The following is a 72,089-nucleotide window of genomic DNA, read 5'->3' as shown; positions in this document are numbered from 1 at the left end:
GTGACATCCGCCTGTCAGTGGTCACATGGCACGGATCTTAGCCTGAAAACATGCAAGTGTGAGTTTGGGCCAAAATTGCAGGATTTTAAAGGAGAAAGGTAAAAACTAAGTAAGCTTTATCAGAAATGTCTATGTAAATATAGCCATAAGCACTCACAGAAATGCTGTGCTGAGTTCCCTGTCAAAAGATTTGTTGTGTCTGTTTTCCTGTGCCAGAGACACGCAGCTCTCTGCTCACTCCCTCAAGAATTCTAAGAACTCACTCCCCCCCTTATGAATGTGGATCTGAGCCAATCAGCAGGAAGCTGACTCATAGTCTAACTGAGCATGTACACTTGGTCTGGGTCTCCATGCAGGAGCGAGGCATTATGGGAACTTTCTTTACACAGCTCAGCATTTTTTCTTCCTGTTTGGCTTCTGATCATCTGAGCAGGAGAAATATGGGAACTATGAAGGTATGGCAGTATGAAGGTATGCCTGCAGCTTGAGATTAACTCTTTATTAGCCTTTCCTTCTCCTTTAAAATGAAACAATGAAAATAAAGCGCTGTTCTATGTCAGTAGTAGAGAGAGTAAAATATAACAGTAAGGAGAACAGGTGACTTTTTCAGTAAGAGTGGACTCACAAACAATCTGAAGCAGATAATGAAGTAAAGTTTCTGCTATAGAAAAGCAGGGCAGTGGGAGGAGCTTTGCTGAAAGAAAAAGGGACATCACCAAGTTGGTCGGATCACCAAGGAACCATATAATTAGCAGCAAGTCAAATAGTCAATGGATTTCTTAAAACAAAGCAGACTTCTGAGGTGCATACTGCCAAGTATAATTTAGTTGTACAACATATTAGCATATCCTTATTTTAAAAGCTATTTTGTATATCCAGTTCAATAACAGAGAATGGAAAGGTGTTATAGTCACTTTCAGTATTGTCCTGGCCTAGTGGATGGTGGAATCACTGGATTTGGCCACAAGTGCCGAAGCCAAAAGGCCTGAAGATAGCCATAGTAAAGGTACACATGGTCAAGGTGACAAAATGTTTTTTTTTTGTATATACCTGTGCATAGTTGGCAAAATTAAGAATATTTTTTGAAGGATGGAATGCATTTATACTTATACTAGTTGATTATATCAGTAGGAGTAAGGGCATAGGCACACAGTAAGATTCATCACCTGCGATAAATCTTCGCCCCAAAATGCAATAATGTAAATCAGATAAGTTGCACTTCATTTTTCTGAAGTCACCCAGAGTTTCCTCGTGAAGCAACTTCACCCCAATGCGGCAGTGAATTTAACTTTCCATGCCCTTTAAAGTCATGAAAATTGAATGCATATTTATTAAGTGGAATTATATACTCGGAGAACAAAAACAGAGTCTCTCTTGCGTGTAAATGCATGTACATATATTTACATTTTTTGCCATAACAATTGCAACATACTCATTAATTAATGGAAAACAATATCAACTACCTAAAAGGTTTAGCAGCATTTAAAGGCCTAAAATGTAACTGATCCCACCCTAATGGGACCTTATCAGCTGTGAAACCTACAGCAGGCGGGAAGGAAACTTTAGCAGTAAATAATTTAAGAGAAATAGCAGTGTAGCACTGGAATAATTGATGTTTACTAATACAACATCCTGCATGAAGTATAAACATCTCTTTTTTTAGGCATTAGTTCTGGTAAATATATCTGCTTTTGCTATAATATACCTTTTAACAAATCTGTCAAATATGGTTAGCAGCAGATCCTTTTGACATGGAGTAAAAGAATGATGAATTGTGTGAAATAACAGAAAATCTGGGGAGGTGGGATGGGGCTAAATGGTTTGGATTGTACCTTCAGGCTTATAATAAGGCAAAGGTGCTATTGTAAAGGCTGAGAATGGCTTAATGCAAACTGTTGGTAATAGAGGAAACAACTTATAAGAATTTGTTATTTTAAATAATCAGACAATTGAGAAGGTAGAAGGCTGAAGCTCTGCTGCATTGATTATTTTAACCTTGCAAATGGTTAAAACGTGTAAACCATATGTTCTGTAAACAATTTTAAACTAGTTGCACAAACTAATGGGGCCCTTAAAAGTACAAAAAATCTTTTTTCAGTTCCCTTGGCACACGTCGTAGCTCTTAGCAGAAACTAGAAATGACTTCTAAGAAACTACTGGAGCTGAGGTGTAACAGGGCATTAGGCAACTAACAGAAGGCTTCGCGGAAAAGTTACGAGTGGAAAAAGTCACACCATACCAGCCTCTTCTGATTGGTAACGCTGTGTCACAAGGTAGCCACGTGATGCCGTCACTGCGCTACGTGTTGTTGTGACGCCAAGTCTCGCGTGATGAGACTTGTGGTGTCGGGATTTTCTGACAGGCAGGAGGGTGAGGCTTGCAGTTTACAGCTTTGCCGAAGGCGTAAGTAGAGATAAGGGTATGTGGGCTGCGTTAGGGAAAGCGGGGCTGTGCATTTACTTGGGTTGTAGGGTGTAGTTTGAAATTCCCCCAGCCTACCAAATCCCCATATGGTTCTACTAGGACAAAACTAGCAATACAGAAAGCCCTTCCTTCTAAAGTCTGCGGCTCACTAAATGCAGGGGGCCGGTAATCCTAGTAAGTGCGGCACAGCCGCCCCCCTTAATGCCCACAACCCACGGGGCCCGGTACGACTGTCCGCCTTATGGCAGCTCCCACACTCCAACATCTGCTGCTATTTATATAGAAAAAGACACACAGATTGCAGTTATCTGTCACTACTTGAGTGTCTTTATATGTTGTTTTTTGAAGCCAAGCTTTCTTATATGTACATAGCCATATTTTATTTTGTACACTTACAGTATTGGTTTAAAGGTAGATATGTTTTAAGGTAAAGTTATCCTACATCCTGATATATTTAAAGATTGGATTTTATATAAGTTGCTGCTTTATACAATAAACATTTTATATAAGTTGTATTGGATCGCTGAAGTGCTGCTTTAAAGGCTTCCCAACCTTCTTGTTTAGGTTCCTAGGGGCTCCCCAGCTTGTGCTGCTTGTGGCTGGCCCCTAGCATCACATGGTTAGATAAATAGGCCAAGGACATATTATATTGTGTGACATTTACTAACTCCGTTCTATGTGGGGATCAGGGATGTTCCCTCACCTGATTTTATTGATATGCACCTTCCCCACATCCCACAGATGTGTCAGGTTCTAGTTCAGCAGCTGGAAGGCTGTAGGATGCACATACATGATATATGTTATGATAGGGGCCCTGGTAAGGGGGACCTCTAATCTAATTCTGGCCCTGTAGGTTGGGTGCTTCTGCTAGAGCCCCAAATTTCCTGTGGTCATGCTGTTCTAAATATGACCCTGTTTATAAGGTGGGGATATGATAAGCAGATAGATTGGTATGTATGTGTATCTTTATATAAGGCACTTTGTGTGCATGGTGTTTAGCATTAACAGTTTGCCAGTTCTTGCTGCAAGCTGTACTACTAGAACGTACAGAACAGTTAAAAGATAAACCCAGGATAATAGAATTTTCGGTACATTGATACTTTCATGTCAGTGATGTAGATTCCACATTGCTTTCCATTGAAAGCCTTAATGGTTTACACTATGCAGTAAATCAACAAATTTAAATATGTACAGACAAGACAACTTTGTGAAAGTGGCGCACCTTGCATGGTCTATTACCAGGGTCTGCCTACTCCTGCTCCGGGTAGCTATACTAGGACCCACATGCACATATTGAGCTAATGCCCCAGAACCAGGACACACAGTTGATATGTCCATGCCTGTCACGGGGCAGAATATTGTTGTCGTTGTTAAGTGTAGTTGTTTGCAGGTTATGTTGGGTGGCCTTATTTTGTAAGGGTAAAATTTCTTACTGCTATAGGGAACTACAATAAAAAATCTGTGCCTTTTGACAAGTTCCGAAAAGTAAACATTACTGATAACATAATAGTAACATGAGAATTTATGATACAGGATACAGTGCACATCACATGTTGTAAATACATGGTGTGCACTTGGCACTGAATCCTGATGAAGGATGGGTGTGTTCCCCCAAAACGTTGATCAAAGGGGGTTAATACATGGAGAAAGCTTCCCAAATGCATGTCTCTAGTGTGTGTGGCTCTGTTTCAATTTCACCTTCTTTTGGAGGTACCTTGCTGGCATCTTACAGATGACTTGCACCACCAGTGCAGTGAAGGAAATAAGCATTCTATTTTTCTTCCTGCTGTCGTTGTGCTCAGTAATAATTGGGTTAATGCACAAGGGCAGATTTTCCCAGTGGTAGTAATTGAGCCCTGTGCATTGATTTGATAAGATTCCAAGAACATGATATTTCCCAAGCATAACTTTCCAGGAGAGGTTTATTAAACACTAGAAATTTACAGAGCATTTTTTTTAGGTTAGTTGTCAATCCAATGCAGGCACAATGGAAGCTATTCTTCTTACATAATGGTAAAAGTCTGTTTAAGTGAGACAAAATCTTTTAGGACATGAACACAGATGAGTTTTCATGTTATCGGGACAGCCTCTGCTCCGTGTAGCTGCACTCAGGCCACAGCTGTGCCTGTCGGTGCATCTAGATGCAGAACCCTATTAGGGTGGCCATACACGTTCAGGTTTTAGTCTTCCGACAAACATTGGGATATTGATCGTATGTTTAAATGCGATCTAAAACTAAGGTGCAGATTTATCAAAATGTGAGTTTAGAGCTTAATACAAATAAACTCACCTCACATTCTGTTCGTTCCCATGGAATTTTTAGAAGCGTATTTATCAGGGGGTAAAAGTTAGAACTTACTATTTGATAAATACCTTCCTAAAAATCCCATAGAATGTGGGTGATTTTTTTTGTATCGAGCACTAAACTCAAATTTTGATAAAGCTATCCCTAACATTCAGACTGAAATCATACGATAAAGCCCTAAAAATAACAAATCGGAGGATGTTCTGAACATAGTTGGCGGACACTGGTCGAACAAAAGTGACTTTCTGGAATACGTTGTAGGTCCAAGGATATCATCAGACATGCACAACTGCTTATGACTAACTACCGGAAGGCTACAAAATGCGTAAGGCGGCATTTTGTAAAAATGTGATTTATCTTAGATTTTTTTGTGTGAAGTTTGGGACTTATCTGGATTCTGTTGCTTAATTTGCCCTTTAAATTCACTGGGGGCTGTGTCCCATTTACTTTGGTCCTTTTTGACTGGCCATTGAGGATCCTTATTTTTGATAATAATACAAATCGGATTTTATAGTTATCTGACCAAAATTTTCTAACTGGTCTGATCGACTTTAAGACCGATCGCCATGGTACAAAAATTATGGGAGCAGTAATTTGGATCCCACACACTGTCCAAAAATTGTAAATAGGCTATCTTTTACCATGGGTTGTCTGGCTATCTTAAGAAGGAATTTCTTTACCATGCTGTATTGGTGTCTAAGGCTGTGTTTGTAAGTAACATTTTTCTCCTAAAATGTCATTATTCAAATTGCCCTGCCTAAGAATAGATAGTTGCTAACCAACAGTTGTGCCTTTATGCAGTTTGGTTTGTCATCTGACTGCCTGATCTCTTGTGTTTCTCATGACTAGACATGGCACTCCCAACTTCCCTAATGTGCAGCCTGTGTGTTTTTGAGTCAGTCATGCAGAGCCTCAGAGTGCACATCAGATTTAAGTCATTTAGTTAACATGCTGGAAAGATACATAGTGAATTCTTTAGGTGGCATTAACTACAGAATCTCTGATTATTTACAGTTATGCTTTTCTTTACAAACACAAGTGCAGAGTGCAATTTCAGACAAAAAATCACCATGATTTTTTAAACTGGTTGTGCTTGCATTTTGCTGCAAAGTGCCCGCTGCACCTCGCATTTTCACAATGGTGATTGTCTCACTTCCGGAGCACGTTCTAAACAGCATTTGCATCTGGTACACTGGGCACATTTCTGGTGAACTTATTGCTACTGAGGCGAATTGCTTTGGGAACCCTGGAAGTACCCCCATGTCCAGTATGGCAATAGTTCTAGGGTTGCCTGACATCATTAAATACAATTGCGCTCTATTCATTAGAAGAGACATGATAGAGAGATTGGCAACCATGTCCTATTTGACAACTGGGACTTGTTAACAGAAATCGCTTGTTTCGCTTCACTCATTAACATAGAGAATAGGTTGGCCTGAACAATTGGAATTGGCCCCTGTGTGTACCATACTCTGCTTGCCCTACGCTGCCTGTGGAAGGTCAACCTGGTAAGGCTTTGTTAGCATTTGGAGGCCCCCGGTACCACAGAAGTTAGACAGCACTGGTCTAGATTTATATTTAACCCATTTCTGTAGTTAGGGTCAATGAGTGTCTTGCCAGCTGCCCTCGCCTTTACATACAGTTGCTGCTCTTGTGCTTGGTTAACAACTGCACTACCCATCCCTTTTGTGAGCCTGTTGGTGGAATTGTCTGTAATAGTTTCCTGTACCACAACCTGGTTGGCAAGGGAAGGATTCTCCCTCTCCAGTTGCTGTGTTGAGCTTCTTTATAGGGACAGATAAGGCCTGTACTTGAAGTGCATTGGGTGAAAGCGTGCAACATTAGAGTTGCCAGCAGATCAGTGCACCAGACACAAGGTAGGCCTTGACAACAGTATCGATTGCAGCTTACCTTCTGTCTTTACAACAGAAGTACTGCACTTGAGCCTGATATGTCTGCACTTAGCTCTCTAGCTGTTACTGAATTACAAAAATAAAGATATTTAGACTTGGTGACTGAAGAGCATATGCAGTATTTCACTTTGGCCACAGCATGTCTGCAGTATTTAAACATGCATGCTAGTTTTGAAACATGTTATAAGCAGGTGTCTGGTATTAGGCTGGAATTCTCTCAACTCCATTGACAGAAAAAAAAACATTAAATTGAGCTAAAGCAATATTATATGTGTCTAGGCTGTAAAATCAATGTTCTCTTATGCTTTCAAGTCTTCCAAAGGTTACTTTGCCCTTGGGTAACTAAGCTTTCAAAATGTTCTTTTTGGTAGGAAGATGAGCCTCAAAACAGAGCGCCGCGGCATCCATGTTGACCAATCAGAACTTCTGTGTAAGAAAGGGTGTGGCTACTATGGGAACCCAGCCTGGCAAGGATTTTGCTCCAAGTGCTGGAGGGAGGAGTACCAGAAAGCTCGGCAGAAGCAAATCCAGGATGACTGGGAATTGGCAGAACGGTACTAAATATTAGATATTTGTTTTTGGGTTCTGCCAGCACAGTTACATAGGGTTGAAAAAGAGTCCATCAAGGTCAACCCTTCCAAGTAAACCCAGCACACACAAACCTATACTTACTTATCTATATACTCACATACATAAGCTATATATATACTAACTGTAGATATTTGTATCACAATAGCCTTGGATACTATGCTTGTTCAAGAACTCATCCAGACCCCTCTTAAGAGGCATTAACAGAATCTGCCATTACCACATCTCTAGGAAGGGCATTCCACAACCTCACTGCTACCTACGCTGCTTCAAATGGAAGCTCTGTTCCTCTAATCTAAAGTGGTGGCCTCTGGTACGTTGATCATTTTTATGGGAGAAAAGAACATCCACCATCTCCCTCTAATGTATTTGTACAGAGTAATCATGTCCCCTCGCAAGCGCCTTTTTTCCAGAGAAAACAACCCCAAACTTGACAGTCTAAATTCATAGTTTAAATCTTCCATCCCCTTTACCAGTTTAATTAGCATCCCATCATGTTTTCTGGGCAGTTTAAGTACAAGGGGTATTCATTAGAGGCATGCTGCTGATCCTATTAAAATGGGTTACCAACACCAGACATATAGAAATAGTACAGTCCCCAACCAAAATTAAGTAGAATACATCACAGGGGGGCAAATTTATCAAAAATTAAGTTGGCATTTTTTCCTCAATTTTAGAAAAACCATGGTGAAAAAATGCAAGGATGAGAATTTTCTGAAACCTTTAATAGTCTGGAATTATTACAGAAAAAAGTCACCAGAAAAAACTCAGCAAGTAAAAGCTGGCAAGTTTCTATACAAGACAGTGGGAATTGTCTTAAGAAATTTTATTTTTAGTCCCATTGAAAATGAATGAAACAAAATGTTTTGCCAATAAATAGCATGACCGCAATAATTTTCTTACGTTTTTTCATTAAATAGTAAGCTAGTGCGTTAAGAGAAAAAAAGGGGCCATGGGAAAAAAATCTTTTACCGCTCAGTTTCAGTCACTACATTGTGATCTGCTTTTTCTTTGGAAGACCAACATAGTGATCAAAGCTCTGTGCTTTACTGTAGTGAAGTTTGCTTGTACAATAAATTATCACCAAACTTATAAAATGCTGTATTCTGGTCATTTTTGATATATATATATATATATATATATAGATATAGATATAGATATATATAGATATATAGATTATATATATCCAGTCCAATATATATAAGTCCAAAAGTATTAGTCCCTGGGACTAATAAAAATGATTTTGTTTTTCTTTTTAATAATAAAACAGTACCTTGCGCTTGATCCCAACTGAGATATAATTAATTCTTGTTGAATGCAAAATAATCCTATCTTAACCAAAAAAAACCCAGGTCCTGAGCATTCTGGATAATAGGTTGCATAACTATGTATAGATAGATATACACACATATACATGTGTTAAATAATTTTTTCGTTGACATTTATATCCCTTATAGCCTGCAACGTGAAGAAGAGGAGGCATATGCAAGCAGCCAGGGAGCCCAGGCAGGGCCACAATCTCTTACGTTTTCAAAGTTTGAAGAAAAGAAATCCAATGAAAAGACCAGGAAAGTAACTACAGTGAAAAAATTCTTTACCGCTTCCACTAAAAGCCTCCCAAAGAAAGGTACATGCTTTACACAAGTTATTGTAAATTAAATGTATGTGTTGCATAAAGGGACACTTGCTCTTGCTAAATTACTTAAGGTATAGTCCCTGATTTATAACATTCCACTTATGAACCCTTTAGCTAACCATGCTCAATTAATGGTATACCATATCATTTGAACTGCTTGGCCATGCCGCCATCTTGCTTCTTTTAAAGAAAATTTTTGTGACAGAAGGACTATTAGATGAGGCATATGGCAAGCTGGCAGTCTCTCATTTGAATCACTGCCTATTAGCTAGGGAAAACAAGACCCTAGCAACCAAATCGCTGCTGAAATTCCAAAATGGAGAGCTGTCAAGCAAAAAAACGAAATAACTGAAAAACCATGAAAAATGAAGACCAGTTGCTAATTGTTTCAGAATATAACTGTCTATCATACAAAAAGTTAATTTTAAGGTGAACTACATCTTTAAGAGGATGATTATTAAGTGTTGGTAAATTGGTAACAATAGTTAAAGGAGAAGGAATGGTAAAAACTGAGTAATCTTTATCAGAAAGGTCTATGTAAATACAGCCATAAGCACTCACAGAAAAGTCCTCTATCCTTTATCCTCTAAGAAACACAGGATTTCTTGTCTTTTTTTGTGTATACATGTACTTTGGTATCTGATTTCCTCTCTGAGAAAAATCCTTTATTCCCGGGCCAGAGTCTGCACAGCTCTCTCCTCTCTTCCTTTTCCTGCTTCCCCTCCCATAAGAATTCATAAGAACTCCCTCTCCCATCAGAATGTGTGATCTATGCTACCAACTGCTAGAGATGCAGCAGGAAGGTAAAGCTAAAATGGCAGCTGCTATTTTAAACAGAGGGAGCTTCTAGGGCTCTTTACTCAGGTATGGTAAAGCTTTCTGCAGAATAAATATAGTGTTCTAGGTGGCACTAATGTGGCAAATCTATTGGCAGTAAAATGCCAAAATGACTTTCCTTCTCCTTTAACTAAGAAAAAATTTGTCAGGACAAATCATCACATGCAAGACATATTTGGGAGTAAGGAGCCATTCAATAACCCCTACATAAAAATCAAAAGGAATATATACATTCACCACTTACTATTTTCATATCTCTAGGCCTTTATTTTTTATCAGGACTGATGATGAAGCAGTGGACATGGCTATGTGTACAGCAGTCCGTATGCAAATTGCCCTGCTATTAAGGTAGAACATTAGATTCTGCTGGGCAACATGGCAGTGTGACTGTCACAGGCATAGCTTGGTGACAGGCACACTTCTAGTCTAGTAAATCGGTATTGCATGAAAATGCACACGTAAATATCTTCCCAAAAGTACTAAGGAGCCCCATTTGTGCCAACAGCCTCAAGAATATGACCCAGACTCCTGTTGTTTTTTTTTTTAATATGTTGAGGATTCTTAGTTGGTGTATGGAGCTATGTTAGCACCAGTGCAGCAAAGTGATGTAAAATGTTGCCAATAGTGGCTTGGTGTAAAGCATCATAGTAGTGCAAGCTTTTAGTGTACTGCTTTCTAGCTGAGTAGTACTAAATATAGTTTTGCACTGATGCCTACCATACGATGGCCACACGTTTGAAGCAGGCCAAAAAACTGAGCCCAGGGACAAAGACAGTAGGTAGTAGATAGTATTGTAAAGAACTGAAGTTCATTGGTTGTGGGTGCCTAAACAATAAACAGACATACCTTAAAAAGGTACCTCTGTGTTAAAAGCATTGAATTTTTTTATTTGATCCACCTATGCCCTTTTGAATTATTTGCAACACTAGTAACTCACTGGCTGTCCTTAACTTCCCCCTGTGTGTGCCCATTTACCACTCCAGAAACTTCCTCTTGTGCATTAGAAGGTCTTCAGTAAATACCATTGCTAGTGTGCTTCCACAGAGCAAACATAGCAGTTACTTCCATAACTGTATGTCATTCTAGTACACACTTATTTCTTTGTAAACACTACAATTGAGGGGCACCTTACCATAAATCATGATCACATGAGTGTATTTTGAGAAGAACTTTTATTATACATTTTAACAACCCTATGATAGTGCTGATCATGGCCACAACATTTGTCTTTTGTAACTCCATATTCCTGTGATTTTTAGCTGATGCACCCTATTGCTAGTGCCTTATGCATGCCTTCTGCTTGCTTGAGCCATGGTAGGTGCCAAGTTGGCATGCTAAAGTACTCATAAGCACATAATGTGCATGCCATGTCCGATGCAGTAGGGAAAGGCCAAGATGTGTATTTAGGTGATTTATACTAACAGTTAACATCTAGCTTGCATTGTGACTTTTTTGGTTTATTTGTTTACTTTTTTTGTGCTATAATCAAACCACTTGTTAGTGGGTTTTCTAAGGAATTCTGTTTTGAAGGTTCACAGGCAAAATTAAGTATTAAGCAGAAACTCTTAATCTGAATTATGCTTTTATCCTGCCTCTAGTCAGTCAATCAAGCAGGCTCCTTGATCCTTCTTTCTCTGAAAGGTTTTGTGTTACTATTGTTTGAACTGCCTTGGAATAACAAGCTTTAATTCCTTAGCAGGCAGCTCTAATGTACATTTGTAAAGGGGGTTAATAAGAAAAGGGAAGCAAATTCTTTATTAAAAGGTTGAGTTATAATGTTTCTATAATGCACAGGGTAGTCCAGGAATAAAGTGACGCACAATTTTGGAGAAGTCCTATAATACTCCCTTGGCCACAAAGTAACACCCATTTAAAGTGATACTGACATGTTCCTATGAAGATTGTTAGATACATGTCCTTTTTACTAAATAATAATGGGAATGGTATGCTTTCCTTTGTAAACAATGCTTTCCCCCCAGTTTCTGCATTTTTTGGTCATATTAGGCTGTGGGCAGGGTGATCCTTCTATATGCTGGAGTACAAATAGAGACTGTAATTCAGCATATGGAAGGATGGCACTTCCTCCAGCCCAGCATGACTGATGCTGCAAGCCCACCTGCTTCAGGGACATCAGGTCATTTCAGGGTTTCTGCTCTTGTACCACTGGCCTTGGGGTGGCTTGGAGGCGCCTTTGTAAAAAAAAAAAAAAAAAATATATATATATAATAGTAATACACGTTCCTATGGCTTTTCATAGGAACACATCAGTATCGCTTTAAGTAATTTAGTTGATGCACAATAGAGTTTATTTGACATAAAGGGTGTGCCACTTTTACTGGTACATTTATTTTATTAAATCAGTAATTCCTCAGCCTGATTGTCATTCTTATTATTCATTGTAATTTCTGGCTACCCGGGCTGGTCCCAAATTTATTTCAGTGATTGAAGAAAAGCCTATAAAGCCGGGACAATTGGGCAGGGAGCGCAATGCAGATATTCTCAGGGACTTAAAGGGGCTCTTTGCCCCTCCCTGGGATATTGCTTCTCCGGCTGAAGGTAATGTGGTTAGTCTGTGCTGTCTGTTTGCTGTAGCATTTTGCTGCCTTTGCATAGACTTGTGTGTAGCTTCTCTGTCTGGACTCTACTAAAGTCTTAAAGCAGCACTGCCAGCCAACCATGGGTTGAAAATAAGACAAAAAGGCACAGCTTCTCTTTTTATTACTTTAGTATATTTCTCACACATGCACTCTAAAACATTCTATTTAAATAATGCTCATCAGTGTGTATTGTTGTTCAATGCAGTGTTGCTTTAATGCAGGTGTGGCTAACAGTGGCCCTCATTTACAAACAGAGGTACAGATTGCTGTTAGGAAAATTAATTTGTACCAGTGTAAGTGAATGAGCCCCAATGAATTCAACATTGTTGTACAGAAGCTATTAGCTGCTGCTTTGTTACAGTTATTGGTGGGCACAGTCAGTATCTTATAATTGGGAGATAGTTAGGTTCATATCAGGCATTTGTGGTATGTAGAAGAAAGATATTGTGTTTCTTTAGACGCATAGAGCAGAACCACAAGCACATAATCTACTCACATCTTGTGCCAGTGCAGTGAGAGTTTAAAGAATGTCATTTTTCTTTTTTTTTTTTAATCTCTAAAATTATTTTGTACAGCCCGCAGAATAAAAGACCTTTCTCCCTGCATACAGATTTATTTCATTTCTCTATTACAAGCCGCCAAACTGTATCTCTCTTACTGACTTCCTTGTTTAGCGTGAAGCCCCGCCACCTTTGCTTTATGAGCACTCCATCGCTCTCTGACGCCTCATTAAGGTCTACATAGTTGGAGAGAGAAGGAGTGTTTAGAAAGCAAAAGGGAGTGGAGCTTCATGCTAGACAAGGAAGTCAGTAAAAGAGATACAGTTTGGCTGCTTGTAATAGAGAAACAAAATAAATCTGAATGCAGGGAGAAAGGTATGTTAGTCTGGGGGTTATTTAGATTAATTTTAGGGGATTTTAAAATGAAATGCTTTAGGTCCAGTCACAGGAGATATGTTATCAGGGCTACCATATAGCTTGTGGTGCTTTCAGTTGTTTTATGGCATGGTGCTCCATCCTGTCCTAAAGGAGTACTTGGGGTAATACAGAGAAAAGCATGCATCTGCAGTCTTCTTCTGTCTGAGTTGTGTGTGCTTTTCCTGCATGTGTGGTGTGTTGCTTATCGCATTTATCATTTTGTTCTGTCATGTCGGATTTGTTCCTGCAGATAATTGCACTACTGAAGGTTTGTCGCAGTGATTTATTCACAACTATTTTTAAAAGCATGTTTAGCCAGGCCCCTCCTTAACTTATGACATGGTTACAATTATATGAAGCTATGGGTTGTGCCTGTATTTTAGCAGATGCAGCTTCACTCCAACCCCTAATATGTATACTCTGTTAATAACAATTGCAGCATTCATTTGTTCAGTGTTACATTCCCATGACTTGAGATTTGGGTTTAAAGAAACATTCATTGGGAGCGCAGGGGCCTGGACTGCGGGTTCTGCTTCCTCTGTAGCTGAAAAGAAGTGCCCTCTTCCTAGCCACTTGTCTGCCTGCCTGCCAGCAGGCAGGGGGGATGCGGGTGGGCGGCAGATTAGGTTTGGATAGCTGTGTAACGGGCCTCTCTGAAGATTTTTTTTGCAGGGAGTCCCAGCACACGCTACATATGCCGCTGATGGTATATGTTCCCTTTTTCAAAATATTTGCTATTAAAGCACTCCTCTCTTCTTATAGATCCAGTCTTGCTTTGCTGTGTTGTTTTGTTTGCTATTTGGAGTATTGTCATTGTAGATCTGCTTATAGGCAACAGTGCTTTTTATAAGAATGATTTCTTTTCATCATTTTCTGCATTCTCACCTGCATTTTTAATCATATTATTGTGCATCAATTGGTTTTGCAGTGCTTTGTGACAAGCTGAGAGGTAGGTATGTTTGACTATGTATCCTTCAGTTTTTAGATTCCCTTTACATACATACTTATTTAAATAAAGCAAAAGCTTATGTAGCACTTTACAAACTATATCTGGATTTAGACACTGAAAATAGCATCAATATAAAGGCATGGGGTGTTACTGAGAAAAAGATAATCGAAAAATTATAAGAATTATGTATTTGCGAGTTTGTGAATTTGAGTTTGTTTTTCTAAATTGAATAAACTCACATGTCAAATGGTTGCTTATTTTTTAATAAGGAGAACTTGAATTTTTCCGAAAACCTGAAAAATTTGAGTTTGAAAATATGGCTTGACTTTGCCAACTCCCATTGACTTCTAGAAAATTATTTGCAACACTAGTTATTTAGAAACTCGCAAGCTTTTAGATGGCAAACTTTTACATTTGAGTTTGCAGGTTTTTTGCACTTAAATACCAGACATTCAAGTTTCTAAAACAAAATTCGAGTTTTTTTTAGAGCAAAAAAAGAATCAGCCTAGTAATTGATAGCCTAGTAATAGATATCTGGCCAATAAATATCAAAATACAGTAACAGTTTGGTATGCCCAGCAAAGTAGCTATGTATATTTAGGGGAAGATTTATCAAATTGTGAGTTTAGATCTTAATAAATAAAAATGCACCCACATTCTGTTCATTCCTATGGGATTTTTAGAAGCGTATTTATCAGTGGGTGAAAGTTAGAACTCACCATTTGATAAATACACCTCTAAAACTCCCATAGGAATAAATGGAACCTTAATGTGGATTAGGTGTTTTAGTGAATGTTTGGTTTGCCTAATGTATGTATGTTGTAACCGATTTGTCTGTTTTTTTTAACAATGTTAATGAACCCTATTTTATAACTGTCACGCTAAGCACATGATAAAAGCAAGGTGTATTTGTTATCGGTAAAAGGCAGAGTTTGTTTGTGTTCAGAAAACATTTAAACTAGCAATGAGAGAACACAGCAACATTTTAGTTACGCAACTACTCAGATTCCCTTAAAGCTCATGAGATGGCGTTTTCTCTGTAGGTGCATAAATGCATAAACCCAGCCATGGGAATTTGCCTACACCACTGGTACAGCTCATATTTTTGAAGCAGCTCCTGTATAAATAGTGAGACGGATTTCCAGTGGTCAGTGAAATTCCACACAGCCAGCCCCATTCATTTTTTATACAGGCCACATATGTCACGAACCTGACAGCCTTCTTTTGTGGCTGGCAACCAAAAGCCTTGCCATCAAAAACATTAAAAGGATTAAAAAGCTTTCCCTTAAACATAACTTCATTGCATCCATATAATCTTTCATGCCTGACTGGAAAGATGCAGGCAAAAAAGCTGAGATAGACTCCATAACAATGTAAAAGTAGACCGATTTGTTTAAACAACTGTTTACATTGTGCATAAAATGTACTTTTGCAACATACTTGTGAAAAGAAGTAACCTTTTTATAATGCAGTAATCATTTGTTTATAGGATCTTAAACTTTCTGCAAGTATTGCTATTTGTTTTCTTACTGATTGTAAAATTGTAAACCTGTTGCTATTGATTGCGGAGTATTCTTTTTCTGTTCATTTCAGTGATAATGTACCCTGTAATAGGTTAAAAAAAATAAAACTTTCTTTTTACTCTGTATTTTATGTGACAACAGATATAAAAGAAGCAAAATCCCCAAGCCCTTCTCTGAGCCGCCAGTATAGCTTGGAAACTGACCGCGTGTCCAAGGATTTTATTGAGTTTTTAAAGACTTACCAGAAAGCAGGACATGACGTGTACAAAATGTCCAAAATCTTCTTGGAAGCCATGTATCACAAAAGGGTAAGGAATCCAGTATCTGCTGCTGTTAGAATAGTGTTAGATGGCCTTTCAAAACACTTGCCACTACCTGATCTGAACACCTTACATGTGCAACTGTGTATGTGTTTTTGTTTATGTTTTAATATACACAGTTGTCGGAAGTGTGGATTGCAAAAAAAAGGTTTATACAGATTTCAATCCACACATTCCCTTCAAATTACATAGTTAAGTCAGATTAAAAAAAGATCAAAGTCCATCATGTTCAACCCATCCAAGCGATCCCCAGCACATACACATAGACCCATACTGATCTGTCTGTACACTCACATACTAAAACTATATATAACAACATCAATACTAACTGTAGATTTTAGTGTCACAATAGCCTTGGATACTATGCTTGTTCAAGAACTCATCCAGGCCCCTCTTAAAGGCATTAACAGAATCTGCAATCATAACATCACTTGGAAGGGCATTACCCAACCTAACTGCCCTCACTGTAAAGAACCACCTATGTTGCTTTAAAGTTCTGTTCCCCTAATCTAAAGGGGTGGCCTTTGGTGAACTGATGCTGGCACAAACTTATAGTCTTGTGATTTGCAAGTATCCTATCCCTTATTATCCTTTCCAAAAGCTTTCCTTCCACTGATGTCAGACTAACAGGCCTATAGTTTTCAGGCTGAAAATGGGATCCCTTTTTTTAATAAGGACACCACATTAGCAATTCACCAGTCTCGCGGCACTATTCCAGACCTCAATGAATCCTAAATAAATAAGTGAATAGGTTTTGCAATCACAGAGCTAAGCTCGGTTAGTACCCTGGGATGAATACCATCCTGTCCTGGACTTCTGTTTACCTTTACATGTTCAAGTCTCTTTTGAATTTCCTCCTTAGTGACCCATGCATCAGTATGATAAAATATGGTTACATAGAATCTTATGGCCACTTATGTGACACTGCTCGTATAAAAAAATCTTATATTAAGTCTGTTTTAGAGCAGTTTAGTGTGGCAGTGGAGATGCAAAAGAGCTGCACATTTGCTATTCGGGTAGCTCTGTAAATTAAATGAAATCATCACTACTCCAAGACAATTTAGCGCACACAAAGGGAAAACATCCTTTTCAAACAGAATATGCGCTAAAAACACTTCAATTAATTACTGGGGGTTGCCCACCAGTTAATATAATCATTGACCTCAGACAGGTCCCCCTCTGGGGGTGGTACTATTTTAGTGAGCTCCATATTACCAATTGTTGTGCCTCCCAGGGATTCTTGGTAGCTGGTCTGGACTGCACATACAGTACATAGAGTATAATGAGAACTTAGATGCTAAAAGCTGAACTTTTTCTCTGCTGTGCATGCACACAGCCCAGGGTAGCCGCAATGATCCAGCAAGGAAACTAGATGGGTCTGGGTTGCCTAACCTGTGTTTGTATCAGATGACTATTGCTTGAAATCTGCATTTTCATTATGCAAAAACAAGTGTTATGGCAGAATAGGACAAAGTGCTCACCAGTTTGGCTTAAAGGTGAAGGAAAGGCTAAGTCACCTGGGGGTGCCAAAATGTTAGGCACCCCCTAGTGACTTTAATCGCTTACCTTGTACCCCGTGCTGGTGCCCCTGTTAGGAGAAAACAGCACCAGCCCGAGGTGACTGCAGCAAGCACTTCCTTCTGTCGTCAAAATCCCTGTGTAGTAGAGTGAAAAGCTGACATTTTTGTTAAAGTTCGGCTTTTCATTCTACTGTGCAAGTGTGCGAACAAGGAAGAAGAGCTACCCCGGGCTGGTGCGGTTTTCTCCTAACAGGGGCACCAACCCAGGGTAAAAGGTAAGCGATTAAAGTCACTGGGAGGTGCCTAACATTTTGGCACCCCCAAATGACTTAGCCTTTCCTTCTCCTTTAAATCTGACCTTTGTGCAGTCATTCCTTCTGTGTAATGATCAGTAGAATAGATTTACCAGCATCTCCAAAAACTTCTGATTGGAAATAGTCAAGGCAAATACATGGGAAGGAGTCATTTGGTTAAAATTGCCTAAATATGCTAGACCCACTGCTATATAAAATATAGCTTTAACCCATTTATCTCGGGGCTGTTGTTTAAACATGTATTATCGTAGTTGGAACTAGTCTTAGTTAAATGATGCTTCCCCATACACAAGTCTGGGGCCCCTAACAGCTCAGTTTTAGGGAATGCAGAATTTCATTAAGATTGTTATTATTCCAATAATGTTTATTTTATAATACTTAGAGATGCACTGAACCCAGTTTTGGTTTGGCCGAATACCGAACCGAATCCCATTTGGGATGGTTACATTTTACACTTCCTTGTTTATGCACCGCATTAACCCTTCCAAATCCTAATTAGCATATGCTAATTTGGATTCGGATTCCATTTGGACAGGACTGTGGATTTGGCTGAATCTGAACCCTGCCAAAAAAGGCTGAATGCTGGCCGAATACTGAACCGAATCCTGGATTCGGTGCATCCCTTATAATATTTATAACATCAATAATAATCACTATATTCTTACCTTTACCATCTCAATGGATCAGACAGTGTAGCATATTTTTGGTACATGATGGATTAGCCTGTAAAAGTAGTTCTTCCCAGTTGTTCACAAACAATCCTTTCAACTTACTACATTGATAGTCCTATTCAGTAAAAATGTTTCCTTGTAGTTAGAAACAGCGGGAGCTAATGTGGGATGGTCCAGGCATGAAGAAGGCTATAAAGGTTGTTACAGGTTTCCCTGGTGAGAAACAGGACTGTATCAATCAAATGGCATATGTCCAGGAGCTGCTGTGACCTTATGCACTTTTTTCACTGGATAACAAAATATGATTTCATTTTTGGTGGTTCTTAATTGGCTAATATATCCTGTATGTCCTTTTTTACTTATCCTAGGAATCAAATATTGACGAACAATCTGAATTTACCCAGGACTTTTATCAAAACACAGCAGAGAAGTTGCAGATGTATTGGAAGGGTAACATTCTTTTTGTTGTGATGATTTTAAAGATTGGAAGCATCTCATCCCAAACCTGGTCTACATTCCTAAATATTTGTGCATTTTTTTAGTAGCTTAAGATAATAAAGGGTGTACTATGTCATGGATTTTTTTTGTTTGTGGAATTGGGTCCTGTTAGAAAAGCTAGTTTTATTATGATTTAAGACAGACTTTAGATTTAGTACTTTAGGGAAGACAGTGATAGTGTATTCATTTCACGCATGAATAAAGTAGTGGTTGTTTAAAATATACTTAGTAAATCTAATTTTATTATGTGGTGGTCACGTCTAACTAAACTCTTGTTTATCAGAGTATCTAATGCATATTTTTTATGGTTAGCAATTCAGAATCTGACTCTGTTTTTCTAGAATTAGACATTTCGCTTTCTTTCAAAATGCCCAAATATCTGCTTTCTGTGAATGAAAATGTTATACAGAACAGAAGCTGATTCTATTTTCAGTGTCCCCTGATAAAGTTGAGAAAGTGACGGATCAAATTGAGCGGTTCATAATGACTCGTCTCTACAAGCACGTGTTTTGCCCAGAAACCACAGATGATGAGAAGAAGGACCTCACAGTCCAAAAGAGAATCCGGTATGGGGGGGCGCTGGTTCCTTTCACATTAGATCCTGCATTGTTAGTCTGTATTGGCATTAGATTATTAGATATTATAGCTAATCTTATAAATATCAAGGCTCCTCCCACCACAGCTATGGAACTAATCACCAACAAATAACTAGTTGATAGTATATTATATGTTAAACAGATGAGCAATGCAGAGAAAAGGGTAATCAGAGCATGAATAGAGGTCAAACAAGGTCACAACAAAAGGTAGATAAAATAAATATTTTTTTTAATAAAATGCTTTGAAAGGTATCTTACTAGCAAATCTTGTGTCCTTTAGGTATTTACCACATACCTAACTTTTTAATCTTTTCTCCACAGGGCTTTACACTGGGTAACTCCTCAGATGCTTTGTGTTCCTGTAAATGAAGATATCGCAGAGGTGTCTGACATGGTGGTAAAGGCTATAACAGGTCAGTGTTACTCATAGCATTCTGTATCTTTAAGGGTGAAGACACACTGAGCTACAAGTAGCAGCTACTTTTTCATGGCTACTAAACTCCAGAAAATAAATACCCTGCCATAGACAATACTGAGAATTGCTTCTGCTAAAGCACACGTAGAGACAATTATCAGTAAATGATTAGCATTGTCTATCTTAGTAGCCACGATAAGTAGTTACTAGTAGCTCTGTGTGTCTTCACCCTAACATAGTTTTAAGCAATGTGGTATCCCTACAGGGCCACTACCTAAAATCCACCAAGCTGCCTAGAGACCTTAACAAGACAGTATATTGGAGTGTACAGAATTATTAATGGAGTAGCTGAAGTCAAAAAGCTGGGAGGATCCTAACATTACATTTACCCTTTAAGCCAGAGTAACTGAACGTGACCATAATGTGACTTCCCTTCCCAATGCTCGTCAGTCTGCAGCATTTACCTGTGCATGCATATGTGATTGGTTGATTTTTTTCCTTTTTTTATTTATGGCATTTACATAGCAGTGCAGAAGAAAAGAGCAAACATGGCTGCTTTGTGGAGCAGTAGTTGATCCACTCCTAATAGTAATGCGACCAAACTTTGGATTTGATAAATAACATTTTATAAGTGCATAACATAAACACAATGGCAAGTGTAAAAACAGGTTTAGTGGGTATCCGGGTCACTTTAATGGAAAAATATGTCCCGTTTTTTTTTTTTAACCATTGAGTTTTATTAAGAAACAGATTACAGACATAGTTTCCAGTCAGAACATCAAAGGAGAGATCATATGTTACAAAGCATATATCAAACTTTTTGTGACATAACATGTGCTTTGGTGGATCTCGCTATAACAATACATACCCTGTAATTCTGAGTTCCACTGTTTTTGTGCTTTATAAATCTACAATTAACTACTACCTTAACACAACTATAAACTGTGCATTGCCAACGCTTGTTTCTAGACCAGAGTGATGGGATGGAAGGACCATTGTGTGGTAGAGATGGAGGGGAGGGGGGAGGGGATCAACACTCATTTTTTGTTTCTGATACTAGGTTGCTCTGTTATCGGGGTGGTATCAATTTCCTATATTGTGTTTGTCTAGCCACGAGGACCAAATTTTCTCAGATTTATTTGGGCATCCTCTTCTGACATATAGCAATCTATATGTGGGCATTGCTTGGTTGACTTGGCTTACCCAGAATTGTATGGATGGAGCTGAGTGGGCTTTCCATTTCATTGTGATAGACTTACGGGCATATGCTAACAGAATAGAAATGAGAGCTCTTTCCGCAGTTGTTGGGGCTAGATCAGTAGTTTGGTTTAGTAGCATTCCGGATGGTGTTACCGTGATGGGGGCGCTGGTTAGATCAGATATATAGTCTGCCACCTCTGTCCAGAAGCTCGCTATTTTGCTGCAAGTCCAGACCATGTGGATGAAATCTGCTGGGGATTGGTGGCAGCGGGGGCATTCGTCTACCTGGGATGGAGATATCTTTGCTAGTACTTTGGGTGTGATATATGCCCTGTGCAAGAATTTATACTGTATTAGCCTGTCTCTTGAGGCCACTATATAATCAAAGGGTTTCCTTCCATTGCTCTTTATTCATGTCTGGTATATATATTAGCCATTTGTTATAGAGTTTGTTTAATAAGGTATCATTAGCCAGTGCCAAAAGGGCATAGGAGCGGGAGAGGGCCTTGGCGTGTGGGCAGTTGTGTGCTTGTTTTTCTATTCGGGAGGGGGTAGTTTGTAGGGTTGTTCCTTGAAACTGTGAGTGTACTGCATGTCTCAGTTGTAAATATCGGAAGAGCATCCTATTTGGTAGGTTAAAATTATTTTTTAGGGCCTGGAAGTCTAGAAGTTTCCCTTCCTTAACTATATCCTGTATATACTTGACTTGGGAGCTGGCCCATAGCTGGGGGTCTGGTAAGGTTTGGAGGTGCTGTAGTTTGGGGTTGCACCAGAGCGGGGTGAGTTCAGAGCAGTGGTTTTGTGGTTTGGGAAAGAGGCTGAGGGCGGTATTCCAAGCCCATACTATTTCTTTCATGAGTGGGGTTGCTTTTGAGGTGTAGGAGCAGCCCCTATATAAGAGGTTCTTTAGCTCTTCGTATGAGCCCACTGTCTGGGCTTCAAGGCGTGTAGCCGGGTTGTCCAGGGTTGGTGCTGCCCACCAGTTTGCAGTGGTTAGTTTAGCGGCTATATAATATAGAAAAAGATTTGGGGCTGCTAAACCCCCCGCCTGGGTTGGAAGTTGAAGTTTGGCTATGCTGATTTTGGGTGTGGAGGGGTGCCAGTATAGTTGTATAAGGAGCGCCCTGATTTTGGTGAAAAAACTGTTGGGTATTTTTGTGGGTGATTGGCTAAATATGTATGTAAATTTTGGTAGCATTACCATTTTAAAGAGGTTATACACAGGGTATATTGTTACTTTATCTGGTCCTCACAGCTTTTTATAGGTATTGAACTTTATGGCCTTTTAATGTGTTAAATAATTACTTAATTTCTCCACTAGATGGCAAGCTAGAACAACTGGTAATCTGTTTTCTTCATTGGTGCTGCCTTGACTTCATTTAGTGCAATGAAGGAAATGTGTTAAAGGAACAGTAACACCAAAAAGTATAAAAGTAACTCAAATATAATGTGCTGCTGCCCTGCACTGGTAAAAGTTGTGTGTTTACTTCAGAAAGTCTACTATAATTTATATAAATAAGCTGCTATGTAGCCATGGAGGCAGCCATTCAAAGGAGAAAAGGCACAGGTTACATAGCAGATATTCTGCTATGTAACCTGTGCCTTTTCTCCTTTTTTCCAGCTTGAATGGCTGCCCCCATGGCTACACAGCAGCTTATTATATAAATTATAGTAGTGTTACTGTAGCAAACACACCAGTTTTACCAGTGCAGGGCAACAGTGCATTATATTTTTATTACTTTAAAGCTCTTTCATTTTTTGGTGTTACTGTTCCTTTAAGTTGGCCATACACAGGCTGATTCTAGCTGTTGATATCGGTCCCTCAGACCGATTCAGGAGCTTATCAGCCTGGGTATGGGTATTAACGCAAGGCCTGCCCGACCGACATCTGGCCTAAAATCGGGCAGGTTTAAAAATTTAGTCTGATCTGGACTGCATTGGCTCGTTGATGCGGTCCCCGAACAGACGGACGCCCATACCTGGCATTCTAATTTGATCATTTGCCCCCAGAGCCAAACAACCTAATTAGCCCGATATTGCCCGCTCGTAGGTGGGGATATCGGGAGAAGATCCGTTTGCTTGTCGACCGCGCCAAGCGAGCGGATCTTAGCATGTATGGCCACCTTTACTTAACTTGCCTTCAAATCTGACTTTTAAGCCCATTCGTCATCCTTATCTTAGTCAGTTATCATATATATCATATATATCATATAAAGCTCTGTTGTAAAACATGAGTATCCTATAAATAAAAGATTGTAATATCAACCCTTATTGCACTCCAAAGGGATAAATATAAATTAAGCAAAAGGCTTGTGGGGTTTTTTTCATTACTGTTCTGCTTATGGTGCCGCTACCCACCTTGGAAGCTCCAGGGGTCAACAAGTGTCTGCAGTTAGCACTTGGAAACACACACTGGTGATATTTTAGTGCTTTTCCAGGTAATGTGTGAACAAAGCTGCTTGCTTTTCATGTGAATGTGCAGTTAGAGATTGGAACAGATTATATGCTCATAACCCTTCTGTTGTTCACCTTTAAATAAACTTTTGATGTAGACTGTGATATTCTGAGACACTTTGCAATTGGTCAGAAGGTTTTATCTGTGTTTTTGTAATTAGTTAGCTTTTTGTTCAGAAGCTCACCAGTTTGGAATTTCAGCATCTATCTGGTTGCTGGGGCCCAAGTTACCCTAGCAACCCTAGGCAGTGATTTGAATGACTGGAATATGAATATGAGAGATCCTGAATAGAAAGAAAAGTAATATAAAACTAACAACAATAAAACTGTAGCCTCACAGAGGGCTGCCAGTGTTAGTGACATTTGAAAGCTTAACAGAGTCATAAGAAAAAGGCAAATAATTAAAAAACTCGAAAAAAGACCAATAAAAAAATTCTCTATTCTATAGTAAAAGTTTACTTAAAGGTGAACAACCCCTTTAAACTGAAAAGGTTTATAGTATCTCCTTCTGTAGAACTGAGTACGACTGTCTAATTGTGTCAGTATTTACTGTCATTAAACAGTCATTCTCTTATGCTAATTAAGTATAACTCACAAAAAGCTGTAGATACATGGGTTTTTATGGAAAAAAAATCTTTTATGAGAGTCTAAATTTCACACATTGGTATAAGGCAATAAGAACTCCTGTCACTTAAAAAAAAAAAAAAAAAAAAAAAAAGAATTTTGACAAATATTCTTTTCTTTTTAAATTCTCTTCTCTGCAGATATTATTGAGATGGACTCAAAACGTATCCCCCGTGACAAACTTGCTTGTATCACACGCTGCAGCAAACACATCTTTAACGCTATCAAGATCACAAAAAATGAGCCAGCCTCAGCTGATGACTTCCTGCCCACTCTCATCTACATTGTTCTCAAGGCAAATCCACCTCGCCTGCAGTCCAATATTCAGTACATCACTAGATTCTGCAACCCCAGCAGACTGATGACTGGGGAGGATGGCTATTATTTCACTAACCTGGTGTGTGTGCAAAACAGCTCAAATTTTTCACTACATCAATTTAATGTATAGATGCTTCTCTCTTGCACAGAGCCAGTCCAGTTAAAGGAGATGGAAGGGTAGAATCACTGGGGGGTGCCACAATGTTAGGCACCCCTCCTCCCCACCTTTCCTTCTCCTTTAAAGGCATACTGTTGTCATAATTAAAGGCAAAAAGATACCCTCTTTTATTTATTTTTGTACACAGACATAAATGATTTCTCAGAATCAGAGAGGAACCATGTCTGCAGCTGCTTATTGTACTTAAAGTCCCTTAGTTATACATAGGATCAGTGTGCCACCCACCATGGAAAGCAGAGGGAAGGAGTTTGTTTTTTGTTTTTTTTTCTGTTTGCTAATGCTTTAAAATAATATACACAGCAGGAAATCTGGATACTTAGACAGGACTATACCAGTTATGTCAGAATCAAAGGCTTATTAACTGCACTGCTGCAAGGAGAGGTCTGAGTATAGTTTATTGGTGAGAATGAGAGATATGAGAAAATAGTGTCTGGATATAAATATCACATTCAAATTTAATTTTATTCAACTCAACATTTTGAGGTAGCATATGCTTCCTCTATTCAACTTGAATCCAGAGAATTAGATTTTAAAATTGCCAATTTTTTTATTCTAAATTCAGCAAGTGTAACAATAAAAAAATGTTTTAACATGCTACAAATAAAAGGTAATCTTTTTTATGAACAGATTGCAACTACATGGTTCCAATTGAAATGCCCCCTTTCTTCTGTTTCTGTAGTGCTGCGCTGTGGCCTTCATCGAGAAACTAGATGCACAGTCACTGAATTTAAGCGAAGAAGAGTTCAGCAGGTACATGTCTGGGCAGGCTTCTCCAAAAAAGCAAGACCTAGAGAACTGGCCCGCAGACACATGCCCTGGTGTAAAACAGATGCACAGAAACCTTGACCTACTTACCCAGCTGTCCAAGAGACAAGAGCATATTGTAAATGGGGCTAAGAAACTAGAGAAAGACCTTATTGACTGGACGGATGACGTCACCAAGGAAGTCAAGGACATTGTAGAAAAATACCCACTGAACATTAAAACAGCCAGCCAGGCCCTCGCAGCACTTGAGTCAGAAAATATAGAAGATGATAAGCTGCCCCCTCCACTGCAGCCTCAAGTCTATGCAGGATAATAGACTCAGCCTAGAAGACACAAACACATGCAATTACTCCTATTAAACTGGTGCAGCAGTAATTTACTGATTTTTGGAGAACTTGGGTCAGTTTATTGCAGATCCTGGAGAGATCAGGTTTTTTTTAAAATGAAGACTTGTGACGGTACAAAGTTTCTTTGGCCTTGTGGTTTGCTTGGGAAAGCTATTTATTAATATGGATTATACAGGGCTGTATGTTACAGAAAGCAATGATTATTCACTAATTCTTTTAACATGAGCATTCTGTTTGGTATTTGTGATTGGATTATAGAAATACGTACTAGTCTTATTGATTTCCTCTTGCAGAACAGATTCTTTTAGCATTTTAAGATATTGCTAGCCATCAGGGATGCATTAGGAATAGGAATTGTTGGCTTCCCGAATGAAAATAACATGTCCTAGTTTATTTGACACAAAAAGCTTTAGTATATTCAAACAAAAGTTTTCAAATATTATTAGCTTTAAAGTAACCCCCAAAAAAACGAAAGGTTTTCCAATACATTTAAATATGTAATATTGTACTTCTCTGGAAAATGCTGTGTATTTTTCTGAGACTCAAATATACACCCACATTTACATAGCAAATAACAGATAAGCTGTGTAGAATGCATGCATTTTAGCACTTAACCAGGGAGATAAGCACGGGGGATGAGATGTCATTGGTGGCCCCTGAAATGAAAAACTTTGCTGGAAAGAAACCGTTAATTGGTAGGTGCAAATTCTTAGGGCTCTGGCACACGGGGAAATTAGTCGCCCACGACAAAACTCCCTGTTCCCGGGCGACTAATCTCCCCGAGATGCCTTCACCCGCCATCCCACCGGCGAACATGTAAGTTGACCGGCGGGATGGCACACGCGGCGGCGCGATTTCCCGAAATCGCCGAAAAAGACTCGCAAAAATCGCGCCGCCGTGTGTGCCATCCCGCCGGCGACTTACATGTTCGCCGGTGGGATGGTGGGTGAAGGCAACTCGGGGAGATTAGTCGCGGGCGACTAATCTCCCCGTGTGCCAGAGCCCTTAGTGTTACTGGTTTATTAGCCTTAGTCAAAGATATCGTTGTTCCTACATTCCAAGAATAGAAATAGCAGAAGCAAACAACGGGCTAATAAGTAGTGTTTTTAAAAGACCAAAACTTAAATTAAAATGATATTTATTTCAATGAATACCATTTATGACATTCTTGTAATCTTATTCTAAATGCAGAATTGTACTGATTGTAATAACCACAATCTGTAGTGCAACTGGAAGCAAAGTTTGGACAGGTCCCAGGAGTTGGGTGGCTAGCCATCTAATAAAAATCTCACTCTTGGCTTCAAATTCCCACTCCAAACAATAAGCGCCAGCCCTCCACAGCTGAAGGAAACATGTCTGGCTCCTAAAGAAAACTCTTTGGCTAAGGTTTGCTTTGGAAGAAAAGATTTTGATTAACTTTTTCTCTGAAAGGCATGATCAAATTATCCATTTCCTTCTGCAGCAATATCCACATTACTTGGTTTCCTTATTCTGATTTTTTGCCTTTTTATTTATTACATATTTACCGTATATCTTACTATCAAAGAGAAGCCCTAGAGCAAAGCACGAAACTTGAAATGGTTAACACTTGAACACTGATGATTTATATATGGAAATGTCTATTTCTTTTCCAGGAATGTTTATATAATAAGATTTAAAGTTGCAAAGCGAATGGCTGCTGCAGCATGACAGTATTCCTTATTGGACAGCAGTGTTCAGTCTGCGGCCTTCCAGGTCTTGATGTAGAACTACAGATTTCACCACTGTCTACAGCCTTTGGCCTCATCCCTGGAATAATCCTGTTTGGAGCTGTCAGCACTTTATTATGTAGTTAGCACTTTGCCTGTGTTCTGTTCTTGCCCAGCATCATCTTGTCGCCATCACACTGGGCAATTTATGGGAAAATTACTTCTCTACAAAGAAAGGCACAGTGCTTTTAAAAGGGCAAGACTGCATGGACATTTTCTCTGGGCCTCTATGTTCTATGGTTGGTCTGTGGACAAAAAATGTCCTTGGTACTGACAGTGTCATACAGAGTAATATCTGTTATTTTTAGTATATATGCTAGAGATGTCCAGATGCCACCCTTCAGTTGTTTGTTTCAGCAATCTCTAGCACCTGCTGTGAGTGCAATGAGTTGTTAAAGGAGAAATAAAGTTATAATCACTGAATCACTATATAGTGAATAATGTACCCCTGATAAAGTATAAGGATATTAAGTCACCAAGGTGACTTATTATATCTTTATATTTTATCAGTGTTCTATATCAGTGTTAGAAGTTCAGTAAGTCATGTGACAGAATCACTAAGCACAGGTTACAACTGATGACATCACTAAACATCATTTATATAGTGTATTAAGTACAGGTCATGGGACTTCAAGGTAACTTATAATATCCTCATATTTTTCAACATAATTTATTACAATACACAAGTTTCAGTGGGTCTAGGGCAGGAATTACATCACTAAGCACCGATTATAACCAATGATATCACTAAGCACCGTTTATAAGTATATAATTACAGGATATTAATGGCTCTTGTGTTTTATAATTGCTTTCCTGATACCCTTGTCCACTGCTCCTGTTTTCTGAAACTTGCACCGGCCTGGGGTACTTTTGTAGGAGAATCACTGAGCAATCAACCTTTTCCACTGCTGCTCTTATAGATGTACTTTGGGAGGATGGAGCACCAGCCCATAGTATCGGGTAAATGGTTATAATCAAAGAGGGGGGGCGTTTAATAATCGTTATACTTTAATTCTCCTTTAACTGCAGCTGGAGGGCTACCTGTTTCACGCTCCTGCTTAAAGGAATATATTTTTCTCCGTTTGGAAGGCCCAAGCTTCACTGTGTTTCATTTTGCCTCCCCCCCTCTCTAAGTTGCAGTGCAAAAAACATTAGAAGTGTAGTAAACCAGCTTGGCTCTTTGTGAAATATGTACATTTGTAAATAACATGAAACAGAATATTTATGCAGTATGTTGAGGCAGTTTGTTTTTATCATGCTTATATAATAATATAGGCACAGGGTTGTCCTGGTTTAGGAATCCATAGCAACCCATCTATTGTTGCAACTCCAGTAGGTATATACCAGGAAACTGCAGCTAAGTTGCTCTGGGTTACCAGACTAGTATCCAACCCCTTATGTATTAAAGGGGCAGTATAATCCTGTATTCAACACTAGATCAGTGAATAAGGCTCGTGTTTAACATACCTTCTGCCTATTGTTTTATTCAGTATATCCATGTGTTTTTAATTCTTGCACTGATCAACAGTGACACCAAATGTACTTTGTTTGTCCTTGGTTCTTTGTGCAGTTGTAGTAGAAAGAGGACTTGATCAAATTACCATTCCCAGTCAGGCTGATGGCACGATTTTTAATACACCAGTGTATTTTCACTAGTGCTTCACAGGGCTGAAAAGTGCCAGTACTAGCATTTCGGGTATGTAAAACAATGGGAGGTTGCGGGGTGAAACCCCCAGTGTGCCATCAGCCTAAACTGTATCAAGAACTCCGGCTGTAGCTGGAGAGACAGAAGCATTCCTTTATACAGAACTTATCTCCATATAAAATTGTGCTGGGGGATTGTGCTTAATTAAATAAAATGATATTTTTAAATAAAACAATAGGCAAAATATGTTTTCAGTGCAAGCTGTATTATTATGGTGGTGTTGCAAAGCAATGACTGAAATTAGCATGTTACAATCCATTATTGAGGTTATAAGATGGTTGTATTGTTGCTGTTTTGCCCATTTTAATGTGTTATATGGAAACACTAGTATTAAGGGGGGTTATTTAAACACATAACACAGTGGTATTTTAAACTTTGTTAAAATGGCCATTAATCTATATAATAGCATTAAAACACGCCTGTATGTCCTACGAACCTGTGCACAGTGCATTATTTACCTTTTTAATAGGCTTGTTTTTGCTGCCCCTGGGAAAAGCAGCCACCACGTACTGTAGTTCCTAAATTGTGTCTGGAGTTTATCATTTTAGCAGTGACTTCTGCTGTATGTAGGCATCTTCACTGGTGCTTTGTTCCACCTACAAAAACAAACCAGATTTGTTTTTAATAACTTCCTGACAAAACTGTTAATTGGTTGCTATGAGTTAAACTGCCCATACACAGGCTGACTTATAGATATTGACTTGGTCCCTCTAGGACCGAGTGTGTAGCTTACATGACAGTGTATGATACCACACCAATGTCCTGTCTGACCTATATCTGGCAAGGGACCAGACAGATATCTACTCGAAAGGTTTAAAATCCTTTTTGGCAAGAACCAATAGGATCAGAGGGTTTGTATACTGTTGTTAAGCATTTTTCGAGATGTGACCATTTGGAGGCTGCCAGAGATACTGAACATTTGTGCAATAACTATTGTCTTTGCAGCTTTTTCCTTTCAGCGCAAAGCAAATGATTTCGTTATAATAAGGTCATCTTTTACTTGGCATTTAAGCCATGCTTCCAAGCATCCCAAAAACTGGGTCATTTCCGGCCATGCTTTGCTATTCCAAGGTCACACCCCATCTTACAGTTCAGGACTATCTCTGAAACAATGGGGCAACAGGGAGGTATCCATTACATGTCTCCAGCATTATTCACTGGATGCAAATTAGTTAGATCTTGTTTTCCACATTACTAGTATCTTGTTCATTTTGGCTTACATTTACTTTGAATAGTTTAATAAAGCCATTAGCTGCCGGTGGCTTGGTATCTGTGTTCAGTATGTGGCTGTATGCAGCTCATTCTCACTGCAGCTAAAGGAGGAATCTTACCACAGACGGGGTGCGGTCACATAATTCAACCAGATTGAAAAATAGATATTCTGAACTCATTTCTATGTTATATAACTTGAAGATATTTTGTGCAAAGGCTAATAATCAAATGACATGTCTTAAACAAAACAGGGATTGTTTGTTTTTTTATTGTAACATATCTTCTTCAAACTCAAGTTTTATGTAAATCATACGTCTCATATCTCATTGGGACTAATCACTTGTGTATGACATGATTCTGCCTTCCCCAGCTATGGACTACGGTGAGCTTTTTTCATTTCCTTCTCCTTATTCTATTTGAGCTGAATTGACTGTTTTGGGGGTTTTGGTTTAGACCCATCTGGAGACAGACCCGGGGTATACACACCCGGGTCTCCATATCGTATTTGGTAAGGATACCTTTAACTATTCCCTTATCCCATTACCTAAGGTGTCTTAATTCATTCATCCATTTATTTACTACTTACATTTATTCTATCTACAATTTATTTGTTTGTTTTAAGCACTAATCACTGCCCTGAAAGCACTGACCCCTCTTGGTGAACAACCAGCTTACTCCCTATCTAATGAGCTTTGCTCAGTGATCTATGAATATACAGTGGCAAAAAGGTCCTGCCACAATACTGGCCCCAAATGGGCATAAAATATCTAGGCGACATTTTAGTCAACAGGAAATTTCCTTCACCAGTTCACCACCTTGAGTATAGAGACAGTTCTAACAGATCCCCAGACAGGCAAATTAACCTCCAGATTATACAAAGACCTGTTGGCATGTATTCCACCTCCCTTTAACACGGCCCGACATAAATGGCAACAAATAATTCCAAATATGACCAAGGAACAGTGGGATGAGACTGTAGATGTGATATATAATGATTTGATTTCATTACGAGACAGATTAATACAGCACAAGTTCATCCTCTCAAACTGCAAATGCTGCGGCAACATGTCCCAGATGTCAAAACACAGGGTCCTCCTTCCTACACTTAGGGGCTGATTTACTAATCCACGAACGGTCCGAATGCGTTTTTTTCGTAATGATCGGTATTTTGCAATTTTTTCATAGCTGTTACAACTGTTTCGCAAAATGTCGCGACTTTTTCGTAGCGTTACGACTTTTTCGTAGCCTTCGCACCGAGTACAAAAGTTTCGGATTCATTCAAGCTTCAGTATCGTGACTTTTCTTGGGCCGGGTTGGAGCTGCAGAGTGCCATTGAGCCCTATGGGAGACTTTCCTTGGGCCAGGTTGGAGCTGCAGAGTGCCATTGAGTCCTATGGGAGGCTTCCAAAATCATGCAAAGTCTGAAAGTTTTGCCCGCCGTTTACGAGCGCTCAATCCAAAAATTTGTAAGTCGTAACAGCTAAGAAAAAGTCGTAACGGTGACGAAAAAAATCGCAAAAAATACGAAAAAGTCGCAAAATGTTCGTTTCCAATACAAATTTTTCCCATTCGAATTTGTGGATTAGTAAATCAGCCCCTTAGCTTGGGAATGCCCACCAATCCAAAGATACTGGTCCAAGGTAATTAAATACATGGTAGACAGCTTGGGGTTTCCCAGTTTATGCACACCAGAAATATGCCTGCTGGCCCAGATTGAAGATCTCGTGCCACTCAACAAAACTACTGTAGATCTTTGATTCGCACCATTCTATATTATTCAAAGAAAGCGGTGAAACTAAACTGGTTGGGAAATAATGCAGCCTCAGTGAAAATATGTCAGCCCCTTATCAACACATCCATACCCTCAATTAGAATTACAAATGAAGCCCGTGGTTGCCCTTCAAAATTCAAAAAAAAAATCAGGTCCCCATGGTTGGATCTAAACCCTGTTATACTGGAGGCGACATGAGGCCCTGCATCTTGAATTGATGGCTATGATACCCTTGTATAATGTACATAGTATAGCAGTCACTGCAAATTCGTTTTAGTATACAAACCACGGAAATGTAAGTGTGACTTGTGCTAAACTACTCTATAGTACCATGCATATCACTATATGTAAATTCGACTTGTGCCTAACCACTGTGTATTTCTGTTGTCCCCCTCCCCTCTTTTCCTCTTCCCCCTTTTCTATGTTATATTAAAACAATAAAAATAATACTTTAAAATAACACAGTGGTGCAGTGAAACATCTGAGCTTCTCACTATTCCTCACTTTCTCTAGCATCTCTAAATTGTTTAAGGACAAGCATTTTTATCTGTCATTTTTTCATGTTGTCTGTTAGGTAACAGTCTCCTAAATCTTGAAAATGTATTCTGGCCCATAGATTTTTTTTTCCCGAGTTCATGTAAATATAACTACAAACCATTATTTCTAGCAGTGTTAGCGTAGGTAGCGGCAACAGCCACAGTTTAGGGAGTCACCTGACGTGGGGTTTTTTTTTTGGTTTTTTTTTATATAAAAAAAAATATATATATATATATATATATATAATAAGACTGCTGCCAGCTAGCTACATAACCAGTAGGGAGAGGAGCCACACTTATGTGCCCAGACACATTGGGGCATGAGTTTCAAAGTTAAGCTTCCTGCATCTTCCTGCTCAGATATAACAGGGCAATGAGCAGGCTCCTAAAGGGCACACGTTTGTGCTCTTCTCAGTTTTATTTATCTGAGTTGCCTTAAGATGAAAGCAGGAGAATGACACTTCAGGGGCTGAATAGGGGAAAAAAATGGTACTTGAGAGAGGGAAGTCAGAAGAATACAAGAGTAAAGGCGGATCTTATAGTGTATGGGGACCTTAAGGGCTCTGGCACACGGGGAGATTAGTCGCCCGCGACAAAACTCCCTGTTCGCGGGCGACTAATCTCCACGTGTGCCAGAGCCCTAAGGGAACAATAGGATATAGGGCAGTGAAGCAAAAGGGAAAGTGACATATGATGAGGTTGGTATATAAGGGAGGGGAGGAGGGTGTCCAGGAAGGAGAAAAAAATGTCCCATGGCTGAAGAGGAAAATTTGGTAGAAGCAGTGAATCACTATCTGAGGAGCAAACCAGAAAAGCTGCAGAAAAAAAAAAAAAAATGACATGTGGGAAATAAATATGGCGAGGAAGAGACATTTACATGAGCAGTAAGATAGGGAGAGAAGAAAACAAAAACTAGGAAACAGCAAAGGGCAGAGATGGGAGGAGAGAAAGAAAACTTAAAAATGTAAAGATTAAAAAAGTGGTGAGTGAGTATATCATTAATATATATGTAGGGGTTTGCTAAAATGGGCCCCACAGGATGTATACCCCTAGGATAGGCCCCGGGAGGGTAATGGTTAAGGTACAATGGGTATAGCCTGGTATATCTATAGTTAATGGGGAGTATCCCCGCAGTTCGGGTTATGGCCACAGGGTGGTGCATAGGCCCATATAAGGGGAATGCAGCCATGTGCTGTAGGCCAGAGTTTAGGGAGAGCCTCTGAGAGCAGTGGTGTTCTCCCCATAGGTATATTAGGAGTTTCATGTGTCAGATCACTCTAGGAGTGAGATGTAGTTAGGGCACAAGTAGAATGGGCAGAAATAGCCCCTCCAGGAGTGGTAGAGGGAGTAGGCTCCCCCAGCATTACATCAGCTGGAGTGTAGGGACCCAAGAGTCTAGGTAGGTGGTTAGGCTGACGCTAGAAGGGGTACTACTCTGAGGGTACTTAGTTGTGAGTACCGGGGATGAGTCCTGGAGGTGGTCCGTCTTGGCGTGAGTACCGGGGAGAGCCCTTAGAGAGGGTCTCTTGGCGTGTAGTACATCTAAAAGGGATCATCCTGGCGGGAGTACCGATAAGATACCCAACAGGGGTAGGTACTCTAAAGGTTTAAGGAAGGAGAGTGTCCCCTGCACTGTGTTTGTATTGCCACTCCTGGAGAGGTCCTGCCTAATAAACAACCAACTGTTTCATCACAACTGTGTGTTAATCGTGTCTGCCTCAAGGAGCACCTACATACCAGTAAGTGAATGCCCCAGGGAGGGGATTCCCTTTGGGGGCTTGTGTGAGGTCTCAGGCAGCACTACACCAAAGTATAGTATAGAGGGAGTTGTAGTTCTCCCATAACAGAGCCCTGGGTGGAGGCACGCCATTTAACAGAGAAGTCCCTGCTTCCCCCATAGTAAGCGGGGCTCAGGACTCCTGGAAGCGCCAAAACAGAGTAATTCAGCAGGTAGTGCCACAACCGTCTATAAAGTGGGCTACATATATTTAATTAGAACTTTACTGTTTGCAGCCAGAAACAAATTGGAGTGCCACTTGCCAAGTTTGCCCAGGAAGCTACAACACCTGTTGTGGCACTGTTTACTCAAAGTGATTAAACTCATACAAATGACATCAATGACGATCGACAATTGTAGGATTTTCTGTTAATGCTTTTCATAAATATTGAATACCATGCAAATTCCACTAGGAAAGGTTAAGGAGAAAGAGCACTGCTATCATTACAGTAACCCCCTGCCCAAAGCAGGTACCTTTAGAAAAGAGCAGTGATATATAGCAGATTATTTAGCATTGTTATAGGTTGTGTCATTTGGCTGCATCCTGCCAAATCAATATAACAGTGTTACTGTTGTGTGCACAATTGAAGCATTCTCCAATTATATCATCAACAGGAAAATTATTTCTTATATTTCATAACCATTTTCTTAACCTGTCAAATAGACCTAGTTTTGTCAGCAGACAGAAACCCATATAAATTACTGCAAATGGTGCAGATGTTTTTGTCCAAAATTCCAACATCATTGTAGCTTCGAAGGGGCAATCCGCATGATGCACTAGAGGCAAATAAGACACCATTGCACTTCTACATCCTATTGGTGGTACTTCTGTCATTAGCTGTCAAAATGACATTCGCATCTGATTCTTTAATTAAACACAAAAAGTCCATACACTCACGGTTCCTTGTAAATTCAGTCCATTATCCATTGGTGCAGATCCTCCAGATGCACCTGGCCAGGTGCCTATACCAATGAGCACTGATGAAGAGGGCATGAAGCCCTTGAAATGTTTGGTCTGTATGTGCACTCCGTAATAAACAGGTTGGAGGTATTTTTTACACCAGCAAATCATTTTGTGTGCTTTTCCTTTTTTGCTCAAACAAAAAACTACTCTGGAGATTTGGTAGGATTGTGGTTGGATTGACAGAACGCATCCTACAAGTCAGATGTAGTCCCATGGGTCAAAATACAATGGAAACTGACAGAAAATCTGATGAATAAAGTACATAAAAGAATTGCCATGCGACACAAAACGCCTGTCAAATGAACTAAACTACATCCACAAAATCTTGTCACACAACAACATATGATTTTGTTGGATGCTACAAAATCTGATACCCACAGCTGTAATGTAAGGTCTTATCAGGTGAAGTTGGATGGTGTCTGTATGTCAATAATTTTCAGCACCATCAGATTTGATCTTGTTGGGTACAGACACAGCATGCAGCATTTCCTTTTAACAGGCGTGTTGTGTCAGATGGCAAGATATCATGATTTTACACATGATTTTCTATCAGTTTTATTATATTGTAACCCATGCAACTACATTCAACTTGTGGGATGCGTTCTATTGATCTGACCTACAAAATCTCATGTGTGATTTAGCTCTTAAATTACTGCTGTGGGGATTAGATATTGTAGCATTCTACAAAATATTGTGCTGTTGCATGTCATTTAAAATCTTACCCACAAAATCTCCCATGTAGGTTGGCCCCCAACAGTCACGGGCTCCTGTGGCACCATTGTAGGTGTCGGTAGCTCCAAAGTTTCCCAAGTCAGTACTTGCACTGCACTCAATACACAAGACCACATACCAAGTGGCGCTAAGCACAACTATGTGGAAACACAAGGGGTGGCTTTGGAAGCAAGTACCTTTAAAGGAGAACTAAACCCAAGCCCAAACTCAGCCCCCCTCCAAGCTCCCTCCCCGCAGCATTTATTCAGTCTCCCTGTGGTCCAACCTGCCATAAATCTTTGTTAGCTTGCAGGCACAGATCATGCACAGTTGAATCAAAGTCCTGAAACAGTTTTGATTGTCCATACTCCCGCAAGAACCGACAGAAGAGAATCCAAAGACAGCGTAAGATGGTGCCTTTGAGTGCAGCTGTGCAGATTTATCACAGGACAGCACACAGGGAGACAGAGTAGATGTTGCAAACAGAGAGCTTGAGGGGGGACTGTGAAGGGGGGGTTGAGAATGAGCTAGGGTTTCATTCTTTTAATAAATGCTATATTTTTACATACAACAACTGGACTTGTGGGCCATAAATGACCCCCTTGTATTTTGCTATTGGAGGTCCTAATCACGTTTACTGTTCATAGCACCTTTACAATTTACCAGTATTGGTGAGCATTGTTATTATGCACTACTTAGCTTAGCAGTTGTGTACCCAGTAACAAACAAATGTATTGTAACAATCTGCATGGTTCCCAGTATAGATAAAGCACATGGATTGCTTTTCAGCACATAATCTAATTATACAACCAGGGCAAGGCCTTATACAATGACCTCACACCTACTTCTAACTACTTACACTAACTCAGGAATACTGAGAATTAATTCAGGTATCTATTCTCTGATCTTAATAATACATGCTCATTAAAGGTGGAAACCTTGATCTAGACGAGGAATGACTGGAATTCACTGGCCTCTTTAAAAGTTGTGAATTCAGATTGAGCCTTTCAGTTCATGTATATTACTAAATAAACTATTGCAAATCTACTGGTGGGTTATTTGGTGGAAATAACTATATAGATTGAGAGGGTCTATTCAAGCTGCAAAACTAAACAATGAATTCTTTGTACTCGGCAGTGAATCTGCAGAATATATGCACATGAAGGAGCAATATCTTATACCTTGCACGCATTATTCTGTACATACATTGCTCACTTGCCCAGCTTGGTATGAGCAGTTTGTGCTCTATGACCACAGAAAAATCTTAATGATCAAAGGAAAGGATGCAAATATCTGAAAAAGATGGAAACAGACTGAAACTGTAGGAGACTCTGCCTCTGAAGAAATGTTTAACCAAGTGGTTTCTGGACATTTTTGTTTTAAGACAGAATTTGGGGTCCAACAATTGGTCACACTCCCCAACTTAAAGGGGACATAATGCCTAATAATCCGTATGCCTAGAAATATCATATTTTTATAAGCTTAAATCAGTGCAGCAGCCTAAAGGTTCAGCATCTGTAACTGTAATGATCCAGGTCTTCAAAGTTGTTACAGGAGCTCACCATCTTGGATTTTGTTAGAGATGCTAGTGACACTCACATGCCCAATGGGCTCTGAGCAGCTGTTGAGAAACTAAACTTAGGGATCATAGCAAATTATCAACCAGAAAATGAGGTTGGGCTGTCATATAGGCTAATGCTACAGGGTGGATTATTAAATTCCCATGATAATTGCATTGGCTGCCACGTACTACTAATCAGAATAATTTAGGAATCAGCCTTACAGTGTGATAAAACAAAATGTGCAACATTTCTGCCCTACTTCTTCTGTTACCCTCTACTTCTCCTTTAAGCTTAGAACAAGGTTACAGTGCTATGAAATAACTGAAATATCAGCAGTGTAGGATTTTGTGCACCCCAGAAATATTACCACAAGGGTCCCCCACCCCGGTAGCAACTTCTCCCCTACCAGGTAACTTTTTTGTTTTGTAAAAAATGCCTGTACAGTGGAGGAAATAATTATTTGACCCCTCACTGATTTTGTAAGTTTGTCCAATGACAAAGAAATGAAAAGTCTCAGAACAGTATCATTTCAATGGTAGGTTTATTTTAACAGTGGCAGATAGCACATCAAAAGGAAAATCGAAAAAATAACTTTAAATAAAAGATAGCAACTGATTTGCATTTCATTGAGTGAAATAAGTTTTTGAACCCCTACCAACCATTAAGAGTTCTGGCTCCCACAGAGCGGTTAGACACTTCTACTCAATTAGTCAACCTCATTAAGGACACCTGTCTTAACTAGTCACCTGTATAAAAGACACCTGTCCACAGAATCAATCAATCAAGCAGACTCCAAACTCTCCAACATGGGAAAGACCAAAGAGCTGTCCAAGGATGTCAGAGACAAAATTGTAGACCTGCACAAGGCTGGAATGGGCTACAAAACCATTAGCAAGAAGCTGGGAGAGAAGGTGACAACTGTTGGTGCGATTGTTCGAAAATGGAAGGAGCACAAAATGACCATCAATCGACCTCACTCTGGGGCTCCACGCAAGATCTAACCTCGTGGGGTGTCAATGATTCTGAGAAAGGTGAAAAAGCATCCTAGAACTACACGGGAGGAGTTAGTTAATGACCCCAAATTAGCAGGGACCACAGTCACCAAGAAAACCATTGGAAACACATTACACCGCAATGGATTAAAATCCTGCAGGGCTCGCAAGGTCCCCCTGCTCAAGAAGGCACATGTGCAGGCCCGTCTGAAGTTTGCCAATGAACACCTGAATGATTCTGTGAGTGACTGGGAGAAGGTGCTGTGGTCTGATGAGACCAAAATAGAGCTCTTTGGCATTAACTCAACTCGCTGTGTTTGGAGGAAGAAAAATGCTGCCTATGACCCCCAAAACACCGTCCCCACCGTCAAGCATGGGGGTGGAAACATTTTGCTTTGGGGGTGTTTTTCTGCTAAGGGCACAGGACAACTTATTCGCATTAACGGGAAAATGGACGGAGCCATGTATCGTGAAATCCTGAACGACAACCTCCTTCCCTCTGCCAGGAAACTGAAAATGGGTCGTGGATGGGTGTTCCAGCATGACAATGACCCAAAACATACAGCAAAGGCAACAAAGGAGTGGCTCAAGAAGAAGCACATTAAGGTCATAGAGTGGCCTAGTCAGTCTCCGGACCTTAATCCAATAGAAAACCTATGGAGGGAGCTCAAGCTCAGAGTTGCACAGAGACAGCCTCGAAACCTTAGGGATTTAGAGATGATCTGCAAAGTGGACCAACATTCCTCCTAAAATGTGCGCAAACTTGGTCATCAATTACAAGAAACGTTTGACCTCTGTGCTTGCAAACAAGGGTTTTTCCACTAAGTATTAAGTCTTTTTTTGTTAGAGGGTTCAAAAACTTATTTCACTCAATGAAATGCAAATCAGTTGCTATCTTTTATTTAAAGTTATTTTTTCGATTTTCCTTTTGATGTGCTATCTGCCACTGTTAAAATAAACCTACCATTGAAATGATACTGTTCTGAGACTTTTCATTTCTTTGTCATTGGACAAACTTACAAAATCAGTGAGGGGTCAAATAATTACCGTATATACTCGAGTATAAGCCGACCCGAATATAAGCCGAGGTACCTAATTTTACCTAAGAAAACTGGAAAAACTTATTGACTCGAGTACAAGTCTAGGGTGGGAAATGCAGCCGCTACTGCTAAGTTTCAATAATCAAATAAATAACAGATAAATAAATAGATAACTTTAGGGAAAGAAAAATGCTACAGCAGCAGACAAAAGAAAGTTTGGGAATGCTAAGGAAGCTGCCATACTAATTATCAAGTACTTGGACCCCAGTGTACAAGTCCCACCACAGTACTACAATAGTTAAGCTCCCATCAGCCTTAGCCAGGCGTAAAGATCAGGAGAAGCAAAGACTGGCAATAATCACTGCTTCTGTTTATAAGGCTGTGGATTCTCCCTTATAAGCTTCTGACCTTGTAAATCTGCCCTTGTGCTGATGGTTTAACACACTCAATGCTTTATGGATATCTCACTGCATTATTATTAGTATTATTTTTTAAAGAAATGCAATGCCCAGGATGCTGCAAACCCCACCCAAACCCATGTGTAGTTATCAACAACTTAAATGGCAGCTATTATAGATAAATGTGTGGGGAAAAACAATACTATTTTGGACAAAAAAAAATGCTTGTAGTGAGTCCTAAGAGCAAGTTGTAAAACTTGCTTATTATGTGCATGCTTGTGACCAAAATGGCTGGCCATGCTGGGAGCACTCTCCCATTGGGGCATCATAGCATTTAGCTCAGCCTGCACACCTTACTAGTATCTCTCATTGCGCACTATTCACAAAAATCAGGCAGACCTCTATCTGCAAGGACCGTACTTTAATTACCATATATACCCCAAACTCCACTTTTGTCAGTCCTGTCGACGCGCTCACACCCAAACCCCACCCCCGCCCCCGTGGACGGACTTGTAACAGCATACCCCGTGTAGTACCTCTGCTTTGTCAGTCCTGCCGACGCTGGATACGTAGAAGGCGCTCACACACGGGGGTCCTCGTGGATTGCACGGGCGCGCTGCTAACTGTGTCCCAGCTGAGCATAATGTTGCACGCACGACGCATCTACATGCTTCGTAAGGCCGGGCGCGCACGCAACTCCCGTATGTCATGTATTTTTAGCGCAATTACCGTATACACCCGAATATAAGCCGATTGTTACTTTTTAAGCACATTTTTAGGGCTGAAAAACTCGGCTTATACTCGAGTATATACGGTATTTCCTCCACTGTATATGTAAGTATGTATACTGCTGAAAGTAAATTAAAGAAAAAGAATATGTCTGTGTAAAAACTCTTGTATTTCATGTACAAGCTTAATGGCCGGGTTGCACATCCTCTTGCCTCCCTATGGGGTAAATACCTGTATTGCTGAGTTGATTTTGGCTTGTGGCACAAACTTTATGCTTTTATGGTAATACCAAGCGAAGTGATCGGGGTATACAGGCACTTATTTTCTGCTATTCATCTCAGGGGCAGAAAAGATCAGTATGAATGCTAGATCCCCCATACACCCCATACTATTTCCATACAGTGAATTAACTCCCTAGATGCTTGACATGGCATCACGCTCTAAAAGCGATGAAGATAGGAATTGCACACTTTGTTGCATAAAAGGGTATTACCCCATTTATTCAGTCACAGGAAGTAAATATAACATTTGCAATTCTGTCAATACATTAGCCCATTTAATAGCTGACATTTTTAAATAAAATGAATAAATAAACTAGCCTTTGTGGGTGTCATAGAAAGTTGTTCCAGTTTTATAGAAACGTATGCAGATTTTGGCATGAAGTGTTACAGAAAATTAAACAATAAGTTCATTGATGCTTTGATCTCCCGAAGGTGACTTATATAAAGCTGCGTTTGTCTCTTGTCTGAGATTAGCAGCTGTGAGTGCTCTTCAATCTTCACTTCGAGCTGTGGGAGGCCAAAAAGTAAAAAAACAGTCTCTGTCCTTAATGTTGAAAAATGACCTTGACCAAAGTTAAAATCATACAATAAACAAATGGAAAAAAATAGTTATTTTTATGTGAGATAAAAATTGGGGTAAACAACATTTTAAGTTCTTTATGAAAAAGCCAGAATAAGCACTTCCTGGCTGCCAAATATAGCATGCAGAATATTTTCTAAATTAAGATATACTTTTAAGACAAATTATGACAGGCCTGGACTTGCAATTGGTGGATTCTGGCAAATGCCAGAGGGGCTGCTGAAAGATGCCATTTAGTGGGCTGTTTGGGCCTCTGTGTAGTTGAAATGCCAGGGCTGCGCATGCTGAGGCTGGGGGTCGCCTCGGGGCACCTGGATAAAAAATCTGGCGCTGCTAATATTTACACATTTCTGGTACTGTAATAGCAAAAGCTAGAATTAAACAAGTCAACTTAAGTAGCTTGGCTTGGTTAGCAGTAAGCAGCTGAATGTGTGTGATAGGGTATTGGTGATTGGTATTAGTATTTACTTGGCTGAGCAGGCTAGCCAATCCAAGGTCAGTGTAAATAAGGTTTGCTAACAGACCAAAAGTACTGTACTTTTTTTTTTTTTACATACAATTTTATGAATTTATCTTACGTGAAAAAAGTTCACTGCAGATTCTGTATTACTCACTGTTAAATCCTTTGCTCTAAAGAAAATACTGGGATCATGGGGTGTAGCATCCACCAGCAGGACGCAAGACACTGAATAAAAGAGACTCCCCCTCCAATATTTCAATTAACTTATTACAGAAAAAGGGGAATGGGAAAAGAAAGGGTTAAATAAGTGCCGAAGGGATTTGCCAAAATCGCCTGCTCAGCGTGTGCCATCCCACCGGCGACTTACATGTTTGCCGGTGGGATGGCAATCCGGGGAGATAATCGCCCGCGAACAGGGAGATTTGTCGCGGGTGACTAATCTCCCCGTGTGCCAGAACCCTTAAATGAGCTGAACCTGTACAGATAAAGAATGGTGATGGATATCATCATGAGTGGCCCTGAAGCAGTTATTACAAGTACAATTATTGCAACCCACCAGTATTCAGCTTGCCTGGTTGCTGGCTGACAGCTCTGCTGCTTCCCCTCCTACCTTCCCCCCCAGCAGCCGCTTTCCTGCCCCCCCACAAACTACCACCATCCATTGATCTAATACACCTGATCTCAAAGACCAGCACCCACCCTCCCAGATATGCTGTTTAAAGTTTGCAAGAGAAAATTTATCCTGTAAAGTAGGTCCACTTCAACTATTAGGATAATACTCCCACAATCCCTAGCAGCCACACTGAATGTTGCGTCTCTGGGCAATTACACCCAAACAAGGAATGCAAACTCTTACCTTCCTAGCTCTGTCACCCTTTATTCCAGACTAGATAGTTTCAGCTTAGTGCCAAACAGAAAAAACTTGCACCCACAAAGCCACTGCCATTCCCTGCAAGCAGTCAGCAGCTGCGCACCCAAAGGTGTGACCAGATAGAATGCAGTACCACTGTACTACCTCCCCACATCCATTCCTTGAGTATAGTCAGAGCAGAGGCAATACAATAATTCACTTAATACTCCCACAACCCCCACACACCCAGCCCCCCACTCCCACTCTACACTGCACACACTGCACCTGCCAGCAGATTACACTGTTCCCCCAAAACACTTGGAAAGACTCACCCACTCACATAAACAGTCACTCCCCTAGCACTGGCATTTGGCAGCTTACTTGCATGCTGCTAAGTGCACTGCCACTGCTGCTAACGCAACTAGCTGCCTAGCTTAGTATGTCAGACTCGTAGACTGGACTTGCGTGCTGCTAACCAACAATATTCTAATCTAGCAGGACCCGGACCCAAAACGTCCCGCCCCCGGAGTGTGTTTAAATAGCTTCCATTGCCCGCTGGGTATTGTAGTCTAGTTTCACATAATGCCACAAACAACATCTTAAAGAAAAACTACATTACCCAGCATCCATTGGGTAATGAGAGGCAGTACATGTAGGGTTGCAGAGGACAGTTCGGCGCGCTGCCTGGTAATTAGCATATTTAAAAGAAATAAAAAATAAACATTTGGACGGGATTTGAAAGTCCAAACCCGCGGCACCTTCCAACACTAGCCCAAATCCGTATATTGGCGGGTTTGAACTTTTAAAACCCGCCAATACGTTTTAAAACTAGCGCAATTTGGCTAGAAAACTACCAGCCTGGCAACCCTGGTGTTAATAAAGTTGCATTGCATGTGGGCGGGGCCTATACTGTGACAGGTCAGCGGTAACTCCGGAAACAGAAGAGAGGAAGCGGAGTGGTGCGCATTTCCTTCTGCCTGTCACACATACACATACACACCATTACCAGCCATGCACCGTTCAGGTACCCCGACACTGTCACTCATATTCACTGTCTGAGAGCATGAGCCCGGGAACAAGTCGGCACCAGTAAAGGCCTGCGCAGGTATGTTTGCGAGAGGCAAGCCCTTGTAGTGAGGGTGGGAAGTGAGGTGCTTAGGTCTGGCTGGTGAGGGTCTATGCATGGCAAATTTAGCCCAGACGGCGTTAGATGATGGCATTGGAGGCGTTTGTTTTGGTCCTCCAAATCCTTAGGGGAACTCTTAAAGGGGAGACTGCATATTAAAAGACGTTTTATATATCAAGTGTACATGTCCGGGATGTGCAGCCCCAAGTACCTCAGCTGTTCAACAGCTAGAGTATTGCATAGTGAGTCCATTGGCTGAGATGGGGGCCCCAGCAATCCCGCAAGGGCCCATTTCTCTCTCACGCCCGCCCTGTATGTATGGATCAAAAAAAGGAGCAAAAAAAAACTTTCAGACTTCGAGAGCAAACTTTATAGTCCCTGAATGAACTTATTACTCAGAGTGTTAGTATCAGTAGCTTTGTATTTTCTCACTTGCTAAAAAAGGTATGCAAGCCAGGGCCTGCTGCTTTGGGAAGAATTCTTATATACTTTATTACTGATGAACTTTGGTCATTTTTCAACCCATCTTTATATATATATATATATATATAAGTCCACAGGTATAGCGGTGCACACTGGGAATCCTTTAAAAATTAGCTTTTATTGAAATATATAAAACTTAATACATGGAGAAATAGGTCAACGTTTCGGCCCCCATCTTGGGCCTTTGTCAAGACCTTGACAAAGGCCCAAGATGGGGGCCGAAACGTTGACCTATTTCTCCATGTATTAAGTTTTATATATTTCAATAAAAGCTAATTTTTAAAGGATTCCCAGTGTGCACCGCTATACCTGTGGACTTTATTGAAATTGCTTGAATCGGTAGCATCTGGGTCAATTAGCCATTTGCTAAGGAGTGCTGAACCCTGTATTCTTAGTTACAAAAAAGTAAACTGCTGCATTAAGGTGATTAGAAAGAAATGTTTTGTTGGAGCAAACATGCCTTTTTGGTTTGGTGATAAGGGTGCAAATTGGGGAGGACCATTATGTTTCTATTTTAAAAAGTATTTAAAGCTTGCAGCAAATGCACATGGTCATAAACGGACAAATAAATTAAACAGAGGACCTTGGAGGCAGCAGGGGAGAGGGAAACAAGAATAAACATCAGACTTTGTCCAGGATGGCAGTCATTTCTAGTAACTCAAACAGAAGGATGGAAAGTTGAAAGTTTTGGCAGACATACGAGTCCCCCTATACTGGAAAGAGGCAAGCAATACTGTGTCAAGTACTACAAATACATTTTTCACTGTATCAGTTGTACACACAGTGAGGGTTCTCCAGCACTTGGCAAATAAGATACTTGGTAATTCTTTTGGAGGCTAGAAGCAGAGAATTTCCTGATTGCAAATACATCCCACAGACTTTCTATTGGACAGCCCGGACAGCCCTGGACTATACAAAGGCATATATATATATATGTATATAATACTTAATAACAATATAGTAGAGTCCAAAGCAATTTCTGTAAGATGCTTTGCTGAAGAATTTCTGACATTGCACCTGATGCCTTTCCAAAGGTGGAACTGTTCTGTTGCAACCTGGTACTAGTTGCAAGTGTTACTTAAGTCACATTTCATAGCACAATAGTTTTCTTTTTATCACCAGGACAAGCTCCAGGACATGTATAGTTTAACAACAAATGGTACTTCCTCTTTTATGCTGCCACGTACTATTTGTCTATTTTATTGCTGGAGTTTAAAGGGCAACTAATAGCCAAATAAACTATATTTTGTTCATTTCAAAGAAAGATTGTGCCCAGCACTTGGTTGGGGAATTTACTAGTGCAACATCTTGGTAATAGATTTCAGTAGAGAGATTGTTTTAGTGTGCTTGACAGTCATACATTTATTGTTTAACTTCCTTATAGACCAAGTGCCAGGAGGTCACAGACAGAAGTTCGGCAATTTTAAAGAAAAACTTCATTGCACCAGTTTCAATATCCATAAACAGCTGAACCAGTTTTATACCTATTTTGTGTCTTTCCTTTTCCTTTACCTCCAATACAGACCTGAATGTAATAATTCTATCAAGGATAATTTTCAGTTTTATTTACATTGTCATGGTGTTTTTAAAGGGAAAGTTTACCTTAACTATATTAACTTTTACTGTGATGTAGACAGATATATTCTGCAATAATCTCAATTAGCCTAATTTTTTTATTTTTTTGTTAAAATAAAAAAATAAAATTATTGTTTAATGGCCTTCCAGTTTGTATCTGGTTCCTAGGGTCCAATTTACCCCAGCAATCAAGCAGTTGTTTGGATGAGAGAGATGAATATGAATAGGCGAAAGCCTGAATGAAAATATAAGTATTAATATGTAACAACAATAATTGCATTGCAGTTTCATGTCTGCTGGGGCCAGTGGCCCCCGCTGAAAACTGGAAAAAGTCAGGAAAGGATAACAAATAAAACTATCTATATATTGAAGACCAACTGAAATGGTGCTGAAGCTAGGACACCACATTTCATAACATACAGGGAATGTATTTTAAGTTGTGCTTTTTCCTTCCCTCATCAGGGTAATCACATTATTTGTGTTTAGTGAATATGACACTTGTGAATGTTTGGACAACATCAGATAGCCCTTTCTGTGTTCCCTATGTTTAGTTTAGGTTTTTTGTTTGTTTGTGGCTTCTGTAGTTTGTTTATTTTACATTTTTCGAAGAGCTTTGTTGACACATTTCTCCTTGTTTCAGCCACTTGTTGCCACAGGGAAGAGGATGTTGAAAGTAATTCTGAGGAATGTAGTTTATCCTGAATATATATGTACTTTGGCTGTGGGATGGGCTGATGGAATAAAAGTATAGTTCATACAAGAAGTTGTTGCTGTTTTCCTGGATCATAGGCATCAGGAGAGGATCTTATCAATTTGTCAATGTGGGTCTTGTCTAAAGGCATGTTCTGCGGTAGGTATCTGGCTGAAAGTTTGGGCAGGCCATCAGGAAGGCACCGTATACAGGCCCCCTGTATGGCCTGCCTTATAAGTTCTACAGTATGCAGATGGCGAGAGTTTGGTTTACATTCAGCATGGAGATAATTTGGTGGAACTTTGCTAGTGGTTTAGTGCTTACATCAAGGGTGTGGCCACACCCATTCAGCATTCACTTAAACTGGCTGTCAGAAAATGAAACATGCTTACAATGTTATTTGACCTTACTTAAAAATTAGGCTTTTCTGTCAAATATATTTAAGAATTTTAATATTCTTATCTATCCATTTAAACAATTTAATTTTTATGATTCTTCCCTTTAAATACCTTGTCTGCTTTAAATGGAAGCAGGCCCAGACAGACTGCAATTGCAGTTACAAATAAAACCTTTTAATATGTTTAGTGAATGTAAAAGGGACAGTCATTTATAATTACATTTTGTTTTTTTATTAGGTAAAATGTTTCTTGGTTTAGATCATGTTTAATAATTTATTTGTGAGGTTCTCAACTTAACTTTATTTTTTCTTGGTGCAAACACACATGTGCTGTGAGATGCTGACAGATGTCACCTGGTTTCATAAGGTGATTTATCACAATTCAGTTGCAGTGAAATTTATAAATATGGTTCAGTTGTAAACATTAATTTCTTCAGAATTATTAGGGGGAAGAAAAACTATTAAATATCCACAGTGGTTTAGCTGCAGGTTATTAAAAATGACAGTTCCCCTTTTTTTCATAAAAAAAAAAAATAAAATAGTCAAATAGACTTTCATAAGGGACACACTGCATAATAATATATAATCATGTATATATGACCACTCTAAGTGTTTTTTGTTTTTAGTCAAGAAAGCCTTAGTTAAGAAGAAATATTTCAGTCCATACAATGCGGCACATTCATTAAAGGAACAGTAACATCAAAAAATTAAAGTGTTTTAAAGTAATTAAAATATAATGTGCTGTTGTTCTGCAAAAAACTGGTGTTTTTGCTACAGAAAAGCTACTATATAAATAAGCTGCTGTGTAGCCATGGGGGCAGCCATTCAAGGTGGAAAAAAGGAGAAAAGGCACAGGTTACATAGCAGATAACTAGTAGATAAGCCCCATATAATGGGGGTGCCTTTTCTCCTTTGAATGGCTGCCCCCATGGCTACACAGTAGCATACTTATATAAACTATAGTAGTCTTTCTGAGGCAAACACATCAGTTGTAGCAATGCAGGGCAACAGTACATTATATTGTAATTACTTTTATACACTTTCAATTTTTGGTGTTACTGTTCCTTTAAAGTACGATTGAATCCGAATACAAAAAAATTGTATTTTATCTGTTTTTGTACTGTGCGTATTTTTTGCGACTTATTTGTACCTTGCGAAAATTTGCGCGACATAATCGTATTTGTTGCGTCGAGTATGAAAGTTTTGGATTCATTAAAGCTTGGGCCAGGTTGGAGCTGCAGAGTGCCATTGAGTTCTATGGGAGGCTTCAAAAAACATGCACAGAAGGATCAAAGTTAGAAAGATCGTTCAGATACGAAAATTTTGTGACTTTCGGATCGCCAATACGATATTATCATGACTATTACGTTTTTTTCAAAAGCATTTTCGATCATCAGAAATTGTTGTATCTAATCCGAACTTTACCCATTTCGGGATTCGAACTCCAATATGTACAAAAATGGAGGTGACATACATTGGTGCAGGTTTATCAAACACGGTGTGTAAAAGCAAATTGCTTCTGTGACATTTATTCTCTAGGCCTAAATGAATTAATTTTACTCCTTATTCTTTGTGCCAGTTAGTGGGGTACTTACCGTATATACTCGAGTATAAGCCGAGTTTTCCAGCACTCAAAATGTGCTCAAAAAGGAATCCTCGGCTTATACTCGAGGCAAGTAGTAAGTGCACTTACATGTCTGAGCATCGAGCACTGAGCAGGCACAGCACACACACCCCGAGCCGTACCGATAATGTACACACGTCGGCCGCACCCAACCCCCCCCCCCCCCCGTGTGATGCGCCGCTCACAACCGAGAATGTAAGCACGGCACGTCGGCCCCGTGAAGCTCCGCCCAGAACAGAGAACGTACGCTCGGCACGTCGCCCCCGTGCGATTCGCTGGCCCGTACCGAGATTGTATAAACGCCGCCCGCCCCCAAGCGATGTCGCGAGTGAACTCATGGCACTCCATGCGCACCTTTCATCCCCGGTTCCGAGAATGGACAGATAGCACGTTAGGCGTCCCGGCACCCAAGGTCTGAACAACCCCAGGGTACAAATTCAACACGCAAATGGTACAAACGCAATGGCACTGTCCTGCCAGAGCTCATGGCAGACAAAAACTTTGCTATGCAGGTAAGAGACAAGTACCCGTTATTTTAAGTTTATTGGAATAAGCACGATAAATGTACTGTATATACTCGAGTATAAGCCTAGTTTTTCAGCACCCAAAATGCGCTGAAAAAGTCACCCTCGGCTTATACTCGAGTCGGGTGCCATGGGTCCCTCTAGACTAGCACCCTCTGTCCTTTGTGTGCAAATTAGGCCACCTGCAACCAGACCCTCCAGTGCCCTGGCCTAGGCTCCCACTAGCAATACTGATTTCCCCTTACATCCCTCCGGGACTGGGTCTGCTGCCAGTTTGCCAATGCGCAATGAGCGTGGGGTAGTACTCATATTGTTTTTGTTGACCCTCTTCTCCACTTACAGAGCTAGTTTACTGTTTTTCTTTGAAATATACATTTAAAAACATATACCCCACTGATGCCTCAATTAATGTAATTTTATTGGTATTTATTTTGATTATTGAAACTTAGCAGTAGCGGCTGCATTTCCCACCCTAGGCTTATACTCGAGTCAATAAGTTTTTCCAGTTTTCTTAGGTAAAATTAGGTACCTCGGCTTATATTCGGATCGGCTTATACTCGAGTATATACGGTATGCTGTATTTCTGACCCCTCCATACATATCAGCTAGCTGGCACCACTGCCAGGTGGGCACAGGCCAGAGTCCCACACCTGAACCTGTTAGGTTGTTAGAGGATGCTGGTTGTAGTTCAGTAATGGCTGTAGGAAGGATAAAGGATTGCAAACACAGCCCTGATCTGCAGTATGGTGTGTGGGCAGGACAGGTTGCAGTTCCGTCAGCGACTAGATGTAAAATTCCTAATGTGATATTTTATGGCCAGCAATCAAAGTCATTTGTATAGCAGCAGCAGGAATAGCCTCCACCCGCTATTAACTACCAAAAGTGATTAATAAAGTAACAGAAGCAGTGGACTCTGCCAACTAACAAGTATGGAGACCCAGTTAAAACAAATTGCTCATCTATATAGATCACTTGACCACACCTCTTTTTTGTCTACATCTGTCCAGTTGATGATGACCCCTGTGGCTCCATAAAGTAGAGTAAGTCCTGTGCCAACTGGTCAGAGTTACATTAGCAGCTTAATGCTGTTCTGGCCAGAGAATGTATTCATGTAACAAGTGCCGGTGATTTACACTAATTAGTCCATTTGAGTGTCCTTTTAATAAAAAATGTATTGAAACTTAGCAGTAGCGGCTTCATTTGCCACCCTAGGCTTATACTCGAGTCAATACGTTTTTCCAGTTTTCTTAGGTAAAATTAGGTACCTCGGCTTATACTCGGATCGGCTTATACTCGAGTATATACGGTATTTAACATGCTGTATAACTGGTCAGAGCGTTCTTTAAAGGTTCTTCCTGCTATGTTAGGGGTGATATTGCTGCCTAATGCTTAGGTGAATGTAGGCCTGCAAGACAATATTCATCACTGCAAGGATGACCTCAGAGGATAGTGATGAGCAAGTCAGCCATTGTTGAACCATATTGTTGTGGTTTCTAACCCTGTGCTAAGCCAATGACCGTATTTTCCAACCAGACCCTCCCCTACCCCCTCTGGTTATGTTACAAATGAGCGGGATTGGTGTACTGCATTAACGGGAAGAGCGATTTTAGCACAATTTGAGATTTGGTCTGCAGCAATCCAGAGCCCACACCTGGGTCTCCGTTTCTCAGCCCAAACCTGCCTGACTACAGGTGGTTTCTCTTAAATGGTTTGCTAGAAAATGTTCCACCCAGGTAAATGGGCCCAGAGAACAAAATAGGTTATTGCTTAGGCTGTTTTATGATTTTAATTAAGTGTGCAGTGTTTGTCTTCAAATAATATGGTAATATTTAGGTTTCCATGCTTCAATAATTTTATTATGTCGTGATCTGTGAATGCTGCTTAATAAAAGCACACATTGGTCAAATCTCAACTTGATGAACTGTTCTTGGCTGAACAATGTGTACTGAAGCACAAAACAGATAAATGAATTACTGGGCATATGGCAAAGAGCGAGGGCACTTTGCTGCAGTTTACGTTGCATTATATTGTAATAGGTTTACACAAACCGTACTAAATCAAGTAGTGTTTTTTTTTTTCTTTACAAAATGCTATGCGTACCGTGTTTTCCCGAAAATAAGGCATCCTCCAAAAGTAAGGCACCCCCCCCTTTTCATCCCCCCCCCGGAAAGTAAGGCACCCCCCGAAAATAAGACACCCATCTGGAAGCCGTCTAGCGATGCGACTTCCTGTTTCCCCTGTGCGCTGCCTGCGTGGTCTCTCTCGCGCCGTTACCATGGAAGCCGTCTAAGCCATGCGACTTCCTGTTTCCCCTGTGCGCTGCCTGCGTGGTCTCTCTGGCGCCGTCGCGCCATCATAACACATTGAGTGGTGACGTCGCAATGGCGAGAGAGAGACCACGCAGGCAGCGCACAGGGGAAACAGGAAGTCGCATGGCTTAGATGGCTTCCATGATGACGGCGCGAGAGAGACCAAGGTACCGGTAAGAACGAGAATGTTACACAGGAGGATAAGAGGACACAGAAATAACAGAGGGGGCAATAAAAAAAAGGCACACGAGGATCAAAGGGGGCAATAAAAAAAAAAGGCACATGAGGATCAAAAAATAAGACATCCCCTGAAAATAAGACCTAGTGCATATTTTGGAGCTTAAAAAAATATAAGACAGTGTCTTATTTTCGGGAAAACACGGTAGAAATGCAGCCACACATTTACATTTTATTTTGTGCCGGTATTTAATTTCAAGTATAAATTGTCTCTTATTATACCCGTTTTTTAGATTACAAATTAAGACTTTTTAAGATAATATATATAAATACATGTTTTCTATGCTTTTTTTTATTTTTTTATTTTTTTAAATAAATGTATTGTTACTTCCATTGAGAGAAGTAGAGAGCAATAATTATAGCTAGTGTGAATAGCTCCCCCCCCCAACTTTTATTTGGAGATTACCAAATACACTTAAAAAGACAATAAGGTCTTTGCCAAAAGCATTTTTATGGTTGTGAAAAAAAATAGTAGTGATATCATTTGTTTCTTCCTGTTTTGCATTATTGTGCTGCCATTGTCCAAGTTTAAGATACATCAACAAAACCTGTACAGGTATGGGACCTATTATCCGTAAAAAATTGGAATTATTTGCTTATAAAGATTTACCCTTAAAATACAGGAAAGATAAGAAGAACAGTTGTCTGAAGGAATTGCTTACTGTTGTGGAAGATAAACTGAAACAGGGCCAGTATAGCCAATATTTAGGGGCACATTTACTAATCCACGAATCCCGAACGGCAAAAATTCGTATTGAAAATGAAAATTTCTGAACTTTTTCGTCGACGTTGCGACTTTTTCGTATTTTTCACGACTTTTCGTCACAAATTTTTCATATTGAACGATTGTAAACGCCAGGAAAACCTTTCTGACTTTAATCCTTCAGTGCATGTCTGCATGGGCTCGATCAGTGCACTTGCGCATGAAAGAACGTTCGTTGTGCAACGAACGTTCTTTCGTTCAATCCGAAAATTTCGGTAAGGTGACGAAAAGTCTGGGAAAAAACGAAAAAGTTGTGACGGCGACGAAAAAGTCGCAAAAATACAGATCATTACGAAAAAAACGCATTCGGACGCCTTCGGAGCGTTTGTGGATTAGTAAATGTGCCCCTTAGTATTTGGTCCACTTTATGAAAACTGTTGGACAGCATTCCTCAAGGATCTTAGACTATAAAAAATGTGTACTTTACAGTTACAGTAAAATCCTGTTGTTATGATTGTCTGAAGACTGTGTGAAGACGGCGTAAGTTAAATAAGAAGATAAAACAATGGCCACTTATTATAATACTATTGCCTGCATCATTGTAATGTAGTCTTCTAAGGAAACATGCTGTTTATGGGGATTTATTGCTGTGCTTTTTCTTTAGCGTTCCACAGCAATCAAACCACCACATGTACCATTAGTATAAAGACTGAGGAGATCAGTCTTAATCCCTTTCTATTCTTTCTATTCATTCTATAGACATTGTTTACATTTGGCATATGCCCTTTTAGACTGAACAAACTGGTTTGGCAACATGTTCTGGTAACATGTATTTTTCTTCAGTCTTATACTATAAAATATTACGCGGAAGTATAGTTTCCTTTGTCTTGTACATTTGTTACTTCTTTACAAATCAGTAAGGGTTGGTCCTTTGTTAGCTATTAACTTTTTTAACCTTTTGAGTTTAGGTAAGAAGTCGAAAGTGCCCACAAGTAGGTCTTAATTTAGTAGTGCACAATGCATGATTGTCTTAATCTGTCCTCACCGTCCGTAGGTCAAAAATGAATCATTTCCATTTCATGTTATGCCAAAGACTATGGCTGACAAACTGTTTAGTGTGCATACTCAATAAAGGAGCAAGCATCAAATGATGGCAAACTGAACATAATATACAAATTCATCCACATTTAATTGCTAATGTAACATAAACACCCCATAAAGTATCTTTGAAAGAGTACTAAACCCTTTGAAAATGTTCTTTACATTTACCACTCTTGCATAGTTAATAATTGTCCACTTCCCTTGTCTCTGAAAACTCCTTACTTTGCAGCCGCCATTTTGATTGCCTGTACTTTGCCGTGCGGGTTTTTTTTTTTTTTTTTCCCTCAGTCGTCTGGCTTCATGCAAGCCTCTGCGCATGTGCTTTCCTGCGAAGAGCATTTATTGTGCATGACAGTGTCGGTGAGAGCTGTGATACATGTATGCTGCTGCTTGAAATGCAGGGCTGACAAGAGGAAGGACCATCTGGAATTGTGTATCTGACCATCTCAAATATTACAAAACATGGGTTTAGTTCTCCTTTACTAGGAAGTGGCCTGCAGATATAGGTTTAAACATTTCCAGTTAACAATTTGGGGGGATAATACATGGACAATAGTTAACCTAAAATAAATAGTCCATTGCAATGTCCATTGCAGTAATTTGACTAGAATTTGGGTACAGTTTATGCCCTGTAAATTATTAGATTGTTATGTAAACCATTTAAGGAAAAAAACACAAAAGAAAGATAAAGCATACAGTTATATTTATCACCTGATAAAAGGCATGAATACTTGTGCCGAGAGTAGTCTATGTAGTGTGTCTATGCTTTCCACACTGCCTTTGTAGATTCAGGTAAAGGAGGGGGGGTTCATTCTTACATAAATGGGGGTATTGTGGAATAGCATGGGAGTTCTGGATTAAAGTGGTAATTATATTACCTATTATTATATATTTCTGTTAGGCATGAAAATTTGGTATTCACCATTATTACTTATTGCATTGTGGACTGTGTCTACTAAAGGATTGGCATTTTCTTTGCAGGGTATTTGGGCCACAATGATTCTGATTTTGCATCCCCTGGAGAACTTGAAGTCCTACATCAGTAGCCGGCCACCTCTGGTGATTTTCATGGTTAGTGTAAGTGGAATGGCCATAGCCTTCCTGACACTTGGTTATTTCTTCAAAATGAAAGAGATCAAGTCACCGGAGATGACTGAGGTATGCTATCACCTAAAATTTAGACCATTTGTAGATTCTAGAAACTGACCAACTTGCCATATAGCCTTTTAAAGCACTAGACTGGCAAAGCTAAAACTTGTTTAACAAACCAGTTTTCTTCTAATACATTAGTAGTGCAAGGAGTACATTTTGAAGCAAGTACCTTTAATGAAAGTGATTTTATGCACAACTTACTGCACAGAAATTGCAGGGACCTTAACTGCACTTGTGGACATACATGCACATGCTTATAATCTATATCTATAATCTCTAGGACAAGAATCTTGAACTATAAATTATTTTGGATAATCTTGCCAGTTGGAATCTAGTTTTTTTAATGCACTGAAAATCCCTGGTTAATGTGCATGGGCCTATTTTCCATTGGGGTAGTGGTTTCCATTGGTTAGATCAGTGCTGTCCAACTTCTGTTGTACCGAGGGACGGAATTTTTCCGACCTACGTGGTGGAGGGCCGATAATGGAAGCCAGTTTTGACCACTCCCCTTTTTGAAACCGCACCTACTTGAAACCACACCCATGTTATCACATGGCCATACCCATATTAATGGTTGTAGTACAGCAAAAACCTGCCATACTCTGCCTGCCCTACCCTGCCTGTGTGTGCCATACTCTGCCTTCCCTACCCTGCCTGTGTGTGCCATACTCTGCCTTCCCTACCCTGCCTGTGTGTGCCATACTCTGCCTTCCCTACCCTGCCTGTGTGTGCCATACTCTGCCTTCCCTACTCTGCCTGTGTGTGCCATACTCTGCCTTCCCTACCCTGCCTGTGTGTGCCATACTCTGCCTTCCCTACCCTGCCTGTGTGTGCCATACTCTGCCTTCCCTACCCTGCCTGTGTGTGCCATACTCTGCCTTCCCTACCCTGCCTGTGTGTGCCATACTCTGCCTTCCCTACCCTGCCTGTGTGTGCCATACTCTGCCTTCCCTACCCTGCCTGTGTGTGCCATACTCTGCCTTCCCTACCCTGCCTGCATGTGCCATACTTTCACTGTGTTTGCCATTCTTGGCTGGTTTGTGCCATACTTGGCCTGTGTGTGCCATACTCTGCCTGTGTGTGCCATACTCTGCCTTCCCTACCCTGTCTGCATGTGCCATACTTTCACTGTGTTTGCCATTCTTGGCTGGTTTGTGCCATACTTGGCCTGTGTGTGCCATACTCTGCCTTCCCTACCCTGTCTGTGTGTGCCATACTCTGCTTGCCCTGCCCTATGATGCCTGTGTGTATGGCACACAGGCAGCCTACAGTGACACAATGCTGGCACTGCTCCAACAGTCTGCACAATAACTATATATTAAAAAACTTTTTAATTGCAGTACCACCTCAGTATATGTTCTTTTTGTAGTGTGCAGGGTGTATTTGTGGGTTTCTACTGCTCCTGAGGTGTGAACAGGGGAACAATATGGGTGATTACAGCCTGAGCCTGAGGTGTGAACACTGCAGGGGGTGAACAATGCAGAGATTAAAAGGTGTGAATAACACAGGGAATTACATATTTAAACAATACAGCCTGATTGCAGCCTGAATCTGAGGTGATAACCATGCAGGGGGGGCAGTTAATCACAGTACTGATACCATTTAAAGCTTACACAAGAGTAAGCCATCAAAGCAGCCAGACAGGTGGGGGGCCACACAGAGGGGGGTCGCGGGCCGCCAGTTGGACAGCACTGGGTTAGATTAATATAGCCTAGTTGTAGTAATCTTATCTATCTTGTCTTGTGTTTTGTTATTGGCCCTTACATAAATGTCAGCAATACAAAAATTTAAATAATATAGGCATTCTGCCCACTCAAATTTATTTTGGTATATTTGAAGGAAATATATAAGGTCGTCTTGGCAAAAATGTATCCACAGCTGTTGCATGAAAAAATCCCATTCTTTAAAGTTTGTTGCGTCAAAAGGCAGTACTTGTGCTCTGCTTGTTCCATTCCTCCCACTGTTTCAAACTGCGAACAGCGTGCCTGTTATCACAGGCGAACCCTGAAGTTACCACCACCTTCCCACAGCAGCTTGCATCAGTTGCCACAACACATTAGATGCTGCTTCTAATAAGTTCTGACAGACAGTATTTTAGATCCGGAAGTGACACCATCCAGAAATTCAACATTAGCCCCTCCTAGTAACCAGGTATTGACAGCAATTAACAGGGCAGCAGGAAGCCTCTAACTGTATAAAGGATACACTTGAGTAATATTGACTCATTTCTTTTACTGAACAATCGTACTTAACTAAATCAACAATATTCTCCGAATGCCACAAATTCCAAAAAGATTTATTCATTTAATTGAACAGACTTCAGAGTTAAATAAACTTTAAGAAGACAATAATTCTTCAGCAACAACCTTTCCAAATAAAGCTTTTAAACCTCTCACAAAATCTTTCTTTCTTCAAAGAAGACCTAAAAAAAAAATCTACAGTTATTTTACCAAAAAACTTGTGGTGTATGGTTAAAGATTTGTCATACCGTATTCATATTAATATTTTATATTGTAAACTGATCAAATGTGATCAATTGATCAACTCAAAACACCTTTCCAGTTATTATTACCCTATTTCCTCCCAGCAACTGAAAATGCTATGTGAGGATCACTGATTCCAGCAATCAAAATATCAGACTGTGAGGCTTTAATGTTGTTAATATTATTGCATATATTTCTGTTCTGTATTTTTCTGTTCGTCTGTTCTGGCTTCCCACCTGGTGCCTGATTGCTAGGTTTATTAAGCCCTAGAAACCAGTTTAAATTCCAACCTTCAGACACGCATAAAAAAAAATGTAAATTATTTACTGCTATCAACACCATATTTAAATGTTACATTTTAACTTGTTCTACCCCTTTAAGCATTCTTTGCTTCATCTTTAGGACTGGAACACCTTTCTCCTGAGGTTTAACAATCTTGACTTGTGTGTATCTGAGAATGAAACTTTAAAACATTTTTTGAATGAAACCACCCCTCCTGAAAGCACAGTAACTTCTGGTCAAGCAAGGTCATCCACACAAACTCCACAAGCTCTAGAAGACTCTGGACCCATAAATATTTCTGTGGCAATTACCTTAACTTTAGATCCACTAAAACCCTTTGGAGGATATTCCCGTAACATCACGCACCTGAGCTCTACAATTTTTGGCCATCAGATTGGTCTTTCAGGTATCCAATCACGTTTTTTATTCATTGAATTATTCTGAGCACTATTTTCCACTGGGAGTAATGTGTTCAGTTAGTTTGTTCCTCTCTCATATGGAATATTAACTACACTTGTGTCTGGGATAAAATAGCATTCATCAGTTGTATAACTAGAAGTAATTTATTACATCGCTCATAGCTTGGTAATGCTTTAGCTTTACTCTGCAGTGTTTGTGTTGATATGTGTTCTTTCTGTCAACATTTTAACGTCACAAAGAAGGCACTGACAAAATCTATGGCATGCCCACCCATAGTAACAGCTGAGACTTGCTCATGAATGCTGCAGATGACTTAAAAGCTTATATGGACGTTTTAGTACAAGGATGGGACCCCGATGGTCTTCCCCAAATAATTTCTAGCCAAAAATTGGCCAGGTGTCGAACAATATTTATTCTCCCGTTGGATTGGGGAAAGCAATGGCTTATTAATGCAGTTCTCGCTCTGATAGCTCCTATACAGTACCCTAGGCCTAGGGCCAAACAATCCAATATTGCCCACCTTAGGTTGATGCATCAGCAGAAAGATACACTCATCAGCAGATCCTACTGTGTATGGCCACCTTTGTGGCCATAAGTTGTGTGCTTATTTGCTGGATACAAGTTATGATATCAGTTCACAAAAACAATTATAGAATGTTCAGTAAATTTTGTATGTAATTACATAATTTAGTTCTAATAGAAGCTATTTATATAAGATTTAGCCAGCCTTCTGTCAACATATTTTGTAAAATGTGTTATCTGCTCTCTTGCATGCTGGTATTCTTACCAGCTACTAACTTCATAGTGTTTCTTGTTGCCACTGATGGGAGGAAGGAGATCAGCTGTTAGAAAAATAAGCTGTAATCATTGGTAAGAGGGTGGTATCTAAACAAATTCTAAAAACATTTTATTTTCCTTATAAGGCAGAGATTCCCATGAAGAGATGAATATTACGTTTACTTTGCCTGCTGCATGGAACTCTGATGACTGTATTGTCCATGGGCACTGTGAACAGGTGGTATTTACTACATGTATGACTGTCACAGCAGCATCCAGTGTGTTTCCAGTCACAGTGTAAGCATCTCTTTAATACATGATCTTGTATCAGATAAATTACGTGGTCTAGGCCACAGCATAGAAGGCTTACAAACCTTGTTTACATTTTGGCTTTACCTTTCTGCATTGTAGTCAGCCTCCTCACTGTATTCCTGAGACATACAGCAATGCTTCTTTGTGGTACAAAATCTTCACCACTGCTCGTGACTCAGGGACAAAGTATGCACAAGATTATAATCCCTTCTGGTGTTACAAGGGAGCAGTCGGCAAGGTGTACCATGCTTTAAATCCCAAACTCACAGTGATTGTTCCAGAGGTAAGTGCACTTGCTGAGCCTTTGCATGGCAATTATGTCTATATCTTGGTAAATGTCTCTAAATGCATAGCATAACGTAGTAATTTATAAAGCAGAGCATCTTTCCCTTTTTTGAACAGTTTTTACTGTTATTTATGAGTCTTTTTTTCCTGAAATAAAAAGATAAAACTTTGATCCTATGCTGATTTATATAAAGCCTCTTCAGTAAATCTTTCATCTTCCTGTGTTCTGTATTGAACAGCAACTGTTTCAAACTGGAGTAGATGGCTGATGAGCATAAACAGCATACTAAAAGGTGTGAGCAAACACTAAATCTAGAAATTGTGTTGACTATTTGTGTGATTGTACTCCGTTTTTAATTAAAAAAGCAGGAGCCTTTGGCCTTTATACATACAATTCAATCCAAGGCTATACCTGGGCTACTATTATCTATTGACCTAAGTAAAGCCTTCGACTCATGGCCGTATCTACACTACATACTAGATAAATGGGGCTTTAAACAGAAATTCCAACATGTCCGCATTATACAACCACCCTCAAGCATATGTTAGATGGGGCCCATACTGTAATGATCCCTTTTTAATATCAGGAGGTACGAGGCAAGGCTGCCCATTATCCCCGATTTTGTTTATTTTGGCCCTTGAACCATTGGCTGCACAAATCCGAAACAACATAATTATAATGGGCCTAAAAATAGATTCAGTCCACCACAAATTATGCCTTTTTGCGGATGATATTCTATTACTAATAACTAGACCGCTTACCCCCTTACCCAATCTGATAGATATATTCAACAAATTTGCAAAACTTTCAGGACTCAAGATAAACTATACTAAAACCTGTGCGGTGAATATTAATCTCCCTGACCTTACAAATTAAGCTCCTTCAACTGAATTTTGATTTTTAATGGCAATCAACATATTTAAAATACCTGGGTGTTAAAATAACCCCACATTTACAAGACCTCTATAACAGTGGTTCCCAACCTTTTTTGCACCACGGACCGGTTTCAAGCAAGACAATTTTTCCAAGGACCGGGGATGGGGGGTGCGGCGCAACTAGTGCTAGTTAAATTTTATATTGTGCGCTTTACTATTAATATTATTATTACATACAGCTTAATAAAGTACTTTGGTCCTTGTTGTAATCAGTAGAAATCTTCCTGGGCTTCCCATAGCTATTGTCATGGCTGTGTAACGCATCAGGGAGTTGGGATCCCAAGTAATTGGGACCAGAGGTGGCCCGGTTCAGCATAGCCCACGGCCCGGCACCGGTCCCTGGACCGGTGGTTGGGGACCCCTGCTCTATAAGACTAACTATCCTCCCCTGTGGAAAAAGGTAACTAAAGATTTATAGACATGGATGAAACAGGATATTTATTGGATTGGCCGTATACATGCAGGTAAAATGATTATTTTACCTCAAGTACTTTATTACTTTAGAACTTTACCAAAATCTATACTAACTCAGATATCAAAAAGCTACAACAACAGGTCATGAAATTTATATGGAACTTTAAACCTTCCAGGGTTTCTAAAGCGACAATGCTACCACCAAGACAAAAGGGAGGCTTAGGTGCTCCATATTTCGGTAAAAACTTTCAGGCAGCCCAATTATCATCCATCCCCCTGATGTGTGCCACCCCTCCTCCAAAATGGGTGACCATGGAGGAAACATTTACCAGCCCGGTAAAGCTGACAGCAACCTTATGGCTACCCTATGTACACAGACAGGATGGTTTAACTCCCATGTTAGAACAGACACTTAGCATATGGGACAAGATAAAACAGAGCAACACTATTCTCTCCTCATTACCCAGCAGTTCCAATACTTGGAAACCCTGGGTTCCCACCAGGACTAAACAAGGAGTCCTTCCAGTGGTGGGAGGCTAAAGGTCTCACAGTATTGTGACACCTGTATGGAATTTCTGGCTCCTTAAATTGGGACAGATACCAACAACTATATTCTTCTCCCCCGGGAGAACTTTTCAGATTTATGCAGGTGCAACACTACTTGAAATCCAAATTTAAACGTACAAGGGTACCACCTTCCACATACCTAGAAACTATATGTACAAAATACCCATACTCAAAAGGAGTGCTCTCAAGACTCTATAATATTCTCTCTAAGACCAGCCTCCCACCAACCTTACCCTACGTAAAAGATTGGGAAAAAGACCTGGGTCAAACAGTAGAGGAAAAAAAAATGGCTTCAAATATGGGATCAAACAGCACATAACTCAATACCTCCCTGCTTGAGGCAGAATACAAGGTTTTACTACGTTGGTACCTGGTCCCAACTAGACTCCATAAAATTAACAACCAATGTAACCCACAATGCTTTAGAAACTGCGGAGGTGAAGGCACAGTGTATCACATATGGTGGCAATGTCCCAGGGTACAGAGATTCTGGACCAGATTCTACGAAATTATATTTTCAATTACAGGTATAAACCTGCTTAAATCTCCAGAACACGCACTACTGGGAAGGAAAAACCCCAATAAAAACAAATATGCAAGGTTGTTAATAAACCAAATCTTTACAGCAGCTAAATTAACAATAGCCAGAGCATGGAAATCTCCATTCTTGCCCATACCACTAACTAAAAAATAAGATTAACTGGATATTTGTTAATGAAACATTAACTAGTATTCTTAATGACCGGCAAGAATGGTTCAAAAAAGTGTGGGCCCCATGGGTACAATATTCTACTCCCCCAAGTTAAACCATTCCTTCACCTTCCATATAAGATAAAAGGAAATCTGAATGATGGGTCCTTTCAGTAGAATGTTCCCAAGGGATATATGGATGAGGCAGAACTGAAACAAAAAAGGAAAACTTACAGGTACAACCCGGATTCCAGAGAGAAGAAAACAGAGGCATTCCAACAAGATTTGTTTGATTTAATTTTTTCCCTTTTGTTCCAATTTCTTGACTTTTATTTCTTACTTCCCAGCAAGTCTGAACTCTGAGAAAGCAAGACCCTGACTTGCTCACCTCCCCACCCTCACCTTCCTTTTCCCACCCTACCCTCAGCCTCTCTCCCTTACCCCTCCCCTTAAAGAATGAAAAATAACAACTATATGTGGTTGATAAATGAACAGTTTATTGATGTAATAAATGCAACTCCATATAACATTGATAATACTGTTATGCAACTATCATTCTCAATACAAAAGTTAAAAAAAAATCTGAGTCCAGAATAATTTTTTGTGGAAAATATAATGAATAACATTTACATCTTTAATAAAAGGCAGAAGGTGTAATACATTCATTATCTAACACCTGTTCTTATAAACTGTTTGCCAGTTAGATTCTGTGTGTTATTTATGCTCATCTGTCATCTGCCATTTTTTCCCAGTTTCTGTACAAAACTGAACACAGTCTGTACTGTTAGCACCTTTAATTTTGTACAGAATCCTTGTGTAGCACTGATACTCAGAGTGACTGCAAAGTGTGTCATGCATTTATTCTGCTGCAAAACATCTATGCATTGCCCATTCCTGATTCTGCCACGCACAAGAGCACACTCTGTACCTCTGCATGTTTGGGCCCTGACAAACAGCCATGTTTAATTTAGAGGTAACAAATAATTTAGATTGCAATGACAAGCTGCCCAACTGACCAAATTATGATGTTGCCTTCTGGTTTTCAAATTACATTGCTAAATATTTAACATTTATAATGTTACATATTCTTCATTTTGCCTAATGTTATTGCTGTTACATAGATATGTTATACAATTCTATGCTAACCAGGATTCTGTCTCTGAAATATGATTAAATGTGGTAGCCCTTGGCTATTTAGCAATTGAAAATACACCGAGATTAAAGCAGCAGCAGTGAGCCTTATTTGTTCATGTCATTTTTTGTGACTACAGGATGACCGTTCGCTTATAAACCTGCACCTGATGGACACAAGTTACTTCCTTTTTGTGATGGTCATCACCATGTTCTGTTATGCAGTGATTCGAGGAAGACCAAGTAAACTAAGACAAAGCAACTCTGAGTTCAGCCCTGAAAAGGTATCGATGCTTACATTAACATAATATAGTATGGTCAGATTTCTCCATTTTAGTGACTTAATGTGGGTTCAAATGGCATAGTCTGCATAGGATTTAAGGATAACTATTAAATACTTTCCCTGGCATAGGAACACAGAAGTTTAATGCAGATAGCAGGGCCATGTTGTGATTGATCCTGTGTTAACTTTATTTACATGAAGTAAGCAGAAGTACTTTGAGGTCAGATGATTAAAAGCTTGGCTCAGATGTATTGTATGATGTGAAACATTGAAGGGGCATTGCATAGGTATAGGTATTCTTCTATGATAAACTCACATGTATATTAAAAAGTTTGCCCCGGAGCAGTAACCCATAACAATCAGTAAAATAAGATTTTTGTTTTTAAACCAGTGAACAGTAAATGCTACCTGCTGATTGGTTGCTATGGGTTACTGCTCCTGGGCAAATTTTTATTACATAACCCCACTGACTAGATAGATTTGTTTTTGTTTTAATAGTTAACTTTTGTGTCTTGTTCACAGGTTGCCCTGTCTGATGCATAACCTTCCCATTTTTTACTGTGAGCAGATAAATGTGGAGTCATTGCTTGTTGACGCCACTTGAAGAATCTGGCCTCCTTTGGGGAAGGAGAATCCTCTTGCAATGTTGGTTTGTTCCAACCAAAGACATTTCAAGTGCCTGTAACTGATTTGTACATATTTATAAATAGGTACATTTAAAGAGGCTTGATGCACATACCCTGCATTGCAGGAATTTGTATGTTACACCTTGTACCTGTGGACTAGCTGTCTTTTACTTGTGTAGATATGTTTAGTGGCCAGGTAGGATGGATGGTGAAAACCTTCTGCAAGGTGGCAATGAAAGAAGACAAGGACCATGTTTTTCCCAGTGTCTCTAGCAAAACTGCAGTTTTCTGTTTCTGTAGCAGGTAAAATAAATTGCTACCAAAAGGTAAAACATACATTGCTTAATCAAAGAGGTCATCTGTTCTTCAAAAAGATGTTCCATATACATTAGGAACCCATCTATTTGAAAGACATCTTATTGCATTGCCTATTAATTTATGTTAAATAACATCCAGAATGCCCTCATTTAAATTTGGAAACCGACCTAGGATAATATGGTTTTACTGGCATTCAGTTATATTTAGGCACTTGGCTACAAAAACAGTAGTTCTGCCAGCTTTACATTCTACGTAGAGAGGCTTTCAGTGGGTAAATGGATAATTCTGGTTTCCAGTCTGTACATAATATGTTCCCATTATTATGGCATCAGAGTAAAATTATACTGAAGAGTCTCAAGTTTTGCTATGAAAGCTTAAAATGGGTATAATGGCACAGTTTCCTCAGCACCAGAAGATGTAATTTAGAGCTGAGAGTTCAGGGCTCCTGCTCTAAAGAACCACCAGAATCAGATGGTTCATTCTGAACATGGTACCAGTAGGTATTTAGTAAGATAATTTTTACTTGGCTGGGTGTCGGTAGGTCCTACTGAAAAATGTTTCTTTCATAGTCACTCCAAGTTCATCTGTAAGATCTTCAATGTTTCATCATTTACATGACAAATCATTGCTGCTTTTTTTGTTTCCAGTGCATATGATTCCATGACACATTTGTTTGAATTGAAATTGGATTGCTTAGATATGTTGCTCTCCAGGTTCATATGAAATGCTGTTTGGTTTCTGAATAAATCTATCCTGCTACTGTGGATAATTACTTTTTTAACAAAAAAAGGGTGTATTTGCTTCAAATTACAGTGAATGTGTTGGAAACATTGACTGATGTGGGTCCTTCAGCTGGCTGTCTTTACAAAGTGTCTAGCACTGGAACGTGCAATCTCTATGGCATCCATATGCATGATATAGGTAGCCTTAGAAAACCCGCTCCGAAAAAATTATCATCCCTAAAATAAGCAAGCAGTGGGCACCGGGTCCCCGTGCAAAAAACCTTTTTGGCACACCCAGCAACCCCTACATCACTTCTGCAGACACATGTTCCATAGAGCAATGCAGCTTCCCTACCTCACGGTTACCCTAGCAACATGCATATATGAAAGCGCTAGTTAGCTTTGTTTAAAGCGTACCCTGGCAACCAACCAAGCACTCTGACAGCTATGACTATAAAGAACCCTCAGCAATATGTAACCTACTTATAATGTACTTGGTCACTTGTTAACATAAGAGCATTTTCTTTTGTTCTCGATCCCTTGCTGTGCACATGTGCAGTATAGTAAGAAAATCCACCAGAGGTGGGCATATCGGGAGAAGATCCACTCTTGCTTGGAGACCTTGCCAAACAAGAGGATCTTACTGTATATGGCCACCTTTAGTCTGATGGCCAGTAATTTCCATTTTAATCTTATCAGACCATAGCACTTTTTTTCCAGCTAACTTCAGAGACTCCCATGTGCCTTCTAGCATACTGTAGGCAAGATATCATGGGAGTTTTATGGTGACAGTGGCTTCCTTTTTATCACTTGACCATCCGTTGTATAACTCCTTTAAAGTTGTCTTGTATCTCTTGGTCTGTTCTCAAGTACAGGTATGGGATTCCTTATCCAGAAACCCATTATACAGAGATCTCCAAATTATGGCAAAGTCCCTTATAAGCATATAATTCTGGTTTTCTTACCTTGTACTTCATGGTAAAGACGCTGTATGAATTCATATGGTGGCAATACAATCCTATTGGGTTTATTTAATGTTTAAAGTATCTTTAGTAGACTCAAGGTATAAAGAGCCCAAGCATTCTGAATAATAGTTGACATGAATGAGTGGATTTGGTTGGTCAGTCTTAGAAAAACAAAATGAAATCCACTGTGATTCTGTGTTTACAACATTAAAGCATAAAAAGGCACAAGGTCCGGGAGATTTTTATAGGCACTGTATCCGTTCTTTTCTTTTTATAGTGAGCTATAACTGACTTTTTTTTTTTCCTAGACAAAGGTTGATGTCTTGAGTTTGCATGTTCACATACAGGTATGGGATCCCTTATGCGGAAACCCGTTATCCAGAAAGCTCAGAATTATGGAAAGCCCATCTCCCATAGACTCCATTTTAATCAAATAATTCAGAATTTTAAAACTGATTTTCTTTTTCACTGTAGTAATCAAACAGTACCTTGTGATTGATCCCAAATAAGATATAAATAATCCTTATTGGATGCAAAACAATCCTATTGTGTTCAATTAATGTTTTATTGATTTTTTAATAGACTAAAGGTATGGAGATCCAAATTACGGAAAGACACATGGTAGGGGTTTCGGGGGGGGGGGGGGTTGGGGTTTCTTTTCCAATCAATAATGTTTGAAGGTATAAGCACTGGCAAGAACACTCTATAAATGTTTCATGTTGAAAGTTTTCATCTTAGAAAAGTTGAAAGTGCAGGTTCCACTCTGGAAAATGTGAATTGTATGGTACAGATTGCCACCTGTTGGAACTATAGCAGAACTGCAACCCAAGATTTCAACATAATTTGACTTCTGATTGTTTCTGGGGCCAAGGTGCCATTAGCAAGTGTACATTTCAGTGCATCACGTAGGGCAGGGTAAGAGCTAGAGCACCAGTGCCAAGTTTCAGGTAGTGGTACAGTTTTTTGTTTTGTTATCAAAATACCTTCCTTTAGCCCTCCCCAAACTTCAGTGTTATTTGAAGCACACAGCTTTTCTTTCCATACACATTTAATGCATGGGATTTATTCCATGCCCTATTTCTTTTCAACTTCATTATGCAAGGTTTGGATTAAGCACTTAGTAGAAGCTGGCATACTATACATGCACCACTAATTATGTTTGGTGAGCTTCACGCAGCTAATATGACGTGCCAGTCAGTTTTTACATATAAATCCTATGCATTACTTTACATTTAATGTATTGTCATGCTAAGTTATGGCTCTGGAGGTAATTCAGAGACCCTGGTACAAAACATAGCCCTTCTATAGTAAGTAACTTCTTCATTATGGATACCTTTCCTTCCTGATGTATACTTAATTACCATATTCTCAATTACTGTATTGATAGGAGTGAAAGCATCAGGGTGCAGCAAGAGCAGCTTCTGGAGCTCAGCCACTCTCAGGGTTCATTTTATTCTATGTAAAGGAGTATAATGGGATGTTTTTTTTGTTTTTTTTTAGAAAAATAGAGTCCTCCACACACACCCCTACATTTTTGCACTGAGGCCTATTCGACTACAGTTCTAGAAATATTCCCAACAAGCTGTACACTCTGATGGCTGAACAACCTAGAATGGATGTGCAGCCTGGCATCTGCATTACTGGAATCCACCTGCCACCAGCAGTGATGGGTGAATTTCAGCCTGAAAGAGTGAATGTTAATATTTTCTGGCTAAAATACATCTTAGCACTGATGACAGGCCGATTCACTTAATGCAAACCACAACATGCATTAGGGTTGACTCTCTGATCACCCCACTTTCTTCTTACAGACCTGTGCCACAGCTACTGCTTAAAAAGGAATTCTGACCAAAAAAGGGTTAACATTTGGACACTGGATAAAATGCTTATTCTCTAAAAGAAGTGATTGCATGGCCCAGCATGTGCTGGAGGATGAATTGTACATTAGGGTTGTTACTAGGTGCCTTTGTGGCACGTCAGTCTGTTAGTAATCCGATTGCCTCTTCCTTATGTCCCAGTGCTGCTCATTAGTGCTCCTTATAACCTCAGCTCAATACTGGAAAATGTGGGCATCCGAATTCCTGCTGCCTTTCTCCTTTCTTGGGACTGTGGGCTCAGCACTAACCTGCAAGCTGTTGTTAATGAGCATCACATAATGAGATTTCTGAGCCAAAAAGATATTTCATCAGGTAAATATTCAATAAGGATACAATGGATTGCTATTGTTTAATTCTCCATTGTGTAGTTTTAACACAACACAAATACGAAAAAGACTTTCCTAAAATACTATATAATTATACTGTATATATCATCCTTTCACCACTGGTGGTTGATGTGAGCAGGACATGCCTCATTTTTTTTCATTGCCAAGTGTTATGGTGTTGTCAGAGAGCCTTATCTTTGCTTTGTTTTTAATGTGTGCCTGCCCACATTTGTGGAGTTAGAAAAAATGCAGGGCAAAACCACATCAACACACTGATGGAGTCCTCATCCAACAGGATTTTCAATCCTGCCCGATGGCTATGTAGTTGATTTTGGGGCTGATTATGAACGCATTTCATACTTCTGTAAGTGCTCGTACTCTTACAGGCGCATGTAAGCGCCAAACACAGGTGGCCCGCAATGTGCTAGCTTCACGCTAGACGCAAAGTAACAAAAAGCTGTAGTTGAACTGGCTGTAATAAAGAAACAAAATACATCTGGATGCAGGGAGAAAGGTATGCTATTCTGGGGTCTGTACAGAGTAATTTTAGAGATTTTATTAAGTAATAAAACATTTCAGTACATAGATTTGTTCACTGCAAAATACTTCCAGTGTGGTTTAATTTAGTTAACAATTTGCATTTTCAATATAATCTACCTGGGCCGGTAATGCTGAGGTGATCTTTAGTTCGCTGCCTGGCCCACAGCCCGCCGAGAACAAATAGAAAATTGTGCAGCGAAACATTCAAACCTGATGGCAGTAATATCACATGCAGCCCAGAGAAGCAAAGGCATCAAGCATTACTGTGTATGCCTCTTCCTTTTCATGTGACTGGCTGATAAAGGTCTTATACAGCCAAGGGGTTAGCAACAGTCAGCTTGGAGGTAGATATAGTAAAGATACTTGAGGGGTCATTTAATGAGACCTGGATTGAAGCAAAACCACTTGTGCCCAGGCACAAGGTGCAAAGTACAGCATCAGTAGGTGCCATAGGGCAGGCAGTAAGTACAGGCTTCATTGCAGCCTGCTTCCTCTAGCACCCCCTAAATTGCTTGTCTGATGATGGGCAAGTTAGGGGGTAGGAGGGGGATACCTATGTGCCTCCCTTTTTCACCCTCACCCCAAAATACAGGTATCAGCACTCCAATTCGAAAACCAGTGGTAATGCTTTTATCTTCATGCAAAATACAAAAAACAAGGTAGATTGTGCCTACTTTTTCCACTCTTCCATAGTATCTATTAAACATCATTGGAAATATTTAAAGCCACACATCAATTTAAGTATAAACATCCCTGTTTAAAAAAAAAATTGACTCCTTGGCTTTGAAAATGAAATATAACAATGATCAAAATAGCATTGTGTGCTTCATTATTCACTAACATGAGAAAATTGTCACAGGTGGGAAGACTTTGGCAAAACCATGGGTGTATTATTACAACATACACAGATAAGCTGTTCATACAGTGTAATATTTGTGTTTCACATTTGCAAAATGGCAAAAACAATTTCCACATAAAGTAAAAATGTATAAATATATGTTCTTTTAATGGAGTTACATAATGACTCGGAGCCTGTGAGAATTACCTGGGCATGTTGTCCATGTTTTTATTGTGATGGCTGCTGACAGTTCCTGAGAGTCATCACTTCTTCTAGAAAAACAGCAAACTTCTTAATACCTACATAGTATATTGGCACCCATCTGTTGTTGTCTTACTGAAAATAATGCTGCCGTTTTAGTGCAGAGGAGGGATACGAACATTTCAGCACTCAGACTGGAAACTGACAGCTGCCTCATAATAAAGCTTCAGTAGAAAAAGATAGAAAATGTATTTACTGAATTTTTATTTGCCTTGGTTAAAAAATACACTATATTATTACTAATACAGAGTTCACTCTGTCTCTCTTTACCACTTTTATGATCACTAGTGCAAAGCCCTAAAGCTCTAAGCCAGGGATCCCCAACCTTTTTTTTTGTTGGAGAGCAACACAAGCATGAAAAAAGGTTTCTGGGGGTACCAATAAAAGCTGTAATTGCCTATCTAATAGCCCCTATGAGGACTTACATCCTACAGAAGGCTCTGTTTGACATTACAACGGGTTTTTATGCATCCAAAACTTGCCTCCTAACCAGAAATTCAAAAATAAGCACCTGCTTTGAGGCCCCTGGGAGCAACATCCACAGGGTTGGAGAGCAACATGTTGCTCACGAACCACTGGTTGGGGATCACTGCTAAGCACACAGTGACATCATATCTAAATGGCACTTAGAGTGTGATGTTATTATGGAGAGAGAGAGAGAGAGAGAGAGAGACACTACAAAAAATAGTGGTCTGAAAACTGCACTTTTCACCTGGTGCTGCATTTGTAGATAAACTGATTTCTCTTAGGGAACTCTGGCTTTTTACTAATTAATTTGTTGAATAATTCTGTAGCAAATATGATTTTCGCTTGTTAACTTATTGTGATTGATATATTATTTTGTTTTTATAACACCAGTTAAAACACTATTAATCTCAGAGAAATTACTGCCTGGCTGGAAAAGAATCATATTGAAAACCTCTTCCCACTCTACTCAATCAACAATGTAGTAAAATATAGGGAGTAATAGTAGTGCCATCTGGTCTCATTCCTAAAAAGTATCATTGGGGTTTCAACCTGGGTAAGAACCCTACAATCAGCCATCAATAACCACTGCTGTATAACTTGCCACCTAATGTATGTTATATAAAAAGTCACAGAGGATTGCTCATACCATATAGAAGCAAGACTATAGAGTTGACTCATGAATATGTGATACTGGTATTTGACCTTGGGGCTTTTTGGATAATAGGTCTTTCCATCATTTGAATCTCCATACCCTATCTGTTAAAAAATAATTTAACCATTAATTAAACCCAGTAGGATTGGTTTGCCTCCAATAATTATTAATTCTATTTTATTTCATTAAAATACAAGGAACAGTTTTATTATTACAGAGAAAAAGGAAAATATTTTTTTAAAATGCTAATTATATGATTAAAATTGGAGTCTATAGGTGACAGCCTCCCCGTAATTCAACGCTTTCTGGATAAAGGGTTTTTGCATAATGGATCACATACCTGTGTATAGAAAATATACATGCTGGCGAGGATCTATAAATAGTGAAGCGTTGAGGTGAAAGTGGGGCATAGCAGAACCAATGACAGTTATCAGACTGTTCCGGACCCACAATAGTAGAAAAGTTGTTCTTATATAGTGTTAATCATTTAGTTAGCCTGTCACATTTCATGTCTCCAGGAAACGTAATCATAGGCTAAGACAGACTTATAAAGAGACATACAGATGGACTGATTTAAATTAACAAAATAACATTAATAAATAAATCACTTGGTGAGATCCTTTTATCGCAGTTTATACAGATATATAATTTTGATGAATCTCAGCCCAGTTCTCTGTGCCTTTGCCCTAGTAGGAGATATGTGCAGCATTGTGCAGAAAGGAAGCCGTGTTGCTTATGATAAAGATGATAATAATAACAATCAGTAAGT

At 39.7% G+C, this 72,089-nt stretch overlaps 2 protein-coding genes across 4 annotated transcripts; both read left to right on the top strand.

Annotated features, from left to right (window-relative positions):
• The first annotated feature begins 2,295 nt into the window (after positions 1–2,295).
• rabgef1 (RAB guanine nucleotide exchange factor (GEF) 1) lies at positions 2,296–26,615 on the top strand. Of its 3 annotated transcripts, none has more exons than XM_012956676.3 (9): positions 2,296–2,403; positions 7,014–7,196; positions 8,688–8,857; positions 15,831–15,997; positions 18,883–18,964; positions 19,446–19,578; positions 19,930–20,021; positions 24,442–24,698; positions 25,477–26,615. In XM_012956676.3, the coding sequence occupies exons 2-9, from the start codon at positions 7,018–7,020 to the stop codon at positions 25,873–25,875; spliced, it is 1,479 nt and encodes a 492-aa protein (XP_012812130.2). In that variant the 5' UTR covers positions 2,296–2,403; positions 7,014–7,017; the 3' UTR covers positions 25,876–26,615.
• A 17,591-nt stretch (positions 26,616–44,206) lies between these two features.
• On the top strand, positions 44,207–65,435 carry tmem248 (transmembrane protein 248). Its single transcript, NM_001007493.1, is given in 7 exon segments — positions 44,207–44,330; positions 54,977–55,153; positions 58,033–58,318; positions 59,256–59,406; positions 59,521–59,704; positions 63,585–63,728; positions 64,250–65,435. Coding segments are annotated over 6 exon segments (948 nt in total). The 5' UTR covers positions 44,207–44,330; positions 54,977–54,991; the 3' UTR covers positions 64,271–65,435.
• Positions 65,436–72,089: the final 6,654 nt, after the last annotated feature.

The sequence above is a fragment of the Xenopus tropicalis genome, chromosome 2 (genome assembly GCF_000004195.4).
Source record: "Xenopus tropicalis strain Nigerian chromosome 2, UCB_Xtro_10.0, whole genome shotgun sequence".
Taxonomy (NCBI): Eukaryota; Metazoa; Chordata; class Amphibia; order Anura; family Pipidae; genus Xenopus; species Xenopus tropicalis.
Note: the sequence above shows the minus strand (reverse complement) of the source record. Positions and strands in the feature narration are given on the sequence as shown.

Bases quoted from the DNA above. Each gene is read 5' to 3' on its own strand.
- rabgef1 (XM_012956676.3), top strand. From the start codon at position 7,018: ATGAGCCTCAAAACAGAGCGCCGCGGCATCCATGTTGACCAATCAGAA. The intron at 7,197-8,687 runs GTACTAAATATT...TATCCCTTATAG, and splicing joins GACTGGGAATTGGCAGAACG to CCTGCAACGTGAAGAAGAGG. The intron at 8,858-15,830 runs GTACATGCTTTA...ATGTGACAACAG, and splicing joins TAAAAGCCTCCCAAAGAAAG to ATATAAAAGAAGCAAAATCC.